This window comes from Dasypus novemcinctus, chromosome 9 (genome assembly GCF_030445035.2).
Source record: "Dasypus novemcinctus isolate mDasNov1 chromosome 9, mDasNov1.1.hap2, whole genome shotgun sequence".
Classification (NCBI taxonomy): domain Eukaryota; kingdom Metazoa; phylum Chordata; class Mammalia; order Cingulata; family Dasypodidae; genus Dasypus; species Dasypus novemcinctus.
In genome coordinates this window covers 124147581-124216916 of record NC_080681.1, presented here as the reverse complement: position 1 = coordinate 124216916, position 69336 = coordinate 124147581, and the positions used below count along the sequence as shown (strand labels likewise).

The window sequence follows — 69336 nt, the reverse complement described above, 5'->3', positions numbered from 1 at the left end:
CTCCTGGGCCCAAAGGATCTGGCAGGAGGCCTAGATTTCCACTCTCAATCCGGATTTGGGTCAAGAAGGAAGGAGGAAAAGGGAGATGCTGAGCTGTCAGCTCTGGCCCTGAGATAAGGCCTCCACCCCCTGGCGCTTTGTCACCCTGACGCCATACGGTGAAATGAAATGCTGTCGCTCTTTCAAGGCAGGGACCACACTAAACACACCCACACCCACAGCACTGCTGCTCACAACGGTGGATGCCCGATCCATCCCCGTGGGGCTGCCCAGAATGATCAAGACGCTTCTATCAGGGATTCTTTGGGTAGGTATTTCATACCCACGGAGGGTCAAAGAAAGCGTGTTTTGCCCATTGGTCCCATCTGAGACGTCTCTAGTCAACGTTCTTGGTTAACTTCCTCCACCTCTGTCAAGTCAACCCGAATGCCCCCTAAGTCTTGAGGAGCCAGCAGCTCTTCTGCTCAGCAGCAGTTAGAGCGCTTATACCGACAAGCCTCGGCTGTGCACACATGTGCGCTCACACCAGAGTCTTCTGCTTGCCTCAACTGGCGTTACCCCCAGGGTCTAATAAAGAGCACCATATAAAAGCCTATTTCACCAGGAAGATGGGCCTTCTCAGTGATCACAGCTGGAGGTCATTCGTAGGAAGCATTTTAGTTTTCAGGTGTTCGGATTGGCCCTAATCATACCCCAAATCAGTGTAAACAGGTGGGAGCTTTCAGGAGGAAAAAGAGGGCTCACTGGGCACGAGAGTTGCCCACATTCTCAAGAGGAGGGCGATCAGAGCAGACACCCCAAACGGGGGCCAAAAGAGCATCTGGAGAGAGGCTGGAGGAAAAGGCTGACACCGACCATGGCGAAGTCACGCAGACTCTTGTCTGGGTTTGCGACCGCCATTCTGTGACAGTCCCCAACCAGTGGTGGGCGCAAGGCCAGCCCCGAAATGCCAGAAGGCCCGAAGAGCTTGCACAGAGCCAAAATGTTCCATCAGCATTACCAGTTGCCAACCTATCCTTGCACCCTACTCAATGATGGGGAGACCCCTGGGAATGTCATTACATCTCCTGGGATAACAAATGGGTCCATGACTAATTGGGCCTAACACCCGATGAGACTCAACAGTGAAAACCACAGCACATGCCTCCATATTGAGTCTGAAAATGTGGTGGGGGGAGGGTGGGAGGTGGCCTAGGAGGTGATACAGGTCCTGAACAACAGGAAACTCTGTCTTAGTCACAACAAAATCCCGATAATGTTTCTGCCTAGATCCAAGGGGCCAAATGAAACCAACCCTCCCACTCCCTCCCCCCCCCTCCATTCTGCAACCCCCCCTTGCCCTGCAGTGAGCTGCTGCGTTTCCTTCCAGGGTCATTGGGCAACCTCTGCTGGAGGAAGCCTGAATTACAGCACAAATCCCGGGGCAGGGAGTGGCCAGGCCAGGATCAGAAGGAGGAGGAACCCTGTACGAAGCTTAGCATCTTCTCCCCCGGCGTCTTAGCCAGGAGAGCTGTGAGCCAGGGGCGTGGCAAACCCACTCAGCAGGAGCACTCAGCCCAGTGTCCAGCGAGCTTTGTCCGTGGTGCTCAGGACCACAGGTCTGGGCCACCTCCCGGTCCCCAATGTCTTTACCTGAGCCAGGTGCCTGATGGGTCCAGCACTGATGAGCTCATCCTTGCCCCCCAGGCCAGGTCAGATGAGTCCTGGGTTCCCCCTGGCCTGCTCCGAACTCCCGTGTCCTTGGACATGCTAGTAAATGTCTCTGGGCCTCCCTGATTCCGAGAGAGAGTCTCGGACATCTTGCAGCTTTGACTACAGCAGCTGCGAGTTTACCGTGCCTCAGCAGCCTGGATCCAAGTTTAAGTGCATAAAAGCAAAGACAGGTTCTGATCCTCAGGTGAACCTGCAGGGAAGGGGAACCGCAGAAACTGCCGACTGCGTTGGGTGGAAGCGATCTGGTCCTGGAGCTCCAGGGTACCGGCTGCCACCTACTTCCCTGGGCCTTGCTCTCCTCACAGCCGGGCTCTGCCTCCTGGCTGGTGGGCACCACCAACGGCCCCTTGCCCATTGAAGGCCAGATTGCCGTTTGCTCTCACGGCCCCCCCTTTTCCTTAGACCTCAGTCCCAGGAGGAGCTGCAGGGGCTTGGCTGGCCGCTTGGCACTGCCTGCAGGGTGCAGGCCGTCCCCGGGGAGCTGCCTGGCCCGGCGTCCTTGGCAGGACACACTGGCAGCCGCACTGCTATGCCCATTCCAGGCCGAGGGAGAGGGCTCCTGACATCCATCTGGGGTGGCCGCAGGCCCTGCTGGCCCCCCGAAAGCTGGTGGCCTCAGGCCCGTGCAGGGTCTGCAGGCTCCTGTACCCCTGCCTCCTCCCCTGACCCCTCCCCCCATCAACGCAATGCAGGACTCCAAGGGCAGGCTCCAAGGTGGAGACACTCGGCCAAAAACCCGGGGGTGGGAAAAAGCTGCCAGCAGGGCTGAGGTGCCTCCGGCAGAAGTTCAGTGCCCTGGGTGATGGGAGGTGTCTGCTGCCTGACCGTCTCCCAGCCGTGAACATCCCAAGAAAAGCAGGTCCATGTACGCAGCGTGACATCACTTCCCAGCTTGCCTCGAGACGGGGCTTCGCCAAGAGCGGTCCCTGGGGACCAGTAAGGCAGGAGGCACACGCTGCTGGCACGGAAGCCCGCGCCAGGGCTGTGTTCAGGGCCAAAGGGGCTGCCCTCGCTCCTCCCAGGCCCCCAGCTCCTGCGCCCGAGCCCATCACGCCACCCAGTAGGTCCAAATCTCCTGGACTCCTCCTCCATTAGCTGGCTCGGCTTCCCTCTGCAGGGGGAGCTGCTCATCCGCCTCTGTCCACGGAGCCTTCACGTTCAAGTCCAACCTCCTTACAACGAACTACATGACAATGGAAAAACTTTCTCCCACGGCTTAGGAGTCCCCAGTTGTCTCCACAGGCTGTCCCAGAAATCATGCTGGGGAGATTTCAGCGATGTCACAGAGAAGGCCGCCTTGCCCTCACCCACGAGCACGCCTGGGCTGGGAGCCCCTAACCCCCACGAGGAGTCCTGCCCTCCAAACGTCCGGGGCTCCGAGTGGGAGGTGCGAGGATCCCCCGGGCGCGTGGCTGAGCCTGAGCTCCTCCAGCCTCTCCCGGTGTCCTGTTCTGCTGTGGAGTTCCCCACAGCACGCCTCACACTCTGTGGGTGCTGGGTACCGAGGCGCGATTGCCGTGATGCCACGAAGATGCCCTGTCCAAGGATGCGCAGAGCCGGCGGGTACGAGAAGCCCAGAAGCCCCATTTGTCATCCTTCCCCCCCACCGGGTGCCATCTGCCTCCTGCCCACTGTCCTCATCTCCAGTAAAGTACAGCTGTCCAGAGGGGGTAAACAAAGCCAGGGACTCACTCACTGCACCCATCAGCGCCGCCCGTCCTGTCTCGGCGCCGGCCGCGCGGCTGCCAGGAGGTGGCCGTGGGGCCAGCAGTGGTGCAGGGCGTCTGCATCGCCCTCTGCTGCTGCAGCCCTGCACTCGGCACTGCTGACTTGGCCGGGTGGCGGCGGCGGGGCGGGGCGGCGTGCAGCGGCGAGGGCTCGAGCGGCCCCTGCGCCAGAAGGAGCGGCTGCAAGGCCCGGGCTGGCCAGCGCGGTGCAGTCGCTGGGGGGGAAGAGGTGAGCCGGAGGGGGCTCTGAGTCAGCACTGGTGCATTGCGAGGCGTCCCCGGGAGCCCTGTCCCGGCGTGGATGGCCGCCTCGGCCCCCCCCCCCCCAGTGCACCTCCTTGTCTCCTTCCCACCTATCTCGGGCACCAGCTCCCCCAACAATTCCTGCACATTCGGGGGCCTGCCTAAGTGCTGCAGGGGAGGGAAGGATGGACAAGTCTTTGTAAAGACCAGCCCAGGCCCGTGGAACCCCCAGGATGTCACTCTGGGGTCCAGCCTCGGGGCCATGGGGATGAGGCCGGTGGCCCGGGACCAGGTTAGAGTCTTGTCCTCACTCCCCCCCTGCTGCAGTCCCAAGCCAGTAGGTCTGAGGTGGGCTGATGGGGACACAGGGGTGGTCACCAATTGCATCGGACTTTTCACCAGAGAAAACCTGGGGAGCGTTGGCCCCTTCCCGTCCTGGGCCAGCTACTCAGCAGCTGGCTGGCATGTAGGGGCCCACAGGGGCAGGCCTGCCCCTCCACCCCAAGGGTCTCGGGGCACTTGGGTTGCTGCTTCTTTCCTTTCTCAGCTGCCCTGTGTGGTCACTCTGGCCCGGGCACCCCCTGCCCGAGAGCAGGAGGCCCCTTGCAAAGAGAAGGTTGTAGAAGCCAGGGCAGCCAAGTGGCAGCCCCTGGTTCATGCCCCACTGTTGGGGTGTGGGAACCATCCCACAGCCCCCCACGATGTCAGGGTACACGCTTAGGTGACCAGAGACGAGGGGACGTGCCGGGGGTGCTGGGGTCAGGTTGGCGCTGGCTTAGCAGCCACTGCCAGGAGGCCTGGCCCCCGCCCCCACAGAGGCCCAGATGTTAGCACCTGCTGGGGGGGGGGGGTTAGCTCGGGCGTCCAGCTCCCTTCTCTCACCCTTCCGGGGTGGAGGGGCTGCCGCTACCCCCATCCCACTGTGAGGGAAAACTGCAGGTTCCCATGGAATCAGCCCGGGCTAGTAACTCCCAGAAGGTGGGTGAGTCCTGCCCGCCCCACGAGGCTGACCTCAGAGGACCTGGTGACCATGGGGTGGACTGGACCCCAAGCCACTCAGATCCAAGGACGTTGATCCCGAGAATTAAAGCCCCCGCGTGCTGCTTAGGGATTTCTGCAGACACACACCACAGCTGTAGGGGCAGAGGTCAAAGGTGGATTTACACACGAGGGGAATGTCTTAAAAAATGGGTGGTGTGAGAGAAAGGGCTGGGAGAGAGAAAACGGATTGAGAAAATCGCAAGTAGAGAGACGTTCTCATGGGCATTGGGGTGCTCTCAGTCTGGGGGGCACTTTTCCTGGGTAGGCGATTATGAGGTCCAAGACCCCATGAAATATTGTCTACAGGCACCCGGTCCCCGAATGCCAACAGTGATGTGAACGCCTCGTACGCCCCAAGGTGCCTGCAGAGAGCAGCCGAAGTGTCCGAGGGGTCCCCAGCGCCCCCAGAAGTTCATGGCTGTGCGACAGCAGCCCGGCACTCACAGCTGCTTCAGGGGCCCGCCTGGATAATTTATAAGTGAGAGGCTCACTGCACACCCTTTGAGCTGATTTACTGCAAGACCTGAAGTTTTTTGTTTGTTTTGTCAAAAGGCACCTTTTTGCTTTGGGAGCTCAAACTTTCTGGCACCTGGGACCACCTGGGCACAGGCCACCGCTGGTGTGACATCAGCCCCTTGCAGAACCACATCTGAGCCTCCGCGGGTGAGCAGTGCCAGCCAGGAGCTCCCGCAGGGGCAGAGGCTGGGTGCGGAGCCCAGAGAGCAGGCCTGGGCTGCTGGTGTACCCCCCAGGAGGAGGCCCCCCGGGAGCCCCCGCCCCAGGGCGCGCTCCCCGCCTCGCGCATCGTGCTGGGCACCTGCTGCCACCAGGAGAGGGGCTCTGCGGCCCCTGCCCCCGCGCACACGCGTCTCTCCCTTCCGAGTTTCCCTCCAAAGCTCCCCCGGAGGAGCCCGGAAGGTTAACGCCTCCAGGCCACTGCGCCGAGGCAGTGGCGGCTGCGCCCCGCTCCCCGGGTTCGAGCCCGGCCCGGGGACGTCCCCACCAGCAGGCGACCGGCCCCGCCAGCCGTGCCACATGGCCTGAGAGCGAGTTCGCCGGCCCCGGCCAGAGCGGGTCGCGCGCGACCACGGCGCCCCCAGCCCGCGTCCGCCCCAGCCCGCGGGGGCCAGCGGGCCCCAAGCCCCGGGCCTCCGCGTGCTTTGGCTTTTGCCCGAGGCGGAGCGCGCCCCGGCCCCGGGCGCCCGCAGGCCGGGGACAGGGGCCTCCCGGCGCCCTCCTCCTCCGCTGCGGTTCTGCAGTCACTTGAAGGAGAAAGGGTTCGCAGTACGGCAGTCTTAAAGCGCCCGCGCCCCATTCCCCCGGCCCACCTGCGCCGGCCTCCGCTCCTCCGCCCGGCTCCCCGGCAGGGGTGGGGAGCCAAAAGACGGGGGGCAGGGGCCTGGGGAGGTCAGGAGGGGGCGGGGAGGGCGCGGAGTCGGGGACCCGGCCCCGGCAAGGGTAAAGAGGAGAGGCAGGCGGCACCACGGTAGCCTCTGCGGAGGAAGAGGCGGCTGGGACCGCAGCAGGACTGCAATGGAGCAGAATTTTTTTTTTTGTAATCATAACCCCCACCCCCACCCCAAATTCCTCCATGAACTTACATCCTTTGAGGCGGCATTAAAACACGAGGTGCCGATATGAAACCGACCCGAGAAAGAAACCCATTTTTACCAAAGAACATTTTCCAATCATTTTTTCCAAAACTGACCCCTGGGGAGCCACTGGCTCGGCCTCCCCTCCACTGCCCTGCTGGAAAGTCACGCAGGGAAGGACCGAGGTGGAGTTCAGGGAGCCGAAGCCAGAGTTTCTTTCTGCAAAGTGCAGGGAGAGGGCTCTGGCTTCAGAGGAGGAGGCGTTTGAAAAACCAAAGGAGAGGAGAGTGTGGATGAGCTGATGCGCTATCAAGGAAGGAGCCAGCACACCCCTCCGGGAAAGTTACCTGTGTCCTCTGCTCGGCGGCGGCGGTGGCCGTCCTGCCCGGACGCGGCTTTGCTGCGGAGCCGGCAAGTTGCAGGCTGCTGCTGGCGAGGCAGGACCCGGAATGAGAAGTGTCAGCTGGGTCCCTGCACCGAGATGATGCGAGACTCAACGCTGCAGGCGACAGGGATGGCCTCTCCCCCTCCCCCGGTTTAATTTAAACTCCTGACACTGCAAGATGCCCGCGCAGCTCCCAAGAGCCTCCTCCCTCCCCGTTTCCCTGTCCCCCACCCCCCACCAGGCATTTCGCCACCTCTCAGATTTGTTCACCTGAAGATGCTTTTCTTGCAAAAAAGAAAAGAGAAGAAGACCAGGGGCTCTGCAGAATCCTTCATCTCTCCCTTTCCGGGGCCACATTTTAGAGAAGATGGAACTTGTTCGGAAGTTTGAGAATTGCAGCCTGGTACCCAGACAGGAGTCAAGGGAAGGACCCAAAGTCTGCTTGGCTGTAGATATGTTAGCACAATCAGTTTACTGATAAAGGACAGAGGTAGACCCAGGGTAAAAAAAAAAAAAAAGAATAGGAAAATTCCTCTCAGTCCACTGGCAAATTTTCCACAGTTGGGGAAATCTCTTATTTTTTTTTCCTTCAAGAAAATCGCATTTAAAACTTTGCACACCTGTGAAATTTACAAAGGTGGCCACATACACACACACAAAGTGCAAATTTCATCCTGACATGTCTATGATGCTTAGTTTGTGCTCCTGTTTCTATGCAAGTTAATATCATTTGAGAGCCTCAGTTGGGGAAATTCCAGGAGACAGCACTTTAAATACTGCATTCCAGTATAATGTACGAGGGACAACGCAGAAGAGACAAACAGGCGGAAGAGTTTCTGGCTTTGGAACGGATTGTAAACTGATCAGTCTGTGGAGAAGATAATAAAGGGGAGAGTGTATGTGTTTGGGGGAAGGGGGCGACCAAGACTCCCCTTCTAAATCAATTATTCAGAAGGACCAATTGCATCAGTTCCATGGACATGTCATTACTCAAGTGTGTGACTTGTTTCTAAGCGGCCTGGGAGGGAGGCTGGGCTCTCCGCATCCTGCCTGGGACAGTCAGGCTGCTGCAATGCACCGCGGTGAACGTGGACGCAGCGTGGCCCGGCCACCCTCCCCCGCCTCCCCCACGCGGTCTCGGGCAGACAGGTGAGGCTGTGCAGCAGCACGCAGAGCCCAGGACCTCGGTTTCTGCCCTTGGCTGTGGTGCGGGGGGTGGGGGCAGACTCGTGGACCGTCACAGTGATGGGGACTCCCAGAGAGCCTGCAGCCCAACTCCCCCGTCCCCCCAAGCCCGTTTCACAGACTGGAAAACTGAGACCAAAGAAGTGGCAGGGCCGCACCCAAGTTGCGCCAGTAGGGCGCAACACCTCGGTTAGAATTGGGGGTACCTGTTCTCTGCCCCACCCTCTTCACTGTACCAATCATGAGCCCCTTCCTTGCACGACCTTGGCAATGGCCTCTGCTCTGTGGCCCAATCTCCCCTCCATAGATGATGCACGTACTTGTGCCGAGTAACTCCAGCTTGTTCGAAGAGGGGAAAATGCCAAGTAGTTTGCTCGAAGCCGGAGGCAAGACCCTACACGAAGCTTAGAGTCCAGGAGAAGCTTTCCTTTCCTCCTCTGCAATTCTGAAACCCGACACGTCGTCTGTATTAGCTGCGGAGAGCTGCTGAAACAAACGACCGCAAAAGGGGGGTGGCGGGGCTTGAAACAACAGAAACATTTTCTCCCCGAAGTCCGAAATCAAGGCACCATGGCTTCTTCTGGGAGAAACCGGGGCACCCCGCCCCTCCTGTCCCTGCACCCTCTGCCTCCTCCACTGTGCCTTCTCTCTTCTCCTCTCTTCCTTTATAAGGACACTTACCATCCTAATCCAGGATGACCTCATCTCAGATCTCTCGTTTAATTTCATCTGCAATGACCCTTTACAAATAAAGCCACGTGTACGGGTTCTGGGGACCACGTTCGACCCGACTGATCGTCGGTGAACATTGTCACAGGGTCATCACCAGCCGCGCTGCCCTCAGAAGGATGGGGCAGCCCCTGACCTCCCCTCAGCCTCTGGAGGTGTCGTCGCAGGGACCCCCTTGGTTAACGCTTCTACGCGCCTGGCCTGGCTCTAGATGTCTCACGTGGGTCAAGCCCCTCGAGTCTCACAAGGACCCCAGGGAGCAGGTATCCTGGTGACCGCCCTGTGTACTGTATTACAGGTGTACAAAGCGGTGTCGCTGTCATAGGGGGTAAGTGGCGGGATTCAGGCCACCTGGCTCCAGAAGCCACCTTTCCCCCATGCTTGTGCTCCGCCGTGCTGGGGCCGCGGATGCTTCGCTCTCCCACCTTGACACTGTTGATTTTCTACCCGCCCCGCGCCTCTGGTAAGCTTCTTGTACGGGTTTTTACTGGGCATTTGGAGCGTGTGCTCTGTGCTGCTCTGCCTTTGGGCATCGTCCTTCGCCGTCGCCACCAGGGATGGGCTCTTTCTGCCTTGGGCAGACAGGAGGGACGGGGTAAAGCTGATTTGTGAGAACAGCGCACTGCGCCACCCTAAGAATGGGGGGAGATCTCGTCGACTTCCTACTTTTGTGCTAGTGATTCGTGAAACACCTGTCTCGTCAAGAAGTAACAGGAAAGGGGCTGTTTTTAAAGGAAATGTGTTTTGTTCATTATTGAGTTTATATTTTAGAGTAGCTGTAGGTTTACAGAAAAATCATGCAGAAAGTCCAGCGTTCCCTCATATCCCCTCCCTTCTAATGCACAGTTTTCCCTCTTATTAGCATTTTGCATTAGTATGGTCCATTTGTTACAACAGATGAACCAATATTATTATAATTATGTTATTAAAACCCATAGTTTACATTAAGATTCATTCTTTATGTTATACAGTTCTATGAGCTTTTTAACATTTAATTTTATTGTGGTAATATATATAGAATATAAAATTTCTCATTTTAACCATTTTCAAGGATACAATTCAGGGCTGTAAATTACAGTCACGGTGGTCTCTCAACACTGTCCATCACTAAAACTTTCCATCATTCTGAACAGAAACTCAGTAGCAATTAAACATTAACTCCCCAATTCCTGCCCCAACCCCTACCCCTGCCCCCCTGTATTCTAATTTCTGACTCGGTGAACTTACATATTCTAATTATTTCATATAAGTGAGATCACAGTATTTGTCCTTTTGTGTCTGGCTTATTTCACTCAGCATATAGCTTCAAGCATCATCCATGTTGCAGCAGGTGTCAGAATTTCATTCTTTTTTAGGGTTGAATAATATTCCATTGTATATGTGTACCCCATTTTGTTTATCCATTTAGCTGTCAGACGCTTGGGTTGCTCCCATCTCTTGGCGATCATGAATAAATGCTGGGAGGAGTGTGGGTGCACAGGTACTTGCTTGAGTCCCTGCTTCCAGTTCTTTTGGGTCTATACTCAGAAGTGGGGTTTCTGGGTCACATGGTGACTCTAGGCCTAACTTTTCAAGGAGCAGGATTCTTCTTCTTTTTTCCAGTCCCCCCACCTGCACCCCTGAGACGGCTCCCTTGTTGTCTGCTCATCTGCTTCAGGAAGCACTGGGAACCCAACCCGGGACCTCCCATGTGGGAGGCGGGCCCTCCGTTGCTTGAACCACATCCGCTCCCCGGGCATTCGTTTTCAGCTCAATCGGAAGATGCTTAGGCACGACGATGGCCTTTTGGACTGTCCTCGTTGTGGGTCCTTGGATGTAACCTCCCTTTTCCCATGCTGTGTTTTGACAAATCTGGTGGTCGTTTCCCTTCCTTCAAGAGCAAGTGCTAGCATCTGCGATTTCTCAGCCTGCTCCAAATCCTCGTGGCTTTGGCATGCACAGGACTCTGTCGACTTGGCCCCTGAGAGCTGTGGGTGCTGACTAGTTCTACACGAGCGACAAGCAGTTCGCACACACGGAAATACAGCCACGATCTTTTCACCGGCTCTGCGGGTTAACACTCAAATCCCACCTTCTCTTCTGCTTTCAGTAACAGCAGGAGTCCAGGTTACACCTAGGGAAATGGATCCACCTGAACATTAGCTCTAGGGCGATTTCTGGATCTTTCCCTTTTTAGGGTGAGGTGGAATGCCAGAGCAGCGCTGCCTGCCTACGAGGGCGGGCCTGGACAGGCCCTAGATGACAGTCCTGCACAGCAGATTCCCTGGGACTTAAGTCATAGCCAGCTCCTCGGCCTTTAGGCAGCAACACATCTGGATTGGGATGGGGGACAGCTGAATGCCTCACTGTGGCTTTTTTCCCCCAGATGAGTTAAGTCTTCTCTATGACCTCAGCATGCGTGGCCTTTCCTGCACCAGCGAAACCACAGAGGTGGGGAGGGGGAGAAAGGGATGGGGTAGGGGCGGCTACCATCCTTTGCTGAAGATAAAGGCTTTTTCCCCTGAACCTTTTATTATTTTAAGGTTTATTTTATTTATTCTCTCCCCTTTCCCCCTCCCTCCCCCCCCCCCATTGTCTGCTCTTTGTGTCCATTTGCTGTGTGTTCTTCTGTGTCTGCTTGCACCCTCGGCGGCACTGGGAAACTGCGTCTCTTTTTTGTTGTTGTTGCGTCATCTTGCTGCGTCAGGTCTCCGTGTGTGCGGTGCCACTCCTGGGCAGGCTGTGCTTTTTGCATGCAGGGTGGCTCTCCTTGCGGGGTGCACTCCTTGTGCATGGGGTACCCCCATGCAGGGGGCACCCCTGCGTGGCACAGCTCTCCTTGTGAGCAGTAGCACTGCACGTGGGCCAGCTCACCACACAGGTCAAGAGGTCTCAGGTATCGAACCCTGGACCCTCCATATGGTAGGTGGACGCTTTATCAGTTGAGCCATGTCCGCTTCCTGCCTGCCTTGAATCTTGAAGTGTGGGTGACAGCTGCCCTGGGCCGAGTTCGTTCCACTCCCCGCAAGGCCCCATGAGGCCACAGACACACATCTACCTGTTGGATACTTTGTGAGACCCCTTCTGCCCCAAACATTCCCATTCTCTCCCCTCTGGCCTCAGCTCCGGGTTGCCGCCTCCTACCTTTGCTTTTGGCCAAGTTAAACAGAACCCTAAGTGCTCACACTCCCCAAGTGTTTGCTGAGCACCTACTGTTTGCAGAGCGGTGGAGAGATAGATATGCAGTCTAAGTGGACAGCCCTTTGCAGCCGTCCTCTTCCTCTGAACCAAACTCAGGGGTGAGGGCTGCTGGTTAACAGGCCTCGCTGAGATGCTGCTGGTTGGCTGGCTGAAGCTGAGCCTCTTCCCACAGGTGTGTGTTTACCAGAATGATGAAGGCGCTTCACCTGCACATAAGTGACTAGGGCATTTTCAGGACCTTGCAGCCAAATGAAAGATATTTTCAGTGTGGGGAAGCTTCCTGGGTCCGGTAAGTGACCACTGAGGTCAGGAGCCCTTTCACCCCGCCTTGCCCCGGGAAACGGCCTACCAGCCCCCCTCGCCGCTCTACACCCTTATTTTGCTTTTTTCTTCTTAGCACTTCCGTCAGCACCTGCCACTGTACATCTATCCATTAATTGATTCTCTGACTCCCTGCACTGGAACGTAAGCTCCCCCCAAGCAGAGAGGCCGGCGTTTCCTTCTCTTCTGTGCCCCAGCTCCCAGAGCGGTGCCTGGTGTGCCGGAGAGGCTCCGCAGGCATCTGGATGTGAAGGAATGAAATGGCAGACGAACACACCCTGGCTCCTGCACCTGTAGGCCCTTGCCATGGTGCCCAGTGGAATTCATCATCAGTTCTAGAATAACCTCTGACCTCCACCCTTTGGGGACTTCTATTTCCGCCCATACTGAGGGGAAGAAGGGCTGGGAAGAAGGGCTGGCTCGAGCGGGCCTCACTTCTGCTCTCTTACGGCCCTTCGGTGCCGCCCACTGTCAAGACTAAAACCCACATGCCACCCGGCCCAGGAAGGCTGCATACGCCTTGCTACCGTCTCCAGCCTCCCCATCTCTCCGTCACTCCCGCAGCCCCAGCGACACCGGCCTCCTCTGGGTTCTTTGAAAGGCCCCTCGCAGTTTCCTTTCCTTAGAACTCTTACCCACCTGCCCCCTCCTCACCCCTCAGGGGTCAGCCCTGGCCTCGGAGAGGCTCCTTAGGCCATTGTCGTAGCTCAAAAGCCAGTCCTTGCCCGGCACACACCAGAGAGGCAATTAAGTGACACGAGGATTCCGAGAAGAGAAAGTTTATTCAGCCAAGGCTAGCCCCGCGCAGGGAGGGCCGTCCCGGGCTCCCTCTCCCAAGCCAGAAGCACTTGGGGTTTTTATGGGATTGAACAAAAGGGAGGTGGGGCTGGGACGTGGCCAGGGGAAGATGGCCCGACTCGGGGACGTGGCAGAAGGCCGTCCTGCCGACTCACGTGCTGCAGGACTGAAAGTTTTGAGCGTGATGAGCCAAGGCTCGAGATGACGGGGTTAGAGATAGTTTAATCTGGGAGTCTGCGCAGCCTGATGGCATGCCTAGTTCACTCCAAGTTTAAGGTCTGGGCCCTTGCGCCCGTCAGGCGGGCCCCCTCCGATTAGAACTGGCTGATCAGCTCTGGGCCGGTTCACGTTATTTCATTAATAAACATCGAGGGCTGCGTACAGGAGCCTCAGACTTCGGGGTTGCAAAACCAGATAAGGGGCTACGAGCAGGGGCCAGTGACGAGTTTTGTTACTGCTCAGTTACAAGGTAAAGATTATGTTGTTTACAAAACATAGCGTCAGCATCAAAGGAACAAAACATCTGGCGTACAGTTCGGTGAGTCACAGATACCGGCTTCCGGCTGTTTAAAAGTTGAACATACGTCAAGGCTATATTGCAATATACGAGAGGATGAGTATGTGCCTAAAAAACACAATTTAGTGGGCTAAAGCATACTTGTTCACTGATGATCGGTGACACCATCTGCTCAGGAGTGGCCCCCCTCTGTGCCGTCCCCGGCAGTTTGCGCCGTCTGCAGCACCCAGGTGTGCCTGTTTAGGTGTGCTGTTTCCTCTCCCTGGGTGGGGGCTCTCCGAGGCTGAGCCCCCTTTGGCTCTGTCCACCCCTGAGCTTCTAGGCCTGGCTGGGCACCCGCCGTTAGTGTCTGTGGGTGACTCCCCGGGGTTGCCGTCCCACGTGACCACAAACCGGGCAGCTTCCAACTAGAGAAGTGCATTCCCTCGCATTCTCAGAGGTGAGAAGTTCAAAATCAAGGCGTGAGCAGGGCTGCCATCCCTCCAGGGGCTCTGGGCAGGCGGTTTCCCGGCCCAGCCCCGCTTCTGGGGGCCTGCGGCTTCCTTGGCTGAAGGCTCCGCCTTCTCCCCCACCGCAAGGCCTTCTCCCCGAGCGGGTGCCTCCCGCCCTGTGCCCAATGTCCCTCCTCTTGTAAGGGCACCGTCATACTGGATTTAGGGCCTCACCTTCACTGGATTCCATCTGCAAAGATAAGATCCACTCACGGTACTGTGGCTAGGACTTGAATATATCTTTTTGGGGACACAATCCAACCCACAGTTGCGTAAAGGGGTCTTTCCACAGCTTTCTGCTGGGACGCCTTGCTCCCCACTCAACCCACCCACCTCGTCCTCCAGAACTTGGAAGGTGCTCTCCCGCTCTCCTCCGATTTCGGTGCCCAGCTCCCGAACCCTGGGCTCCCTACCCATCCGCCCCCCAGTTCCTCTGAGCGACCTCAACATCCTATTGCTCATGTTTTACTCATAACGGGGTTTTCCCTTGGATCCTTGTTTTCCAGCTTGGCGCTCTGGTTGCTAAGCGCACTGGTGCGGTAATCGTTCCCACTTGCTCAGGGCTTTCTAAGGGCCAGCGCTGCACGGTGTCCTTTCCACATTCCCAACACATTTAACCCTCACCCACCCCATTAGGCAGCTCTGACTACCCCTGAATTGTATCGGGGGATCCCAAGCTCTGCCAGCTTAGACGACTTGTCTAAGGTCATAGAGCTAAACGTGGGTGGGGGCGCCCGGAGTCAAATCTCAGCTGTGCAGCTGCAGGGCACATGCTCTGAAACGGTCCATTCATACACAGATAGTTTGGAACCCTACTGTGTGCCAGGCACAGAGGGCAGGATGACATCCTAATACGCACAGATGACCTCAGCAGTAGGCAGAGGGCAATGACAGGCAGGCGCACCTACAGCAGAAGGCGGCCACCAGTAACCAAGGAAGAGACAGAAACATTATAAAGTGCAGAGTAAGAATTGAACACCTGGCAATCTGGGGATACTTGATAGAAGGACTAAGAGCCCTGCATCCCTCAACATCACCATGCATATGTAGGGAACAGCAAAAACAGAGTCTGTTCAGTTAAAAAGATTTAACAAATAAAAACACAGGATGCTCAGTTAAATTGGAATTCCAGATAACTAAGGATTTTTTAGTGTAAGTATGGCCCATGCAGTATTTGGGATATACTTTAGTAAAAGCATTCAGCTTTTAACCTGAAATTACAATTTAAGTGGACTTCCTGTATTTTATCTAGCAACTCATACCCAGTATGTGCTGGGTATGAGTAAGCAAGAAAGTGCACAGTAAGTTCTAGAAAGATTTCCTTCCAAAATCACTAAAATAAAAAAGATTGGTGCTTAAGTGATCCTTACAACAGATATAACAAATGTGTAAATGACAAAAGCTGAAAACAAAGTCTTAAAATAGAAGTTTATTTTTCTCTCACATCAAAATAAAATTCCAGGGTTTGGTGACCCTGTGCTGTTTTGGTGTTGCCACAGGTCATCAGAGATCTGGGCTCCTTCTATTTTCTCTTTTGCTAACCTTAGCATGGGGGCTTCCATCTTATAGTTACTTCATGAGCCAAAAGAGTTGCTGGAGCTCCTGCTGTCATGTCAGCATTTCAGGCAAGAAGAAAGAGGACCCCTTTTCATAGATTCTATCTGACAACTTCTGCTTACATCTCATGAGCTAGAACTAAGTCAAGTGGTCATATTTAGCTGCAAGAGAAGCTTGGAAACGTAGTGTTAAAACTTTGTACATTGCAATACTGAATACAACCAAGGGTTTGTTACTGATGAAGGAGGAGAGAAAGTACATTGGGTAGACAAGCCGCATTGATAGAACTTTATGTCCTCTACCTTATAGAAAAGAAATCCTGGCCTTTTCCCGTGGAAGTTAGGAGCCCATTTTATTTAAATGTAAGCAATTTTAATGTGTCCGCTACATTGTTTTACATACTTCATTCATTTCTGTTCTAAGTCACCAAGGATACGATGAAATGTAAGAAAAAAGTAACAAAATAGCAGATAAGATTTTTTATGTCCAAAAATCTAATTTAAATAAATGTTTTTAAGGGGAGAAGTAAACATTTTTAAGAATCAATTCCTGATCTCTGCAGACCTCCCCACCTCATCCTTTGGATATAATTCAATACAAGCTTCACCTGCAGCCCACCGTGTGTGCAGCCCGGTGCTAGAACTGGGGGTAGAATGGTGGGTAGGGGTGCTTGCCTGCCAAGGGGAGAAATGTGTGCTGCAGTGGCTTGAGAAGGCACTTGGCTCCCGTACAGTTAGGTGGGGTGAGGAAAGAGACTAGTACCTAGTAAGGGGCTGGGGGTGCCCATGAGCTCATTAAGATTCCTGACAAATTTCATCCAACAGAGAATTCCAGCGCCTTCATGCTCCGTGTGGGCCAGAAAGACCTTCATCAGCTGCTGGAGCTTGTCATCATGACCCATGTTTTTTTATGTTTTTTAAAGCAATTTTCTGGGTCTCCGGAAGCTGCTCCATGATTCACAATGTATCTCTTAAGTTCTACTGAGAAGTTTTCTACTGGTTCCAAGGTTTACTAGTAAGTAAAACTCTTAAGATCTTAAAAAAACCCCTTGGTTTGCACTCACTATTTTGACCATTGAAAGTGTGTGCAGTTTGATGGTTCCTTAAGAAGTTAAACCAGGATTGCGTATGACACAGCAATCTCTCCTAGATCCATACCTGAAAAACTGGCTCCCAAGGAGCTCAAGCAAATTCACGTACATTCGCGTTCATAGCAGCACTATTCCTAAAAGCCAGAGGGTAGAAACAACCCAAATGTCCATCAGTTGATAAATGGGTACACAAATTGTGATATATCCAAACAATGGGATATTAATTAGCCGTAAGAAGCCTGAAGTTCTGATACATGCTACAGTTGAAGGCATTGTGCTAAGGGCAAGAGGTCAATCACTAAAGAGCACATATTGTATGATTCCATTTACTTGAAATATCCAGAATAGGCAAGTCCATAGGGAAGCCGATGGGTGATTTATCAGGGGCTGGGGGAGAGGGGTTGGGAAATACTGCTTACTGGGTATAGGATTTTATTTTAGAGTAACAGAAACACTTGGCAACTAGATAGAGGGGTGGTGGCACAGTATTGTGACTGTACTAAATGCCGCTAATTGTTCACTTTAAAACGGTGAATTTTATATTATGTGAATTTCACCTCAATAAATTTTTTTTAAAAAGCACATGTTAAGGAACTTTAGTTAAAATGGAACTCAGTCCCTATTTCAGTCCAGGGCCCCAATCTTTAGCCACCAACCATTTCCAACTCCAGAGTGAGGTGGAGATAACAGTTTTGCCTCCACTACAAATACTACTTTGAGGAAGAGAAAAGGTCAAACAAACTTGAGATTAGGGGGAGAATGTTTTCAGAGGAAGCTATCGGTGTCTTGTCAGCATCAGGCCTTGGTGGGGGGGCGTGAGGGTTACTCACCCTATCTGTGAGCTTGCAGAGAGGAGCTTTCTGGAAACAGCTCAGGGAGCAGCCACCTGTCCCTGGGACCCAGGGCACAATGGCCTGGGATGCAACTCCCACCTGAGAAATCTAGTGGGGGTCTCTGGTTACATCAGTCCCATCCTTCCACGGACACCTGGCCTTAGGTGTGTGCTTCCTGTGGCCCAGCTGTGTGTCTGGAAATCTTAGATTTTCCAATGGGACCACGTGGAGGGGAAGACAGAAGAACTCTCGGGGGAAAGGTCTGGGGTTACCAGAGCAGAGGCTGAGGGTGGAATAACTAAAGGAGTTGCTTCCCCTGTAGTCAAAACTACGGCAGGTGAGAGATTCTCAGTGTCCAAAGAGCCTCCAAAGTGCCCCAAGATAAGCTTTCAGCACCTGCCAGAACCAGGAGCCGCGGTGCAGCGGCCCCACCAGCCAGGACCCCCGCCCCCCCGCCTGGGTCTTTCACCTTCTCCACTGCAATCCCGGAGGAGGCAGAAACTGCACCTCATAAGCAGAGGGGTACTGGGGTGCCCAGTGGGGAAAGGAGAGCAGGAGCCCAGGCCCACCAGCGAAGCCCCTTTCCTTCTTAGCAAACCCCTACCAGCAGCGGGGGCTGGGGAGAAACTGACACTTCAGAGCCCTGACAAGCAGGCGGCACCGGACACGTAAAGTCCTGACTTGAAGCGGCTGGAGAGAGAGGCCAGGAAAGTCACGGGGCTTGGGCCAGGTTTCATCCAAGGGGCAGTGAGCAGTGGGTGAGAGCGCGCGGCAGTGCGGGCACCGCGAAGCTGGTTTCCATTGCACCCAGTGGGTCCCACTTGTTCAACGTACCAGTTACAGGCATGAGGGGTCAACCACCACACCATGGAGCCTAGAGAGCCTACAACTGAAAGCGGGAGGATTGCATCCAGTGTCCATGTGGAATCTGAGTCTCCTCCTGACATAGAGGTGCAACGGACACAACCAATCCAAGGACCACAGAGAAAAGGTGGCATTGGAGTGGGAAAAGTGGACATGGTGGCTGATGGGTATGGGGAATGGCAGGAAGAGATGAGATGTGGAGGCGCCTTTGGGACATGGAGCTGCCCTGGATGGTGCTTCAGGGGCAATCACCGGACATTGTAAATCCTCCAGGGCCCACTGGATGGAATGGGGGAGAGTGTGGGCCATGATGTGGACCAATGACCATGAGGTGCAGAGATACCCAGAGACGTACTTACCAAATGCAATGGATGTGTCATGATGATGGGAGTGAGTGTTGCTGGGGGGGGGGAGGGGTGTGGTGGGGGTGGTGGGGTTGAATGGGACCTCATATTTTTTTAATGTAATATTTTTACAAAATCAATTAAAAAAAAATGTACGTCTGGGTTAATCTCCTAATTGCAGAGAGGCGCATTTAGCACACGCATTAATTAGGGCCCCATTTACACTTCTAGCCTCACCTCTAAAGGCGGGTTTCTTTGGAGCTGGTTCTCCTAAGGGCAGCACTCTCAGTGTTCTATTTGTAGTTCAGATTTCTTCAAGTACCTGGGAGCGCCAAACCAAGTTACCAAGCTCTCGGAATTCAGTAGAAGCAAACTCCTGTCGGGCCTATCCTTGTGGGCCAGGGGGGCGGTTAATTCCGGAAGACATAGGAGAACACCATCCTTATCATGCTTCCCAATGGCATGGATTCTAGGAACAAGTTTTTCAGGGACCGAGGCAATCAGAGACCTTTTCTTTTGTAACACGGACTCACATGAACTCAGCTGGCCCCACACTGGACTTAACAGGCAAAATGCCCGACTTAAGGCAACACATAATTCATACTTTACGGTAAAACTGCAGGCGGGACAGGCATTGTTGAGGTGTGGCAAGGGACACAGGAGAAATGGGAGACGAGGTCCAGGCCCTAGGAGGGTCCCGCAGGTGCCACGTGGGCCAGGCCGGGCCTGGTTGCATCAGCCGCAGGATAAGCCCCCGCACCCTTGGCCCTCCCCAGAAAAAGGGACCAGGACGACCGCTGCTCCCATTTGGGCTCGCCCTAACCACGACCCGCACGGGAGCCAGGCGGACATCCTGGATCCAGTGACACCGCAGAAGCCAAGTCCCGGCTTCTGCTGTCCCAAAATGTGACTTTTTGCATCAGTAAAAACAAAAGAGATGATTGGACGAAGAGCTGCTGGCTGCCAGCCAAGATCTACGAATTAATTCACCCAGTTATTCAGCAAGCACGCCTCAAGCAGAGCAGTGCATCCGGCGATGGGGAGGGGTCTGTATTTATTAGCAGCCACCAGGCATCACCACGCACGGAGTTTTACAGTCTAGCTGACAAGACGCTCCCCACAAAACAGCAAGGCTGAAAAAGAGCAGTGTAGGCTGGCAGGTGCCATGCGATCATTTCAAATGTGTGAATTCTGGTAAATGTTGAAGGGAGAGAGGGTCAGGGAAAACCACGTAACTCCATCGCCACCTGCCCCAAACCGCACAGTCAGACTTCTCACCAGCAATCAATATGGTGGCCAATCCACGTGGGAGATGCTGTGTTACATCTAAATTGGTGAGAAGTCAGAACTTGAACTTTAGGTGGTTGGACATCCCTGGCCCAGGGAGGGAATCCTTTTTAGCTTTGTCCAAGACAGAAAGGCATCACCAGATGTGTCCTTCATCAAAACAGACCTTGTAAAAGAAAAAATTATTAAGCACCTCTTGTGCAGTAAGGATGCCCTATGTTTTAATCCTGATTTTATAATAATATCGATAGTAACAGCAGCGGCTAGTTACTGTTCGATGCCATTGAATTTAACGAAATAAGATTTTACAAAGCCAAAAAGTTAGAAGGCCATTATTTAAATGGTCAAAAGTTCTAAAACTTTTGGAAGGCTTTGCCTTAAACTCCTGCAAGGTCCTTGAACACTGGCAAGGTGGGTTTATGGATGTGTTAATTCCTGGATCCCTCGCCGCGGAAGGTCTTGGGCCCCATTCCAGTGGAGACAACCAGAAAGCGTGGCTGCTGAGATGCTGAGAGCGATCCCAGGGAAAATGTGATTTCTAAACAGGTAATACGAATCTGTGCCTTATGCACTCTTTCTAGCACCATACCGGTTATTGAAGGCAGCGCAGGCTTGTACTCCAGGGATCCCGCTGCCCCGGCCTTGCTGACTTTTCCTACGTGAAGCCGGGCTCCCCCACCAGGGTTTAAGCCCCCTAAGAGGAGCTACGTCTCCGGGAGCCCCCAGACTTGCTGCGGGGACCCAGCCGCTTAAGCCACAAGCCCAGGCAGCAACCCTGACTCTACTTCGTCCTTCGTCGCCTGCATTCCGTCCATCAGCCTGTCTCGTTCGTTTGCTCCCGCAGCTCCCTCCCCAGCGCGCAGGTGCCCCCCGGGGCTTGCGCCCCAGCCTGCCCGCACCTGCCAGAGCCTCGCACCTGCTCACACACGTCCTCTTTACGGGCGCTGCCCGCAAGCCAGAGTGACAGTCCTGGCATGAAGATGGGTCACACCACCCTCGTATTTAAAAATCCCCAGAGGCTTCCCATTCCACGCTGGAATAAAACCCTCATTTCTCACCATGGCCTAACGAGGCCTTGCCCACCTCCGCAACCTGCCCTCGTGCCACCTCGTGCCCAGCCACTCTGGCCTCCTTTCAGTTCTTCAAGGACGCCACGCTCGCACCTGCCTCGGGGCCTTTGTACCTGCTGTCCCCTCTGCCGGGAAGACTTCCTCCAGCTTTTGCACGGCCGGCTTCCCTTCCTCTCATCTCAGCGCAAACGTCACTCTTGGGAGAGGCCGTCCTTGACTATCCATGGGACACTTAAGGGACGGCTTGCTTCTTGTCTGTCTCCCTACCCGCCCCCTCAACTTGCATCAGAAAATAAGCCCCTTGACACACTGAGCTCACCACTGCCTGGTGCATACCTTACAGCCCCGTACCTGTATTTTCCAGGCTGGAAAGCCGAGGGCAGGAGCGGAGGGGACTGATGTGACCTCGCAGCCACGCGGGAGCGGCCGGCTCGCCGGAGGCTCCCACCTTCTGGCCGCAGAGCAGGCCCCTGCAGGGTTAGGGCTGGGGGAAGGCGGACAGCCCCGCTTCCTTGAGAAGCAAGCGGGCAGCCCGCCCCTGTCTCGGGAGGCACTGCTGACCATCGCATTTCCCCCGCAAGGGTGCCCCGTCCTTCCCCCGACCCTGGGCTCATCCATCACCTGCTCGAGAAGCTTGGCTGTCCCCAGGCCGCGTCTCCACTTGGCCCAGACCGTGCAATGCAGCTTTTGCTGGTGCAGTGATGTCTGGGGCGGCTGCCAGCACTTTTATCTTCCCATTTCATCTGCAGGTCCAGAGCTTTTCCTTGCTTTTGTCTCTAGGAGCTTAAGGCAAGAAATGTCCACTGTGCGTGCAGGTGCCTCTAGCTCAGTTACTGGGGTCCCCTGCCCCCGATCACATCCAGGCCTGATGCTCCTCGGTCCTCTCTCTCCTTTTCCCTTGACCCCTCCCCTGCCCCAGCAGCCCCCAAACACAGTTTGGGATTTTTTCCCACTCTGATATCTGGCTCAGGCAGTCATTGCACTGGCTGTTTGCCCTTTTGCCCAAGGGCACCGAACGCACCCCTGCAAACTGCAGCTAAGTGGCCACTTGGAGAAAACCCTGAGTCACTCGCAGCCAGGTGGACAGCGGAGGAGCACTCTGGAGCCTGAACTCGTGGCTCCCGCTCCCCTGCTTGCAGCACATCCATTTGACATTTTTTGAGGGTGTATTATAACCGGGCATTGCTCTTCTGGGGTCTCACTGGACTGGGTGGGGACTTTGATAATTATCAGAAGTGTTGTGTATGGGAAGCAGACGTGGCTCAAGGCATTGGGCTTCCATCTACCACGTGGGAGGACCTGGGTTCCATCCACAGGATCTCCTAGTAAAGGTGTGCCTGCGCGGTGAGTCAGGCCTGCGTGGTGAGCAACACAGCAAGATGATGATGCAACAAGAGACTCAGGGGAGAGTCAAGGTGAGACGCAACAGAAACCAGGAACTGAGGTGGTGCAAGCGACTGGGAAGCTCCCTCCCACATCAGAGGTCCCCGGGATTGAATCCTGGTGAAACCTAGAGGAGGAAACAAGAAGAGAAGACAAAAAGAAAGACACAGAAGATCACACGGAGAATGGACATAGACAGCAAAAACAGTGTGGGGGGGAGGGGAAGGGGAGGAAAGAATAGAAAGTACTGGAAAAAAATGTTGTACATCTAAGTAGCCATGTTTTGAGCATAACATTGTGTGAAAGTTCAACAAAAGGTGCTGGGACACCTGGATAGCCACATGCAAAGGAATGAAGTTGGGTGCCCTACCTCACACCATATACAAAAATTAACTCAAAATGGATCAAAGACCTAAACGTAAGAGTTAAACTATTGAACTCTTCGTGCTTTTGGATTGCTTAGATATGATACTAAAAGCACAGCAACAACAACAACAAAAAAACACAGATAAACTTGGCATCATCAAAATAAAAAACTTTTATGCTTCAAAGGACATTATCATGAAAGGGGAAAAAAGGCAACCTACAGAATGGTAGAAAAATTTTGCAAATCCATATATCTGATAAGGGACTTATATCTAGAATATATGAAAAACACAAATCAATTTTTAAAAAGAGATTTATTTATTTATTCCACCCACCCCCCCTTTCCCCTCCTCCCGCCCTGCTGTTTTTGCTGTCTGTGTTGTCTTCTCATTTTCTCTCTTCTAGGATTCACCAGGATTCAATCCTGGAGACCTCTGATGGGGAGAGAGTTTCCCTGTCAATTGCACCACCTCAGTTCCTGGTTTGTGCTGTGCTTCACCTTGACTCTCCCCTTGTCTCTCTTTTGATGTGTCATCATCTTGCTGCACGACCCACTTGCATGGGCACTGGCTCACTGTGCAAGCACTGGCTCACTGTGCAGGCATGTTTTTCTCTTCTTTTTCACCAGGAGACCCCAGGTATCAAAAGTGGGTCCTCATATATGGTAGGTGGAAGCTCTATCACTTGAGCCACATCTGCTTCCCACAACTCAATTTTTAAAAGACAATCCAATTAAAAACTTGGCAGAGGATCTGAATAGACATTTCTCCAAAGAAGATATGCAAATGACCAATAAATACATAAAAAGATGCTCAATATTTTTAGCCATCCAGGAAATGTAAATGAAAACCACATGAGGTATCACTTCACATCCCCTAGGAGAGCTGTAATCAAAAGAACATATAATAACAAGTGTTGGTGAAGATGTGGATTAATTGGAACCTTCAGGTACTGTTGGTGGGAGTATAAAACTGTGCAACCATTTTGGAAACCAGTTTAGCACAAGGGTTCTTAACCTTTTTTGTTCCATGGACCCCTCTGTCAGACAGGTGAAACCATGGACCCCTTATTAAGTCCACACTATATTGTGTATTATTTAATAAATGTACCACACTTGCAACAACATGTTTTTTTAAAATTTTTTGTTTTTTTGAATTTCAATTCAAGCCCACAGACCCTTTGTTAAGAACCCCCATTTAGCGTTCCTCAAAAAATTGAACATCGAGTTCCCATATGACCCAGCAATTCTACTCCTATGTATATACCCAAGAGAAATGAAAACATTATACAAGAATTGTCATAGTAGCATTATTTATCCAGCTTTATCCATAATACCCACAAAAGTGGATATAATTCAAATGTCCATCAACTGATGAATGAATAAACAAAACGTGGTTATATCTGTACAATAGAATAGTATTCAGCAATACAAAGAATGAAGTTCTGATACACGGTATGACCCAGATGAACCTTGAAAACATTATGCTAAGTGAATGGCATCAGTCACAAAAGACCACGTAGCACATGATTTAATTCATACGAAAGGCCCAGAACAGGCAAATCCACGGAGAGAGAAAGGAGAGCAGTGGCTGCCTATGGCTCGGAGGTTTGTGGGGAAATGGGTACAGGATTTTTTTGGGGGTGAGAAAATAAAATAAAATTGATAAATTGATAAAATTGATTATGGTGGTGGTTGCACAACACTATTAATACTAAAAACTATTTAATTGTGTATTTTTTAAATGGGTGAATTGTATGGTATGTCAGTCATATCACAATAAAGTTATTATTTAAAAAAAATTTTAGTTGACAAAGACCCTGCAAATTCATAACTTGCAGTAGGCAAAATAATGGTCCCTAAAGATGTACAGACTCTCTCTCCTAGAGCCTGTATATATTGTACATTACATGGCAAAGGGGCTTTGTAGATACAGATAAGGTATGTCCTCGAGGCAGGAAATTATCCCGGTATATCCAGTGGGCCCAAGTGAGTTCGCAAAAGCACAGATCTTTCCCTCCTGGCTGAGATGAGAACTAGAAGAGGGAGAAGAGGGAGAGACCTGAAGCCTTGACCCAGGGTTGCTTGCTTAGAGGATGGAGGAAAGGGGATCCTGGCTGTAGATTTGGAAGATGGGGATCACAAGGCAATGTATGTGGATGGCCTCAAGAACCTGGGAATGACCTCGGCTTACAGGCTACAAAGCAATGGGGACTCTCAGTCCTACAACCGCGAGGAACTGAAATCTGCCAATCCCCCAAATGAGTAAGAAGATGGCATCTCCGGAAAGGAAGGCCGTTCTGCCGACACCTTGACTTTAGCCAGAAGGGAGACTTCTGATTCACAGAATATTTGTATCGCTTAAGTCACTACATTTGTGGGAGTTTGTTGTGGCAGCAATCTAAAACAAAACTGCACTCTTTGAAGCCCAATTAAAAAAAAAAAAAATCCAGCTTCTGCAGTTTCTCATATCAGAGTAGGAAAAGATCTATACCTACTGGTACCTGAAAAATCCCTGACATCTGTTTTCCCCGTCCCTCCCCTGCAGAAAGTAAAACGCCAACAAATAGAGCTGACGTAGAGTGGAACCTGAAAGACATTACACAGTGACTTTATTTCTAACTCTGTAGACGTGTCTTCTGTGTCACCTACCTCCCTGCGTCTCACCTTCCATGTCCCTGTGCAGGCTGAGTTGGCCCTACGGGGCATTCCTCCTTTCTTGGGAAGGGGTTTTGGGTATATCTAGGCCCTGGTGACATCTAGTCCCTTGTGACATGGCCATATCACAGAAATGAGAAAAGCCTTGGGAGGCCAACCAGTCTCAAGGCTCAAACTTGTTTTTTGGGGGTGGGGTGGGGGAGAGGGAGGAGACTCTCACATCTGGGCGACTGGGGTTTAGCACACCAAAGTGTCTTCATGATGGAAAGAAGGCAAAGCCATTGCCCAAACCAGACCAGAAGGTCCAGAGGTGGAGAAGAGAGAAAAGGAAACCTCTGGAAGTCATGTGGGAGTGGAAGTACCAGTGGGCAGGGCCCGCGTGACACCCGTGCTCATTTCACATCCCTCCTCAGACCCCCCTCTCCCCAGCTAGTTGGACACACACATTTTCTTAATGAGCTGGTTACCGTGGACTTGGTTTGGGGATGTGCTTAAAGATGCCCCGGGGCTCTCCCTCGCCATCCTCCACAGAGCCCTGAGAAGTGTCCCCACGACTCACCCGGTCTCTGGCCACTGGCCCCTCTGCACCTCCCCTGGCCCCGGGTCTGGTTTTCATAGCTGGGTGGGCACCAGCCCTTCCGCATTTCTGGAATGTGGAAGAGGCCTCTAGGGCAAGTGTCTTTTTTTAAGATTTTATTTTTATTTATTTCTCTCCCCTTCCCTGCCCCCATTGTCTGCTCTCAGTGTCCATTCGCTGTGTGTTCTTCTGTGTCCGCTTGTATAATCAGGTGGCACTGGGAAACTGTGTCTTTTTTGTTGTGTCATCTAGCTGTGTCTGCTCTCAGTGTATGTGGTGCCACCCCTGGGCAGGCTGTGTTTTTTTTTGCGCGGGGTGGCTCTCCTTGTGGGGCGCACTTCTTGCACGTGGGGCTCCCCTATGTGGGAATGCCCCTGCGATGCATGGCATTCCTTGAGCACAGCAGCACTGCTCATGGGCCAGCTCACCACATGGGTCAGGAGGCCCTGGAGATTGAACCCTGGACCCTCCACATGGTAGGCGGACGCCCTATCAGTTGAGCCACGTCTGCTTCCCTAGGGGGAGGGTCTCGGCGTTACCCAGTCTGGTTCGGCACCTGCCTGAGACCCTTCTGCCCACTTGCAGCTTTGGAGGCCCCCCAGGTCCTCACCCCACTCAGCCCCCTGAGGGCGGTGGCCTTGGTGGTGGCAGGGCCCAGCCTCCCCAGCCTTCCTGGAAGCCCCTCGCCCAGCACCCTGTGTGGTAATGGCACCCGTTGGCCCAGTCTGTCCTGACGGCCATGGCCAGGTGCCCACCGCTAGTTCCCCACATGCCCACCTTCAATGGAACGAGAGAGGTCAGCAGCACCCCCTGGGCCGGCCCACGCTCTCTGGCAGTGGGGGTCTTGCATCATCCTGGAGAGGGAAGGAGGTGGCTCTGAAGAAGGGACAGAGCCGAGATGTTCCAGGCGTGGCCCCGGCGGTCTTGCTGACCAGCGCAGCATAGCCCTGTCCTAATCAGCCCGAGATCACTCGGGCTGGGCTGCCAAGAGCCCACAGTCCAGGCCCATGGTGGGCAGGAACCAACTGCAGGGTCGGGGAACCGTGGGCAGGAGGTGGCAGCAGGATGGGGTGGGGGGCAGACAACTCAATTACCAGCCCGCGTCTCCTGAGAGGCCGCTGACCCTCGCCTTCTCTTTCTTTTGTTTTGCCTTTTTTTACACCTCATTCACCCTGCAGAGGCCTTATGATTCCCACGCACAGATGAAGGAAACGGAGGCTGTGCTTCTTAGAGCCACGCAGGTGCAAGAAACCATTCACGCAGCACCTGCCTCGGGTCAGGCACCCCTGGGGTGGGGGCTCCATTGTCCCCATTGCACAGATGGAGAGGGTGAGGCCCACGTGCGTGTCCTCAGGGTCCGCGGGTGGGCCTGTGTAGGTTGAGATTTGAGGCTGCAGGCGGGACAAGAGCGTGCTCCGGGACCCCTAAACCTCGGGGGGACCGAGCCGCACCTTCTGCAGATGGAAAAGCGAGGCCCGGGGAGGCCAGATCGCGGAGAGGGGCCAGGAGCGCGGCTCCCGGGCTTCCTCCGCGAGAAGCACTCTCCCGCGGCCACTTCCGGGACACGCAAGTGTCTCAGACGCAGCAAGGCGGCTCCTTCCAGGCACCGGGGGGACAAGCTCTGGGTGCGGGCGCCCGCGGCCCGTCGGCCGGAGCCTGCCCGCCCGCCTCGCCCCGACGTCTTACAGCCGCACGCGAACCAAGAAACATTCCGGAGGCCCCGCCTCTTCCCCGGGCGACCCCGGCTGGGGGCGTGGCTTCGCCCGCGCCGCCGCGGGACCCGGGCCCTGGGCCCCAGTGCGCGCGCGCAGCGCGGAGGGCGACGCGGGCCGCCGGGGCTCCCAAGGGCTCTGACGCGCCTCGGGCGGGGGCGGGGGCGGGGGCGGGGGCGGGAAGGGGCGGTGGCCTCGGGGTGGGCTTGGCCTCGCGGCCTCCGCCCTCGCCGGCGAAATCCGAGCGGGCGGGCGCCGAGCCGCGTGACGCGCGCACCTGTCGGGCGGCCCCTGCCTCGCGCAGCCCCGCCCTCGCGCCCCCCGCGGAGGAGGATTTGCGGGGCCCGGGTGGCAGGACCCCGTGCCGTCCCCTGCCGTCCCCGGAGACGCGCCCGGCTCTGAGGAGCGAGATGAAGTAAGCGCGGCCTCGCGCCCCGCGGCACCCGCCGACCCCGGCCCGCGGCGGAGCCGGCCCTGCCCGGGTCCCCAGGCGGGCGCGAGGCGCCCGCGGGCAGCGCGGCGCGGGGAGGGCCGGGAGCCTCGCGCGGAAGCATGGCCCGGGCCCTGCGCCCCCGCCCGCGGCCGGGCCTGCGCGCCTACCGCGGAATCAGTGGCTTCCCCGCGCCCTCCCCTGCCAGTCCCGCGACGCCACGGCCCCTCGGGAGGCGGGTCAGGGGGCGGCGGAGAGGGGCCACGCGAGCCTTTCTGCGGGGACGTCCAGCGAGAGCCGGGCCGCGACGCTCTCCTGGATCTGCCCGATCTTTGGCCTCAGCCATGCGGGTTGCAGTGACCCTTTCCCGTTCACTGTCGCAGTGAATGACTTGCCACTGTAAACGTCTCCGGATCTCAGAAGTCCGCTCCTTCCAACGGGAAGGTTTAGCCAGGAGTGAGATTGGTGGAGAGGACGTGGCCCACCCCCACCCCAGCACCTCCTGCCCCAGACTCCAGCTATGGGGTCCTCATGGAATTGTTGAGTTTATGAGGCCAATCTGGAACGTTGCAGGGGAGACCAAATGCTCAGTGGTTGGCATGAGAGCTTTTCGTGTAAGTGTTGGCTTCTTTGAGGTCAGTGCTCAACAACCACTGTAGGCCAGCAGAGTCAAAGTGTTTTTATCCAAAGATTGTGGGTATACTAAGTTACTGTCACCGTCAGAATGATCTGAGGCCACTTGAAAGGGAAATAACTAAATCTGTGAACAAACAAAAGGAAACCAAGAGGCACCCCGGATCACGTGGGGCCCAGCTGTAGCTCACTTTATTTTAAGGCATTTTGCAAAACATTGACCCGGTCCTTGGCCAGAGCAGGAAGTCAGATTTTGCCCTTTGCTTCCCTGAATTGGGAGTCAGATGGCCATTTGACTGGGAGACCTCTTAGCAACATACCCTCCTGAAAGATTTTTGTGGCCACAATCTGTTTTTTTGTTTTTTGTTTTGTTTTTGGCCAGACATTAGAATGAAGTAGGCCATCCCCATTTACTAGCTGGAGGAAAAAGACCAGATTATAAACCCCTCAAGACCTGGGCTGGGGACTTGAAAAAAGTCATTTTCCCAGAATTATATCCCTTTAAGTCTTTATCAGGGTAAGGCAAAGATCGTGAAGAGCTGTGGATGAGCTTTTCCTTGGCATTTTGTTTTCCTGTTGTAAGGATGCTCAGTTGGTTTTACAGCAGTTCCAAGAAGGGAGCACGGAAAGCCCTGTCAGTGACGATACTGTGGGTTTAGGCGTGAAAGCGGCTGACCTTTGAGTGCTTTCTGTATGCCAAGCCTTATAAGGCTGATCTTATTTTCTGCTTCTGGTCGACTAGTTTTCTCACTCTGGTCGACGCACAGAGAAGTCAAATAACGTGTCAAAGGTCACACAGCTATTAAGTAGAAGAGCAAATATTTGAATCCATAGTTCAAATGCTTAACCATTTCTTCAGAAACTAGCTTCGCAGGCCTTATAGGTTTTCACAGAACAGCTCAGGCTTAGGCTTGAAGTCTTCAGGAGGAAGGAGAATGAGTCACTGATGGGCAGAGTGGACATGTGAGGCCAGGTTTAGGGCAACCTGACCTCGTTGAGCAGAGCTGGTCTACCAGCTTGGGAGGTTTATGTGGGAGAAACAGCCTTTCTGGTTTAACTCTCTGTTGTTTCGGTCTCTTATAGGGGAGCTGAACCAGCGTATGCACCAATATGGTGTTTTAAATTTAACCACTTGAATAGTCACACATTTTACAATTAGGTAGGGTGAGTCTGGCTTTCAAATCCTAAGCTCTGGAGCTACACTGCCTGTATTCATTCCTGACCTTCTGTTAAGTTATTTTACCTCCCTGTGCCCTAGTTTACTCACTTGTAAAAATGGGGATGATAATAGTACCCACTATAGAGTTGTGGCAAGGAGTACATAAGACGTGTCAAGCTCTTAGCATAGTATTTGGCATATAGTTAAATACTCCATAAATATCTTTTATTATGAATAGTGTCGTTACAAGTTACAAGTAGTGAGTTGCTGCTGATGGATCATGGTGCTGAAATTCACCATTAGAGACTTTTTTCTCTGAGCCAGCATTCAAATGCAGATACCTGCAGAAGAGTCAGGAATCTTGGGTGATTGTGGTCCGTAGGAATGGGATTTATGTATTTATTCAGCAGATATTTATAGAATGTCTTCTGAGTGCCAGGCCCTGTTTTGGATACTGGAGACGCTGCAGGGAACAAAACAGACAAACGTCCCTGCCCTCTTTGGCACTTGTCCTCTTGGGAGGAGGGTAACAGACGATAAGCATAGTAAATAAACTTTTCACACGGTTATATTGAAAGTGACGTGTACTACAGAGAGAAATAGAGCAAGGGAGGAGGAGGGAGCATGTGAGAAGGGGGTGGCAGGAGTAGTTTCATATAGAGTGATCTGAGAAAGCCTCACTGGGAAGGTGACATTCAGCAAAGGGGGGAGGCCAGTGAAGGAGTGAGCCACGTGGACATCTGCAGGGGAAAGTGGGCCAGGCAGAGGGATCAGCAAGTACAAAGGCCCTGAGGCAGGAGGGTAGGGGCTGGAGCCCAGAGGGCCGAATAGCGGGAGTAGAGGTCAAAGAGGGGATGGGTGGGAGGCCCCTGAGCAGAGGAATGATGTGATCCAGCGACACCCTCAGGCCACTCTGCTGAGTCCAGGCTCCACTGTAAAGGGGCAGCAGCAAGAGCAGGAGGCCGGCTCGGAGGTCTCTCTAGTAACCCCCACAGAAGTCAGGGCGGCCAGGATCAGGGTGGAGGGGGGAAGGGGGTGAGAGTGCTTACGGTCTAGCTAGATTCTGACCCCAGCAATCCGGATTTGCTGACACATCAGTTGACCTGGCGTCTGGAAGCATGGGCAACACTGAGTTTGGAGCAGGTTGGAAGATGAGTGAGTTAAAGCTTGAACGTGTTAAGTCCTGTAGCTGTTCCATTAGGGTAGTTGGTTGTATGAGTCTCGAGTTCGGGGGAGATGTCCACACTAGAGATAAAGATTTGGGAGGCTAGGCGATGCAAGCTGGTAGATATTAAACGGCTTACTCTGCAGGGGGTGAGGGTGAGGAGCCCTGGTTTATAGCCTTTGCCAATTTCTGGGGTGTGAACGGCCCCACTGTGGCTGGTTTCAAGCACAGCATTGTAGATTGTCTCTACCACAGAGGAGCAGTTGGCACAAATAATGGCAAGAGCATAGAGAATATAAAAATAATTAGGAATTGATGAGTTTTGAGTATATATTACCTTGTTTTTAATATAATTTATTGTAAGTTTCTGTAATTCAGTTTTTAATCATGGCTCATGACTCCGGGTTCGTCTTGCATCTGCAGTGATGTGCTTGGCACAGATGTACCAGATCAAGGAAAGAGTGCAGGAAAAATTCTTGAGTTGGATTTTGAAACAAGGACTGGGCACATTACCTTGTTCTTGAGTTTAAAATGATCTTGAGTCTGAAGTCTTGCTTTATTTCCCACGCATTCTTATGAAAATCCCAAACTCACGGGCTGTGATTATCAGCCAATTCGCCACCTTCTCCCCTTCCCAGGCAGCAAACAGAAGGCAGATGCCAAAGGTGCAGGACAGCATAGCCGCTGCCCTTTGCCTCCCCGCTCCCTTCTCCCGCCCCTTTTCTGCTGGGAATAGGGGAGTGGAACTGCTTCCTCGCGTGGTTTCCCAGAATCTGCCCTGCTGCCCGAGCTCCCGACAAGCCCCGTGTGCCGAGACTAACTGGGGTGCCGCGCACGTCCTGGCCAGGCCTGCCTCTTCTGCTTTGGCGGCAACCAGGATCCCCCAGCTGGCCAGGTCAGGGTCCACGGCTTTTGGGATGTTAGCAGAGCCCTGCTTGAGAAGGTGAGTCTCTCCCAGGATCCCCCGTAGGAACCTCTTGGACCAAGACTTGAGGCAGTAATGGGGACCTTGCCTGAGCGGTTCCCATGGTCAGTTCCGTCTCCAAGAGGAAAAAGGCCTCTGGCACCCACCCAGGACCACCCTATGCCCTTTCTGGTGCAGGCTATTTCTGGCAGGTATCTGGAAAGAGACTTGTCGGAAGTAAGTTCACGTCCTCCCCACGCTTAAGGTGTCGCTGTAAAGGGTTTTTCCTTAACTTCTGCAGGGGACGAGGCGCCGGCTGGCATGGGGGCCGCCTCGGTGCGGGAAGTGGGGATCAGGGGCGTGCCTGTGCAGAGCCTCCTGGCGGGCACTGGCTCGCTCCTCAGTGCGCGCCGCTGTTCTGGGCTGCGCTGCTCAGTCTTGAAACTGGCAGTGTGGTCTGGGGACAGCGAGCAGCACCTCAGGCCCCTCTCTGGACCTTTTGAACCAGAATCTGCATCGTGGAACAGGAGATTCGTATGCACACTAAGGTCTGAGAAACACTGTTAAGGTTAAAAAAACTGATGATTAAAACAAACCTCAAATGCTTGCTCACCTCCCGCCTCCCCCCACACCAGCTTAGGAAAGAGTAAACAGTGGTGTTGAAATGCCAGCTAGCTCTGGTGTGTGTGTGTGTCTGGAAGGAGTGCTGGGAACACAGGCAGGAGATAAGGGGGCCTGAGAACCCGGGCGGGCCGGGCAGGGGGCCCTGCGGCAAGGCTGCAGAGCCAGGGCAGGCTAAACCGGGCAGGAGCCTGTGCGGGCCCGGCGGCCGCCTGCTTGGCTTTTCTGCAGTCCTCGGGGTGGGGGTCAAGGTGCGGGCCCCCACCTGTCCTTCCTGGTGCTCTTGAGGCCCTCCCCGTCTACCAGGCCCACCCAGAGCCCCGGCCACGGGTCTGATCAGGAACCCTGAAATGCAGCTTGCAGGCTGGCGGTGCCTCCAGCGTTCCCCGGGCTTTGGATTTCCCTCTGCCTCTCTCCCGCACTGACCTTGCAGCTTTTCCTCCCCTCCAGACAGGAGCGGTCGCCAGTTGAGAAAGAAACGCTTGAAGGGCCAGGACAGGGGCTGGAAAGCAGGAGAAGAAAGTAGAATGGTCCCGTGGCCCACGGTGTGAGTGCAGACAAAGGGTGGGAGAGGAAGGTCGGGCCCGCAGGGCCCTCGATCCCTGGCTAAAGCTCCTGATGCCCACAAGAGTTGACAAGCAGGTGCCTGGCCTGCCCGCACAGGCACCGGCACATTGCTGGGTTTGCTCCTTGGTTTGGCCACTAACTCGGGCTGTCTTGGGGATTGAGAGAGATGAGGAAGAGGCAGAGGCAGAAGTAGGAGGAGGGGGTCTGATATCAGCATGTCGGAGCAGGTCTGGTCCCATGCTGGGGAAGGGCTGAGTGGGGAGGGGACTGGGCAGCTTCTGTGGTGCCTGGGTGCCAGGGCCTTTTACAAGCCACCGTATCCCTTTAACCCTCAGTTTCCCTATCTGTATAACCAGATTTCAGCCTCGTAAGATTGTTGAAGATTTTGTTGATCCTGTACTTGGTGAATGCTCAGCACATAGGAGCTGCCAAGTCGATGACCCCGCTTCCTTCTTGGCTGCTCCCATCCCAGGCCGGGACCCTTCTCCCAGCTCTCTCTGATGGTCGGTGTGGCTGACCTGCCCCTCGCTTCCTCTTGTCCCCTCGAGGCACCACCCATGGTGGGAAAGGGGAGCTGGGTAGAGGCTGGGGAGTAAGAATTCAACACGTGAAGCCCTGCAACCTTGGTCAGTCCGAAAATAGAAATCTGGTGCCTGGGTGACAGGCCGTGGGACCCTGGCCCCTCATCCTTGCCAGCCGCTTCAGGTTAGGCTGGGAAACAGCCAAGACGCCTCCTGCAGGGAGGCCGGAGCACGCGGTTGTGGCACACTTGGAAGCAGGGTCTGGTGTCCAGCCCTGGCTCCCTTTCTCACTTTATGACCTTTACCTCCCTCCGTCTTTCAATCTGCAAAAAGTGGGACTATCACAGTGCCCACCCAGGTGGGTCTTTCGGGATTCTTGTGTGGTTCCAGTGAGAGCTAATGCACACAGGTCAGATCTTAGCCCAGTGCGCGGCCACGTGGGCGTCCTGCCTCGCTGCTCTGAGTGGTTCCGTAAGAAGAGCCACTGCTTATGGAGTGCGTAGCAGGGCTTAGATATTAACTCACTCAATCCTCACGAAACCCTCTGCTCTATCCCTGTTTCAGATGAGGAAGCTTAGAGGTTAAACAGCTCTCCCAAGGTCACACAACAGGGAAGAGAGTTGAAACTGAGGGGATTGGCTCCAGAGTCTGTGTTTTTCATCAGTCGTCATCAATTTTTGTTGTGCTTATGCAATTCCTATTAATCCTTTTGTAAGACCTGGGAGAACGCAGAGAGAAGTGGGGGTAGGGGAGCAGACCTGCTCATGGCCCAGACAGTCTCCTGGACCTGTTCCCACTCCTGGGCTGGCGTGCCCTGATGGCCCAGGTGGCCTGCTCCCACGGGTGAGGCTGACCTTGGCCAGAGAGTGAACAGCCCCCAGCCCAGGCTCCCCCAGTGCCGGGGCCTCCCTGCTGGCGGGGGCCACTTCCCCAAGCTCCTGCCAGAAAAACAGTCCCTCTCCAGCGGGTGGCCCCTGGCCTTCCCGGGCACAGTCCTGTTTGCAGGGCAGGCTCCCTCCCCACTGGCTTCCTGGCACAACAGCCAAGCTGCGGAGGGAGGAAGGAGGGGAAAACTGCGGGGCTGTAACGTTTTCTTAAGAAACGTGGGTTTTCTTGCCAGGCAGGAAATGTTTGATCCCCTGGCAATGTGTTTCCTTCCTGAACCGTGCCTGATCCTTCCTTGTTCCTTGTCTGTCTCCCGTGTACCCCAGGCACCCGAGCTTTTGGAAGATGCTCACGGTGGCAGCGTGCATGGCCCTTCTGGGCTGCCTGCAGGCCCAGGAGCTCCAGGGTCACGTCTCCATAATCCTCTTGGGAGCAACTGGGGACCTGGCCAGAAAGTACTTGTGGCAGGGCCTCTTCCAGCTGTACCTGGACGAGGCGGGGAAGGGCCACAGCTTTAGCTTCCATGGTGCTGCTCTGACGGACCCCGCGCAGGGCGAGCGGCTCATGGCCAAGGCTCTGGAGACCCTCTCCTGCCCCCAGGACCTGGCACCTGGGCGCTGTGCTGAACTCAAGGATCAGTTCCTGCGGCTGAGCCAGTACCGCCAGCTGAAGACGGAAGCGGACTACAGTGCCCTGAGCAGGGACATCGAGGCGCAGGTGCAGCGTGAGGGCCTCCGGGAGGACGGCAGGATCTTCTACTTCTCGGTGCCGCCCTTCGCCTACGCAGACATTGCCCGCAGCATCAACAGCAGCTGCCGCCCAGGCCCCGGCGCCTGGCTGCGGGTTGTGCTGGAGAAGCCCTTTGGCCGTGACCACCGCTCAGCCCAGCAGCTGGCCACAGAACTTGGGGGCTTTTTCCAAGAAAAGGAGATGTACCGGGTGGACCATTACCTGGGCAAGCAGGTAAGCTTCGGCCAGGGGCCTGCCCAGCTTGGGGTGAGCTGGGTGCAGGTAGACCCCTCAGCGGGGCCGCACCGCTCGCTGTGGGACTGGGCTGAAGGCATTGTCAAACCTGAGCACCCACGGGCTTCTCAGAGGTGGCAGGAGGTGAGAGGGCAAAGGCCAGCCAATGAGCAGCCTGGGCAGGGCTGTCTGGGTCTCGTCGCCCTGTGTCCGGCTGCACTAGTGTCATCTCGTGTTTCTCATGTGCTTGCCCCATGGTGTGGGCTCTGGTTTCTCAGTGTTGCCGTGCGCCCTCTCTGGAGGGTGGCCTGCGGGCTCGTTCTGGACCTGGCTTCCAACTGGGTATGCAGTGGAGCTCGGGATTGGCCTTCTGATTCAGCGCCCTTCTGCCCTTTTTTCTTCCTGAATTCTCATTTGAACCAGAAGGCTCATAACAAGATCAAAACCAAATAGGAGGCAGCGGGGACCTAACAGCAGGCTTCACCGCCAGGAATGTGGGCGGGCCCGCGTGCAGTGCCCGTCAGCTGGCCTGTCCATTCTGACTGTGCCCTTGGAACCCCTGGGCATCCATTCTGGAAACCCCAGCAGGGAGCGCATCAGCCGTGCCTGCTCTGGACCTGGCCGGGCTGGTGAGCCAGGGCCAGGGGGCAGCGCCTCTTTTGGATTCCACCGGAAGATCTGGACAGGCCCGGGGCAGTCACCAGGCCTGGATCATCACTTGGCTTTGCTGAGCAGCTGCCAGTGGACTCTCCTTGGCCTCTTTGTTCCGTTCATTGTGCCACGGCTATAATAGCTGCCTTCTCACCAGACAGTACTCGTGCGAGGACCCCCTGGGAGGCTGCCTGGCAGAGTGCAGGTGGCAGGTGCAGGGAAGGTAATGTCCAGAACAGAAGGGCTTCTTTCCAGCCCTCTTTTTTCTTTTTTCACTTTTTATTTATTTCTCTCCCCACCCCTGCCCGTTGCCTGTTCTCTGTGTCCATTCGCTGTGTGTTCTGTGTTTGCTTGCATTCTTGTCAGTGGCACCTGGAATCTGTGTCTCCTTTTGTTGCATCATCTTGCTACGTCAGCTCTCTGTGTGTGTGCAGCGCCACTCCTGGGCAGGCTGTGCTTTTTTTGCATGGGGCGGCTCTCCTTACGAGGCGCACTCCTTGCGCATGGGACTCTCCTACATGGGGACACCCCTGCATGGCACGGCAATCCTTGCGCGCATCAGCACTGCGCGTGGGCCAGCGCACCACACGAGTCAAGGAGGCCCGGGGTTTGAACCCTGAATTTCCTACGTGGTAGGTGGATGCTCTATCAGTTGAGCCAAATCCACTTCCCTTCCGGCCCTCTCTGGAGTTGCCTGAGCAATGGCTTCCAAACGGTCTTCAGGCCAGTGTCTGTCCTGGGGAAGCTCCTGCTCATTTAAGGAAAATGGGACCAAGTGCTGACTCGACCCCGTCTGAAGGTTTCCTTGCTGCACTGGTGTCGTGCATCTTCTCTTTATTAGAAAGTGTTGCTAATAGCAGATAGATCGTTTTAAGCATTTTCTTTCTTGGGAAAATGAAGCACTGGTAACCCTGCGGAGGTCACTTACAGTTTTCTGAGACTTCCTGGGGCCGCGTGAAGCCGCGTCCAGGAGCTGCTGCTCCGAGGGCATTTTCTCCTCGAGCGGGAACCGGGGGGCCCGGGCCCCGCTCGCGGATCCTTCCCCTGGGGGTCCTAGGGCACAGCCGGTCTTTCTTCTGCCAGGCCGTGGCTCAGATCCTGCCTTTCCGGGACCAGAACCGGCAGGCCTTGGACCGCCTGTGGAACCGGCACCACGTGGAGCGGGTGGAGATCGTCATGAAGGAGACGGTGGATGCGGAAGGTGCGTGAGGCCCAGAGCGCCGCGGGCCCATCGGCATCCGCGGGAGGCCGGGCCCACGGCGCCTCCTTCGTGGGGGGCGTCCTGCCGGTGTGGGGGTCCCTCCGCGGCCTGCTGAGCCCGGGGAGCAGGGAGCGCTGGTCCATCGGAGTACACCAGACGCTGGGCGAGCTGGGTGAGCGGCCAGTGGGCGCAGGTGCTTGAGGGTCCCTTGAGCGTTCAGGTGCTTGGAGGGGGCGAGGCCTGGTGGGGAGAAGGACGGCGGCTTCTCCCGGGGCCTGAGCTGAGGGGAGAGGGGAGGACAGACGCGGGCCCAGGCAGAAGGGGGCCTGGGGAGGCCGCGAGGACAGGGTCCTGGTGCTGGCCACTGGCCGACCCAGGGTAGCCGGAGGCCCAAGACAGCGCAGGGCCTCCCAGGGGCCTCAGGGAGGTTGTGGGGGCCGGCAGCTCGGTCAGCGGCTCACCTTCGGGCCTGTGAGGCCGGCGTGGCTGCCCAGCCCGCCGCTCCAGCTCCACGTTGTTCCCTCTTTGGCTTCCTGGCCTCCGGGCTCTGTGCGTGTGATGCCCGCTGCCTGCAGCCCCTCCTCGGCTCCTCTTGGCCTCCCTGTGCCCTGCTCAGCCCAGTTGCCCCTTCCCAAGAGAGCTGCCGCTGACCGCCTGGACGCGCCACTCCTGTATGCGTCCTGGCAGCACGAGCCCCCTCCACAGCCCCTGCCAGTGTCAGGCTCGCCCCAGACTTGCTCGGTCTGCCTCTCCCCCGGGGTCCCCTCCTACCTGGCATGCACCACGGGAGCCTGAGTCCACCTTCCGCTGGGTGACCTTGGGCGCTGGGCAGGTTGTGTGGACGCCGACCCCGAGTTCCTTTTGAGCTCTGGCGTTCTGTGATTTCATCAGATTTTTAAAGCATTGACTATATATATCCAAAGCATTGGTTCGTACCCAATGATGAAAAAGCGCTTTCTTATTGGGTTTAATCCCCCAACAAGCATATGAGGAAGGTGCTATTTTTAGCTTCCTCTTACAGAGAGGTTTGGTCACCTCCCAAGGTCACGGGCAGCAGCGGAGCCTGGGTGGCTCCGGCCCTAGGCGCTGCTCCACCACGCGTCCTGCCGGAGCCGTGTCAGCGTCCAGCCTGTCCTGGGACTGCCCCCTCCCCCGCCATGTGTGCGGCCTGGCAGGGCGGGCAGGAGCGGCGCGCCCGGACCCTCGCCCCCGGGTGGGCGACCAGAAGGTCTCTCTCTCTCTCTTTTTTTGTTTTTTTTTCTCTCTCTCCTGCCCCTGTTCTTTTCCTGGCCTGTTTCCCCTCTCCCCTGCCCTCTGTGCCTGTGGTTTGAAGGAGCTTTCTGCAGGGCTGGGGGGCTCTAGACAGCCGGGAGCCCCCGCCCCTGTCCCCAGTGCCTCAAGGAGTCATCCGGTACATAATATAGACACGCTCTTCTGATGGGGGGCTTGAAATCCCCAAATGACTGCCCCCCGCAGGTGACGGTGTGGGCGGCGGGGGCGGGGCAGGGCAGCCAGGCCACCGAGGGCACTCCTGTCCCAGGGAAGGCGCGGGCGTCTCCCTCTGGACCCGTATCAGAAGAGGTGGCCTCTCCCCGCTGCACCAGCCCTCGTGGTGGGCCCCAGGGAACCCCCTCCTGGTGCTCAGCACTGGCCCTGGCCTGGGGCCCCCTGCTGACCTGGCGGGCCTGGGCCGGGGCCAGCTTTGCCCTCGCTCCCTCCGCAGAGGCATGAGCTGTGGGTCTGCTGCTGCCAGGTCGCGGTGGGAGCCGGGGTGGGCGCCGGAGTGGGAGCTGGGGCCGGGGTGCCAGTGCCTCTCTCTGCCTGCAGTCACCCAGGGCTCCCCAGCTCTCCCTCTGGCAGCTCCTTCCTGTGCTCCCCTGGGTTGGAGATGAACCCTGTGGGTGCTCTTTTTCCAGACCCCCTGCCCCACTTCCTTCTTGCGTTTCTTTTTTTTTTTTTTAAAGATTTATTTATTTATTTATCTCCCCTCCCCTCCCCCACCCCGGTTGTCTTTCTCTGTGTCTATTTTGCTGCGTCTTCTTTGTCCGCTTCTGTTGTCAGCCGCACGGGAATCTGTGTTTCTTTTTGTTGCATCATCTTGTTGTGTCAGCTCTCCGTGTGAGCGGTGCCATTCCTGGGCAGGCTGCACTTTCTTTCGCGCTGGGCGGCTCCCCTTACGGGGCGCACTCCTTGCACATGGGGGTCCCCTACACGGGGGGCACCCCTGCATGGCACGGCACTCCTTGCGCGCATCAGCACTGTGCGTGGGCCAGCTCCACACGGGTCAAGGGGGCTCGGGATTTGAACCGCGGACCAACCATGTGGTAGACGGACGCCCTAACCACTGGGCCAAGTCTGCTTCCCCTTCTTGCGTTTCTTTGTAGGATCCCTGTGGAGCCAGGGGCTAGGCAGGCAGCAGGCCTGGTTATCCGAGGAAAATGCCTTTGGAATTTGCAGAAAGGAAAACAAGAGCAAAACAGAGAGACAGGCAGAGGTTTGGGCTGTCCATTGGCCAAGACCTAGAGCAGTGGCTTCCCAGCCTGGGCTCTGGGTGGGCCCGAACCTCGGGCCCCTGCCTGCAGGGTGCAGCTGGGGAGGGAGGGGCACGCTGCTGCCAGCCCCAGCAGAATGCTTCCTCGCTCAGCTGTGCCCTCGGTCCAGCCAGGGAGACAGCAGGGCCGCCAGCCTGTCCCACTGACCCCGTCAGGAGCAGGCCGCTGTCCTTGGCAGAGGCGGCCAGCAGGACCACAGCTGTCCTGGGGTGGGGACTCCCCAAGTGGTCAGTGCACCTGTCAGTTCCCTGCCCAGGCCCCAAACAGTGGGTCACAGGGAATCACTCCCTGCTCCTGCACCCACTCCGCTGCCTGTGGGACCTCTGCATGGGGGTGGGGGGCCTCAGCACTCCCTCCTGGCTCCAGGCCTTGGGGACCCCAAAGGAGGAGACTTCTCTGCCACCCGAGCACCTGTCCATGCCATCCCCTCAGGTCCCGCTTTGGTGCCCGTCCCCCAGGGGGCCCCTTACAGACTGGAGTTGAGCCTGGAGAGGCCTGAGCTGTGGCCTCAGCAGCCCACCCCGGGGTGAGGAGCCCTTTGTCCAGCACATGGGGACCTCAGCTGCTGCCGCCCCTGTGGGTGGGAGTGCGAGGCAGGCAGGGGTCCTGCTGGCGTTTGGCAAACTCATCAGAAGAGGCCGGTGCAGCCAGGAGGCTTCCCAGGTGGCCCGGGAGCCAGCAGCTGTGCCTGCCGCAGGGCCAGGGGCCGGCCGGCCCTCCTCCCTCCAGCACTGCCCTCACTGGGCACTGAGGTGGCAGTGTTTCCTTCCCACTGCAGTTGTGCAGCCCGAGTGCCTGCTGTGCCCGAGAGGTGCTGGCGCAACCCGGCACCTGCAGGCAGCCCTGGCTGCCAGCCTGCCACTGCAAAGGGAGAGCTGCAGGCCGGCCAGGCAGGGGCCTCTCCTAGCCTGGGCCCTCTCCTAGCCTGCACCTGCCCCTGGCTGGGGAAAGGGACAGCGAAGCCAGGTGCAAGGTCGTCCAGATGCCTGCCCCACCCCATCCCCGCACTTGATTGCAGAGGCAGGCTTCCCCCGCTCCCTCCCCTCCGCCACTGCCGGTGGTGTCTCCTGCCGCAGCCTCTGGCCCAGGAGCTTGTTGCGCAGTGGAGGTGGCTGCCCAGCCGGAGGGGGGTGGGAGGAGACGCGGTCTGGCCTGGGTGCTCCCCCGAGAGTCGCACCTGGGAGCCCTGGGCAGCACAGGCCGTGGAAGGGCGACCTTGGCCAGGCCGCTAAGCCCCCACGTGGAGCTGGCCCCCAGCTGGCCCACATCACGGGCCCCTGCGACAGGCCCTGCCAGCAGGAGGGGCTGTGTCATTCGTGGGCCGAGGCTCAGCTCTGGCAACTTGAACCGAGGTCTGTGGTGCTCTGACCCGGCCTTGGCAGCTGGAGCTCAGGGCAGTGTCTCTGCCACCCATTTCCCCTCGGGGGGGCGGAGGGGGGAGCCTCGGGCCCGTTCGGGAGGCCCCTGCCCGGATGCACGCTCACCTCCAGGGGCGGTGTGCCCTTGTAGGGCCCTTGGCCAGGCTCGGGGCAGCCCCGCTCCCCCAGGCCCACAGCGGCTGCCCCGCCTCCAGCCTGTGCCAGGTAATGTGCCAGGGACGCCCCGCAGATGGGGGTGCTGCGCTCCTTCCAGCATGGCGAGGGCAGGAAGGGCATTTTCTGTCTCTCCAGCTCTGTGCCTGGCTCTGTGCGGCCTCGAGTGGGCTAAAGACCTGCAGGTGCTCTGTAATGCTGTTTCATGTGCGTTTTTCACCTAATTTATTGCTCTCACTCACATGTATGTGTGTTTAAATTTCCAATTATTGACACTCTGCATTGTGTGTACCTTTTAATAGCTCTCTATTCTGTTCAATTCTGTTTATACCACAGAATATACATTCTTCTATTATTAGGCATTTTGATTGTCCCCATTTGTTGCTACTTTAACTTGTGAGCTTTTCTCATTGAGATATAATTAACATATCATAAAATTCACTGAATATATGGCTCAGTGGTTTTTGGTATATTCACACAGTTGTGCAACCATCACCGCTATCTTACACCAAATTTTTTTAAAAAAGCAGTTTTACTGATATGTATTCATATACCATACAATCCATCCAAAATGTACACTCAGTGGCTTTTGGTAGAATCACAGTGTTGTGCATTCATCACCACAAAACGTTTAGAACAATTATATTTACTTCCAGAAGAAAACTCCACACCCTTAGCAGTCACCTCTCAATCCTTCTCTCCTTCCCCAGTCTTACATAGCCACTAATCTAATTTCATCTTTATAAGGTGACTTATATTTACATTTTATATAAATGGAATCATGTAACATGCTGTACTTGTGTCTGGTTTCTTTCACTTAGCATAATGGGATTTTTTTTTTGGTCTGATATTAATATCTTGTAACATTAACATATATTTGTTCAGTTTCAAAGAAAAGCAGTCTTATATATGCCTATTTCAATAAGGTTTTCCAAACTTCTTATAAGCATTTGAAAAAAAATATTTTTCCTTTATGTGTACTACTGAAGTAGAATTATACATCAAAGGGTGACAGCTACTTTGTAGTCATTCATGCATCTTAACAGACTTTTCCAGAAACGTTGGCCCTGCAGGGTGAGAACCTGCCACCTCGTACAGCTTCGCCCGCGGTGGGCGTGTCTGCTTCCTCTCTGTGGGCCACCGGGGTGGTTCGTGGGGCCCTCTGCAGGTGTGTTGGACTTGTCTCGCCTCCACAGGTTGCCACCCCAGGAGGTTTTGAGGGCCAGCGTGACCGGGGGACGAGGGGGGTCTCCCCTGCCCGTGACAGGCTCTGGCCTGCAGGAGGACAGCTGTGAGGGCCTGGCTCCCGGCTGCCCACCAGCTGTGCTTCTCCCCATCCTTGTTTGTGAACGGAAGGGTTTTAACCCTAATTTTCAACCCAGGCAGCGGTGCTAGGAGTCAGCACAGGTAAAGCACGTTCAGGAAAAGCAGCCCACAGCGCGGGAGCACAGTCGGGGGGCTCCCCAGCTTGTTCTTGCGCAGCCGCGTGGTCCCTGCAGGCCGTGGGCTGGTCCCTGCAGGCCGTGGGCTGGTCCCTGCCAGTAAACTCTGAAAAGACAGAGCAACCGAGGGTAGACTCACCCTGTGTGAGCCTCTAGGCCGTGTAAATGTGGCACACCCTGAAGCTTGAGATTAAGAGTGGAAGGAGGCCTCTCTTACACAGCAGGCAGAGAACCTACCTAGCATTCCCGCATCCTGGGCTGGCTGAGAGAGGACAAAAAGAGGAAAAGGGCGGTTTAGGGATTTGCTAGCTAATGACTGGTAGCAGATATCAGGGCGTTGGAGGGCTGCTGCTTCTCCACACTCTCCACCAGAAGCCCTCTGTTCTCAAAGCTTTGATTGTCCTCTTTGCACTCGTGAACTGACTATAATCCGCTGAGTCAGGCACACCTTTGCTCTTATTTGAACCTCTGAATTGGATGTGTCTCACCGTCAGTGGGGTGACAGAGTGAACTGGCAGCCCCTTTCCTCCTCAGTGTTTATAAAACCGTGGTGCTTTCACCGTGACAGTGAGCTAGAGCAGGTGAGCTCCGGGAGGCCTCCAGCGCCTTCTGTGGGCTGAGCTCTGGGAAGCCTCCAGCGCCTGTCACCTTCTCCAGGCCCTGGCCTGCACCGCCACCTCCTAGGTATTTTCACGGGTGTCACCTCATCACTTTTAGCCTTAGCAGTTTTGGAAGTGAAACCATTGTATTTTTCTCATGAAACGCCACTGCTTTTTCTTCCTTCTCTCTTCCCAAGAGGTAAAGTTCTTTGAGGTGCCTGGCTGTAGTCCCTCTCTGATTGCCCTTGGAAGAATAAAAATGCTTCCCTGTGTTTATCGATGCTTCCTGTGTGCCGGGCACTGTTCTGAGCACTGTAGCGTGTGTACAGCACTCAGTCCTCGTGTGATGCCCGCCCCCCAGGAGGCACGGTGTTCTTTCTTGTACACGTGTGGGCTCCCCTGCCCGGATCACAGGCTCCCAGCTGGCAGAGTCGGCACTTGGACCCAGGCCACCTGGCCTCGAAGACTGCACTCCTGCCTCTCCCGCATCTGGCCAGTCACCTGGTGATTTGTAGTCATCCACTAACGATGCTCTCTGTCTCGCTGTGGCTGCCTTTGCTCCAGCCATCACAGCAGTTGAAGCCTCTCTAATCTCCTGACCACCGGTCCCATCTCTCTGTCAGTTTGTCCTGCAGTTTGCAGACAGCTGGCCTTCCCACAGCCCGTCTTCTGGTTCTACTTCCCTGCTCAAGAACTTTTTTCCAACAGCTTTATTGAGATACACTTCACATACCACACGCCACACAGTTCACCCATGGCAAGGGAACGGGCCAGTGGTTTTTAGTCTCTTCACAGAGCTGTGCGTGCATCACCATAACCAATTTTAGAACATTTGCTTCTCCCCGGAAAGAAACCTTGTTAGCAGCCACAGTGCTCCCACCCTGTTTCTCCCCAGCACCCCCAGTGCTGGCAACCACCATTCTGTCTTCTGTCTCTGTGGATTTGCCCACTCTGGACCTTTCATACACTTGAAATCCTACACCACGTGGGCCTGTGTGACAGCTTCCTTCACTCTGCGTCATGCTTTCAAGCTCCATAGCCCAGATGGTACTCCATTCCTTTTTCTCTTTTTTCTAAACTTTTAATTTTGAAATAATTTCAAACATTTGCAATAGAACCCATCTGTAGAACTCCAACATAACGCCCTCCTCTCACCACCCCCTCCCTGCATACCCAGACCCACCAATTTCACTTCATTTCTTTTCACTGCTGAGTAATAGCCTCATGTGTGGATAAACACGTTTTGTTTCTCCATCGGCTGATGGACATTTGGGCCGTTTCCACTTTGGAGCTATTACAGATAATGCTGTGAACACGCGTGGGAGGTTTTGGGGAGGGTTTATGTTTTCCCTTCCCCTGGGTGTGTATACCTGGGGGTGGAGTTGCTGGGTCACGCGGGAGCGTCTGTGTTGAGCAGCTGGAGGTCAGGAGCTGTTCCCGGCTCGCGGGCTCCTCAGGCTCTCTGTCAAGGCCGCTCCGCCTGTCTCCACCCCCTCAGCGTCCCAGGCCCGCCGCCGCCGGCTGACCCGTGCGTCCACGCCTCTGCCCTCGGCGCACACTGCTCACCCCAACTCGGATGTGGCCCAGGGGCCACACATTTTTCTCTGAGGCATCCAGGCATTTATAAAAACCAGTGTTATTTATGTACATTAAAAAAACCATGAGCATACACTTAGCAGTCCACATTTCTACCTTCTCCTGAGAAACTGGAAGACTTGGTGGCTGCAGGCCCACAGTGCTGAAGGGTAGCTCCTGCCACAGCTGCGAGTTGTACCCGTTTCCGAGGCAGCACCTACGCCCGCCGGTGGCCCCGGGCCCTGCCCTGTCCTTCTCACACTTGCATGTAGGCAGTGGAGTCCCTGACCTTTGACCTGGGCCCGTCCTTGCAAAGCCCAGCTCAGCTTGTTGACCATTCCGCTCCACTTCAGAAGCTGCCGGGGTTCACGCCACTCAGCTTCCCAGGAGAGGTGAAAGGGAGGCATTTGGCATGGTGGTAAGAACTACAGGCTCTGGGGCCAACGGCCTGCATTCAACCTCGTTTTTACCCCTTTACCTGCTGTGTGACCTTGGCAAGTTACCTGACCTCTCTGAACCTCAGTTTCCTTATGTTTTAAAATGGGGTGATAGTAGGGCTTCCTTATATGGTTATTGTGAGTAGCAAATGGGCTCCTGTGCACACACTGCTGTCGTCAACATCATCTGTTCCTTGATGTCTTCTCAACAATGTTGTAAAGCCTTGAGGGATGGAACCTCTGGGGCTGGGGAGCTCAGCCATGGTTTCCTGGTGGGGGCACTTCGGGCATCAGGTGGCACAGTGAGGCTGGACTGTCTTGTGCTTCTCGGGGTTTGGGATCTGTGTTAGTCAGCCAAAGAGGTGCTGATGCAAAATGCCAGAAATCTGCTGGGCGTTATAAAGGGTGTTTATCTGGGGTAGGAGCTTCCAGATACCAGGCCATAAGCCTAAGTCACTTCCCTCACCAAAGTCTGTTTGGAGCAAGATGGCTGCCGACGTCTGCGAGGGCCCAGGCTTCCTGGGTTCCTGCGTTCCTGGAGCTTGCTTTTCTCTGGGTTCAAGGTTCCTTTCTTCCTGGGGCTGGCTTCTCTTTCCTCTGGGAACTTACTTCCCGGGGCTCCAGCTTAAGTCTTCAGCACAAAACTCCAACATCAGAAACCCTCAGCTCCGTCCTCTGCCATGCCTTTTATCTGTGAGTCCCACCCTACAAGGGATGGGGACTCAACACCCTAATCATAATCATGCCCAGGTGCAGACCAGATTACAGACATAATCCAGTGTCTGTGTTTGGAATTCATCACCATGTCAAGCTGCTACAGGGTCCTTGGCCAGAGCAAGGCCGCAGACGTCGCTCGCCGAGGAGGCGCCTTCCTCCACGCAGGCCCCCGGGGGAGGCGTATCGGCCTGAAGACAGGGCTCGGCCGGGCCCTGCCAGGCATCCCGCCGGCCCGAGAGGGCACCGCGGTCCCTCAGGACTGGGGCCTGGCACCCGGGGGGCCGCTGGGCTGAGCGGGACTGAGCTGGGGGCCTCCGCTTTTTGTTGGAACTAAATATTGAATAGATACTAGTTTAAAAGAATGCTGGCAAAACAGAACTGTGGCAGAAGAAACGCCCGTTTACCTCCCAGTCAGCTGTAAAAACAGGACTTCATGGGCTCCTGGATGCCCCCCACTCTATCCCACTTCCCCTCCTTTGCTATTCCGAACTTTGGGAAGGTTCTTCCCCTTGCTTCTCTGTGTTGTTTCCCTGCAGCTTTGCTTTCCTAACCAGCGTATTTAGTTTTGAAGGGGAGCGCTTCCGCGGCCCTCCCGGAGGCGTGGCGCGCTCTCTTTGTCCTGCATCCTGGATCATTCCGGTCTGTCGTCTATTAAGTGACTCTCCTCACCTGTGTCTAATCCGTAAAACCCGCCTGTAACTCTCATTTCCAGTTCTGTTTTCCATTCTGGCCATTTTGCATCCTGTTTTCAAATTTTGGTTTTATTGAAGTAGTCGTGTTTCTTTGGACACCGTCTTGGAGACCCTTCGGTGGATGTGTGCATCCCTCTTCGGCGCCGCGTGGTATTCCAGCGTGAGGCGTTAGCGCTCTGAGGTGCTGGAGCACCACAGCAGGCAGATGCTCCTGCTGAGGGAACTTTGGGCAGAGCAGGGAAGGGCGGCAGAGGGCACGGAATTCCAGGCTGGGAGAAGGTGGGCGAGAGGTCGGTCAGGCACGAGTAGCCAGGTCAAAACCGACTCCGTGTCACAGGTGTGCTGCCTGCCGAGCACGTGACGTACAGCTGCTCTTGGTGCCAGGCCGTGCTATTGTGGGGGCCGGGCATGGACCTGGGGGATTGTGAGCTAGACTGGACGCAGTGGCGTGGTTTGCACCCTAAGCGCTCAGGCTGGTTGTGCTCCGAGGGTGGGAGCGTGGCAGCGTGTGGCTGAGAGCGTGGGCTGGAGTCGCCGTGCCGGGCTCACCTGCTGGCCCTGCCTGCCCCGCCCTGCTCGTCGAACCTCTTTCCTTCCAGGCAGGGTGCTCCCAGGCCTGGCCCCGGCAAGCCGCGGTGCTGGTGTGCTCGTGAGCGTGTGTGCCAGGCTCTGTGCCCATGTGCAGGGCGTGAGCTCCTGCTCCGCTCCCCTCCCCTCCGATAGCCTGCACACCTGCCACCTCACATCTCCCCCTGGGTGTCTGGAGCTAAAACCCACCTAAAGCAGGAGCCTCAGGTTCCCCTCCACCAGACATGCCTCCCCCCTCCCCATCTTCATCTCTGCAAATGGCACCACCGCCCTTCCCGTGGCTTAGGCCAGAAGCACAGGGGCCACCTTTGGTTCATCCTTCTCTCCCGCGCTTGCCGCCACCTGCCTTCTGTCTCCAGGGCACCCCGTGACGCTCCACTCCCGAGTCCAAGGCCGCTTCTCCTCTGGGCAGCTGGGCAGCCTCTTCCTTGTTTTCCTTGCTTCTATTCCCATGCTTCCCGGCAGGCAGGGATGGCGCCCACAGGTGGGCCAGACCTTGCTCTTTTGCTCAGACCCTCCGGTGGCTTCCCCTGGGACTTAGCATCAAGCCCATCCTCCTTAGAATAAAGTCCTGCCAGACCCGCCTCCTCTCCAGCCTCATCCCCTGATGCCCCCCCCCCACACCTTATAGAGCCCCCCTCGCAGGCCAGGACCCTTCGTGCCCCAGGGCTCTTGCCCTCGAAGCACCCTCCACCTGAAACGCTCTCCCCCTGGATTTTTGCATAGCTGATGTTTCTCACCCTTCAGGTCTCAGAGGGGCCTTTCCAGATTATTCTGTGTAAAGCTGCTCCCCGCCGCCCCACAGTTGCACTTGCACGCTCCCCACTTACCGGGCAGTTATTTACCTCCTCTCTCTCTCCTTTCCTCTCGCCCTTTGCAGCATAAGCTGAGCTTTCTGGGCACATGTGGGCCCCGGGCCGTGGGGTGGCATTCTAAGCCCATTTCATGGCAGGATGCAGAAGCAGAGCCACGGAGGGCATGCCATGTGCCCCCGACCACGCGGCGGTGAAGGGCGCCAGGTCCTCAGCACCACGCTGCAGCCTCCTGCCGTGGCCAGCGCCACGGGAGGGCGACAGGCCTGGATGAGAGCGTTCCCCACGCAGCCCGAGGAGCAGGACGCCGTGGCTCAGAAGGGCGCTCAGTGGAGGGGGGGTCGCCAGCCCCCTTTCCATGGTGAGCTCTGCTCTGGCATTGCTCGGCCTTGTAGGCCCTTTGGACCGGGAGTGAAGATGCCGGGACAAGCAACGCCAGGCGGGGGTCTCAGCGCCCCCCGAGGAAGGCGGCGCCCCGGCCGCTCTTTACCCCTCTCCCCCTCCCCCTGCACAGGCCGCACCAGCTTCTACGAGGAGTATGGCGTCATCCGCGACGTCCTGCAGAACCACCTGACCGAGATGCTCACCCTCGTGGCCATGGAGCTGCCCCACAACGTCAGCAGCGCGGAGGCCGTGCTGCAGCACAAGCTGCGGGTCTTCCGGGCGCTGCGGGAGCTGCAGAGGGGCAGCGCCGTGGTGGGCCAGTACCAGGCGTACAGCGCCCAGGTGCGCGGGGAGCTGCAGAGGCCGGAGAGCTTCCAGAGCCTGACGCCGACCTTCGCAGGTGGGCTCGGCAGCCCTCCCAGCCCGGGGCCTCTCGGTTTGGGCTGGAAAGGCCTGGAGGCGGGGACTCTCACAAGAGGGCGGTGGCCACTGGGCACTTCCCCTGTAGCCTGTGGCCTCCTGACACTTAGCCAGGTCACCCGGGGCCGTCCTCTGGCTGAAGGATGTCCCAGTGGGCTCGTTAGTCCAAGCCCAGGGCCAGCGGTGCTGGGCGTGATTCTTGCCCTCGTGGTGCTCACGTCCAGTCCTAGACGAGGCTGCCCCTGAAGGAGCCAAAGCACAGAGTTGAGGGCACGACCTCCAGGCTGCCAAGGTTGCCCCAGGAGCCGGGGTCACACGGGCCACCCTCACTTGGACACCGCTGCCTGGGCGGGGGCTTCCCCACGCATGTCAGGGCGGACAGTTGGCTGGAAAGACTCAGGGCTCCCTGGCGCTGTTGCACGCATGGCCACGGCCACTTACGCCAGGGACGGCACCCAAGTGCAGAGCCACCGGCCAGAGGAGGAGACCCACTGGGAGAAGCCGGGGGGTCCCGAAGGCGATGCTTCCGCTGTCCTCAGGGAAGCGTTGCCCTCGGTACCTGTGCGTGGCCGTGTGCCCAGAGCTCTGCCCACCCGGGAAGCTCCCCGGGCTTCGGCGCCCAGAGTTCCTGCCAGGGTTTCTTCACACAGGCCTGTGGCGCAGTTCACACGTGTCGTCGCACCCGGCCTCAGACCCCACGCCCTCCCCAGCAGCAGAGGTCGGGCTGCTGTCACCTGCTCCCAGGCCTGCCCTCTAACCACATGCGAGCCCCTCCGGCAACGCCAGGCCCCCCACCAGTTGTCTCATTAGCATAATGAGGGGGCCCCGGGGGGCCAGGAATAGCAAAGACCCATCCATCACTCAGAAAGTTCTAGAGGTGACCCCCCAGGAGCCAAAGATTCCTTTCTGTACAGGCCACAGGGCCGGGCGCAGGTGCCCAGGAGAGCCTCCCTGGACCGGTGCCGAGGCTCAGCTCCCACAGCTGAGAGCCCCACCCCAGGAGAACAACTGTCGAGCTCCAACTGTATGCACATCACCCCATTTAACCCGCACATGCATACACCCCAGGCCCCGAGGCAGGTGCATTTTCTAGCCCATGATGAAAGGCCCAAGGCCACACAGACAGTCCACGGGAAATCCAGGTTGGCAGCTCGTGTCTAGGGTACGGTGAGACTGGCTCATGCCACACGGCGCCCCGCAGTCCTCACCCTGCGGACCACTGCCCCCCCACTCCAGCCCCCGTACCTCCTTGGCTCCAGGCACACCCAGAGCGGGGACACACCAAGAGTCAGCCCTCCCACACTGCCCCCCAGGGACTTTCCCTTTTAGGGTCTAGAGGTCAGAGGCCCAGCCCAGCTCCCCCTGCTCTGGGGACTGACCCAAGGGGCTGCCTCCAAGGAGGCAGATGTCAGCACCGCACGGCCCCAAGGCTGGCTTTCCAGCGCTGGCCGGGTCGGGGAGAAGGAAGGTATGAGCGTAGCGAGGCGAGGGTCTCCAGGGGGCAGTGGGTGCCCAGGGAGGGGGCTCGGGAGCTGTGGGGCCAGAAGCGCGTGTGCCAGCCCCTCCACTGTCTGCTGGAGCGTCACCTGGCTCCCCTGTCGCCCAGGTGTCCTCATCCACATCGACAGCCTCCGCTGGGAGGGCGTCCCGTTCATCCTCATGTCCGGCAAGGCCCTGGATGAGAGAGTGGGCTACGTGCGGGTCTTGTTCAAGAACCAGGCTTGTTGTGTCCAGAGCGAGCCGCGCTGGGGGGCGGGCCAGAGCCAGTGCCTGCCGCGCCAGGTGGTCTTCTACGTGGGGCACGGGGCGCTGGGCAGCCCCGCCGTGCTGGTCAGCCGGAGCCTCTTCCGCCCCTCGCTGCCCTCCAGCAGCTGGCAGGAGCTGCCGGCCCAGCCCGGCCTCCACCTCTTCGGCCGCCCCCTCTCCGATTACTACGCCTACAGCCCCGTGCGGGAGCGGGACGCCTACGCCACCCTCATAGCGCACATCTTCCATGGCCGCAAGGACGCCTTCATCACCACGGAGAACCTGCTGGCCTCCTGGCTCTTCTGGACCCCCTTGCTGGACAGCCTCGCCCACGAGGCCCCACGCCTCTACCCAGGAGGAGCCGAGAACGGGCATCTGTTGGACTTCGAGTTCAGTGGCAGCCAGGTGACCTTTTCCCAGCGGCAGCCAGAGCAGCTGGTCCCTGGCCCGGGCTCTGCCCCGATGCCCAGCGATTTCCAGGTCCTCAGGGCCACATACCGGGAGAACCCGCTGATCTCGGCCTGGCCCGACGAGCTCATCTCTAAGCTGGCCAGCGACATCGAGACCACCGCCGTGCGGGCGGTGCGGCGCTTTGGCGAGTTCCACCTGGCGCTCTCGGGGGGCTCCAGCCCGGTCGCCCTGTTCCAGCAGCTGGCTCAGGGCCACTACAGCTTCCCCTGGGCCCACACGCACCTCTGGCTGGTGGACGAGCGCTGCGTCCCGCTCTCGGACCCCGAGTCCAACTTCCAGGGCCTGCAGGCGCACCTGCTGCAGCACATCAGGGTCCCCCACTACAACATCCACCCCATGCCCGTGCAGCTGCGCCGGCGGCTCTGCGCCGAGGAGGACCAGGGCGCCCGGCTCTACGCCGAGGAGATCGCGGCCCTGGTGACCAACAGCAGCTTCGACCTGGTGCTGCTGGGCATGGGCACCGACGGGCACACGGCCTCGCTCTTCCCCGAGTCGCCCGCCGGCCTGGAGGGCGAGCAGCTGGTGGTGATGACCAGGAGCCCCTCCAGGCCCCACCACCGCATGAGCCTCAGCCTGCCCCTCATCAACCGCGCCAAGAGGGTGGCCGTGCTGGTCATGGGCAGGCTGAAGCGCGAGATCACCCTGCTGGTGAGCCGCGTGGGCCGCGAGCCCCGCAAGTGGCCCATCTCGGGCGTCCTGCCGAGCTCCGGCCAGCTGGTGTGGTACATGGACTATGAGGCGTTTCTGGGCTGAGGGTGCCCTTGCCCTCGGCTGCCTCCCGGGCCCCCAGGAAGCCGACACCCCGGGGCCGGCCCCCAGAGGGCAAAGAGCGAGGCCCTGTCCCCGCCTCCTCCAGTCAGTCCCCGTCCAGTTGGCGGCAGGAGGACGCAGAAACCAGGAGAAACTGTCCCTGCTCCTGAGAGGAGGCCAGCAGGGAGGCCTGCGCCTCAAGGCCCTGGTGCAAGCCTGGCCGCCCTGCAGTGCAAGACGGGGGGCCGGGAAAGCACCACGTCCAGCAGCCGGAGGCAGCAGGCGCGGTTCGAGGGGGGCGGTGGTGGACTGGGGGTCCTCGGCCTCGCTCCTGGGGAAGAAGAGCCTGTGGGGGGAGGGGGGTGGAGGCCTCCCAGGCGCAGCCCCGTGCCAAGCAGGTGCTGGGGGTGCCCAGAGCCCTGAGCCAGACACGGCCTGCGCCCCCCCCCCCGCCCCCTCCCCCCAGGCCCCAACGCTGGCCCCCTCCCCTCCTCGGTGCTGCCTCCGCCTGCTCGTCTTGTGGGTTCCTCTCCTCCACCCTGACAGTGGGTAGCCCCTCCCAGCCCCCTCCCCCCCGTCTTTACTGCCCTTCGGGAACAGCCCAGGCTCTCCCCTGACACATTTTGCTGTTAATCACGTCAGAAAGATGAATGGTTCCAGCACCAGCAGCCAACGCTCGGGCGTTCCAAGGTGTCAGCCGTCCGCGCTGTTGTTTGGAGCTCCCCTTGGGGGGCTCTGGTTCCTCGAGCTCCCCCAAGGAGGCCCCCGCCCCCACTTCTGCCTCTACGACCCCACTGGGCCTAGATGAGACTGTTGCAGGGACGGGCCGTAAGAGGGCCGCTTCCACTGCAGGGGGGCCCCGGGTGGGGGTCTCCACTCTGCAGCCTCTTTGCCTTTACCAGGAACGATCCAGTGATGTCCTTCCCAGATGGTGAATGACCACCAGGGCAAGGGTCGTGATGCCCAGGGCTGCTGGCCCCCCCAGGCTGCTCTGCTCAGGCCAGACAGGGGCCTCCTGGAGGGGCGGCCGCAGCCCCCCGGCACCACGACCTGCTCAGAGCCATAGCCGACTCGTGGCCCCGGCGGCAGGCCACAGCCAGCCCTCCCCCTGCCCGGAACTCCCTGGGGAGCAAACAGGGTGCTCTTGAGAAGCCGTGGACCAGTAAGGCCTGTTTTTCTGAAACCCCCAAGGGGTCTCAGAAATTCTTTTTAAAAAAACAACTCTCAGGATGCATTTCATTTTTATCCCCACTTTCCCCTTAGTCCCCAAGGTCTGACAATACAGAAGTAAGATAGATTTTTCTGTGACCTTCCCCTACGTCATAGTTACACTGTGTACCAGGCGCATACCACGTCTTGAGCTCACAGAGGCTTTCCTTGAATGAGCAGGGACACCACAAAATCTGTTCCTCTTTTGAGTGTTCACACCTTCTTCAGGGCTACAGGCTTACAAGAATTCTTGCTCTCGTTTGGGACGTGTGCCTGTGGACGGGCTGCCTGGTGCTGGGCTCTTCTGTGAAAGGCTCTTGTTAAATTTCTGCTTCTCCAGTGGCCCGGCGCGAACAGAGCGTCTCTGCGCCCAGAGAGCGGGCCTGGGCCGAGCAGGGCCCGCCCCGCGGCGGGCGGGGGTCTCACCGGCTGCGCTGTGGGCGGGCGCGCAGGTGCCCACGCGGGGGCGCTCGTGCACGGCCGCCGGCCCCCAGGTGGCCACACTGGGGCGCTCGTGCACCACCGCCAGGCCCTCCTGGGGCTCAGCCCTCCCTGCCCTCCAGGGGCTCGGGCCCACCTGCCCTCCAGGGGCTCGGCCCCTGCAGCTGTATCACCAGAGGAAAGGGCCTCAGGGGCCCCAGCCTGGCTCGCAGATGAAGGTGGACGGCTCTCGACGTCACCTCTTCTGAGTAATTCTGAGTCACCGCTGGGCCTGGGCCTCGAATGCTCTCTTCTTCCCGAGAAGAGTGTCTTGCCTTTCGTGTGCCCTTTTATCGGGGAAGAGTGTGCATAGGGCATAGGGACAGAGGTGGAAATGCCACCAGTTTCCCTCCCAGGAGACCACGTTGGGAAAATCCTAACAGGCCTCGTTGACGTCCCTCCGCCCCCATCGTGCCCTTCTCCCTCCTCATCCTGCGCTGGGGACGAGAGTCTCATGTCATGAAGGAATTCTTACCCTTGCAGCGCGGTTCCCCCCTACTTGCCAGTTTTCATTAAACATCAGGTGCTGGTAATCCACTAAACTGAGTCTTCCATAGTTTGAAAAGACTTCCCTAGTCCAGTTACAACCAGGAGATGCAGGCCGCACCCGGCGCACCCCAGGACGCCCGCGGCTACCCGCTCTGGGCGGCCTCCTGCCTCGCCTCAAGCCGGGGCTTCGGGGACCCCGGCAGCTGCCTCAGCCCTGCGGGAGCTGGAAGCCCCGCTTTGATCATCGCAAAGGCGGGCGCTGGTGGTGGCAAGGAGGAGCTTGCCTTGGAAGCCGGCGCGTGCTTGTTTAACCCTCACGCAGCCCCGACAGGCCAGTGGTGGGGTGCCCACCCACCCAGGACTTGCACACCGAGCTCCGGCTGCGGCCCTGCAGCAGGCCAGTGGGAGGGGGCGAGCTGAGCGTGGGCCGAGGACCCCAGAGCCAAGCTCCAGGCACCCGCACCTCCTGGGGTGTCCTGGCTTCCCCGCACAGCAGAGCTGCCCTGGCTGGGGCCCCTGGATGGGGAGCCCTGGTGCCCCCGAGCGCCACCGCCTTCGGGAGGCCTCGTCAGCGAGCCTGCGTCACTGGAGCCCGCCTGGCTCCCCTTTGTCGTGGAGAAAGAATTAAGGAACTTTCCAGGTGCTTGGAAGCTAAATTCTGATTTTGAACATGGGAGGCGATTTTCCTGCTAGCCTTGAGTTCAAATAGTCCCACGGTGCGGATTTTCCTATCAGCTCTTTGTGTCCCTGCAGAGCGGGGCCGCCTTATATGCCCCCTCGGGCCCAAGCCCACGGCACCTGCCAAGATTTCACAGCCCAGCTCGCTCAGGCTCTTCCCTCCAGCGTCTTCACCCCATTCCAGGGCTCCGGCCTTAGGCTTCTTGGGGGTTTCCCTCCTGTCACTGCCTTCCAGAGCCCTGAGGCTGGGGTGACAGGGGAAGGAAGTGGGGAGCCTTTGCAGTTCTGCTGAAAAGCAAAGCTTCTGTAAAACCCAGAGAGGCTGTTTCCTAAGCCTCTTTTTTATAGAAAAAAAAATATTGTAGAAAAAAAATTTGTTCCTGAAAACAGAGGCAGCCTCACTCAAGCTGCTTTGCAACGGTTTTCTTTTCTGTCTTAAGCATGCGTGGTCTCCGCAGACCCCCGTGCGCTGGTAGCAGAGCTGCCCCGCGGCGTCTCCCGAAGGGTCAGCAGAGAGCCGAGGGCGAGGGGCTGCTGCCTGCAGGCACCCCTTCCCCCGGCCGGCCTGGAGGCCGCCGGACTTCGTCATTGTTCCCCTCAAGTCCTTCCGCCACCCTCCCTGTGGTCTGGCCTGGGCCTGGAGGTGGCCCTCGATGGGGTACTGACCATTTCCAGGCGGAGAAGGTGGTTCCTCCAGCCTTACCTGCACTTGGAGGCTGCACAGAACCCGGGAGGACACCTGAGCAGGTTGTGAGACCGAGCACAACCCTTGGAGGCTCCGAGCCTTGTGGCCGCGGTACCCCAAGGTGCCCCGCTGGCCCTGGGGGCTCATCCCCGCGGCAGCCCTGCCTGTCCTGGTCCCCCGCCCACTGAGTGGCCTGGCCGCGGGCGGCGGGCTCCGAGGCCCTGTCCCACCTGGCCGGGCCGTCTGGGAGGTTTCCTGTTGCTGTGGTCGCTGTAGGAAGTGGGAACCGCCTCCCTCCCTGCTCCGGGGAGCCCGCCCGGCTCTTCCTGAGCGCCTTGAAGCCAGCGGGGCCTCCTCCGTGGGTGTTCCCAGAGGCCTCACGAGAGCAGATGTCCTGCAGGAAACACCCCGCCGCCGCGATCCGGATCCTCGAGCTCCCCCAGCAGTGCCGGGAGGAGGGCGGGGAGCGAGGAGCCGGGGGGCCTCGCCGCCACGCAAGGTGCAAACCTGTGGGGGCTGTCGGCAGCCCCGGCAGAAGCGGCGGGAGATGGGAAGATGCCGTTCTGAAATTATAGCCCCTCTGGAGGAGGGCGCTCCTTGGAGGAAGCTTCCTCCCCAGCCCACCTTCTGGAGTGCATCTGTTTGCAAACCCGGTCACAGGGCGTGTGCGGGAGAGCCCCTCGGGCTGAACCAGCTGGTGGCTTAGGTTTCCACTTGTTTTTAAGAAAAAAATGTGCAAGGCTTTATTTTTATAATCTTTGAACAGGGAGGCCTTTCCACTTTCTGAATCAAAATCCAGAAGCCACAAAGTGAAGACCAATGAATGTAATTACTTTTGATTTAAAATTTGCAAGTATTTTTTAAAAGCATCGTGAAAAGGCACAGGACAAGCAACAACCACAGACACAGCATTGACAACACACACAACAATCAAAAGGCTCAGCTACTGAGCACATTCAGAAAGCTCTTACAAGTTAATATGAAAAGTACCAGTGACCAGGTACAAGAAATGGGCCAAGAACTGGATCAGCGCGTTTTCTGCTCCTTTTGATCCCGAGGACGATCTCTGCCTGCACCCCTGGCCTTGCTCCCAGGGGTGTGAGGGGAGGCCCCACGTCCTCCCGGGGTGGGGAGGGGTTCATGCACCTCCACTAGCTGCAGTCTCCACGGGGTGGGGGTGGCCAGGACTTGGCCTGGGAGTAGCCTGTAAACTGCCGTCACGCCCACTTGCGTCTGGTCCCAGTGGCTCCCAGTGGGAGGCTGGAAGTGGCAGTGGTAAAACCTTAGGCCGTGCAGCGGGGTGCGAGGAGAGGACGGGCGCTCGTTTCCTGGGGTGCGGCCTCTGCAGCCTGGAACCCCCCCAGGAGCCAGGGTGGGAGCAGGGCGCGCACCTCGGCCGCGTCTCATGGCAAGGGTCGCCGTCCTGGCTGGGAAAGGTCAGGTTGGTGCGTGCTTCAGAGCTGCTGCCCCCAGGAGCCCCGGGGCGCCGCGGCCCTGGCCTCGCGCACGCCTGAGTCCCGCCGTGCGTCCTGAAAACGCAGAGTCCTGGGCTCCTTGGGGGCCGGGAGAAGAGGGAGGGCGCGCCTGCCGCTCCCCTGCAGGGCGGTGGCCCTGGCTGAGGCGGCCCGAGCCCACTATTCTCCTCCCCGAGACACTGCTGCGGGGTCTGAAGACACCTCGTGGCGAGACGCCCAGTGCAGTTTTAACATGACTTTTCCTGCGTCACATGTCAAATTTATTTTTTAAACAATAAAACCGTTTTGCCAAAATTTATGCTTTAATTCTTTGGGCAAGGAAATGTCATGGCTCGCGGCCTCAGCCTGCGTGTGTCCTTGGAGGACGGGGACAGGTGGCAGAAGGGTCCCAGGTCATGGGGGGTTCTGAGCAAACCTGCCGGATTCTCTTGGCCCCCGGCCCGCGCGGCCTCGTGGGACAGACGCGATGGGTGAGCCGATGGGGCGTCATCATCCCCCAGCAGACACAACAGCTGTCTCCCGGCTTTCCTGGCAGCCCCCCGGCTGGGGGGACCTCTCCCGAGGGGAGTCCCCTGTCGTGGTACCTGGGAAGGAGCACCTCCTGATGCCGTGGCTTCTCTGCGCTCAGTCCCCTGCCTGCTTCCCGCCTCCAAGTGAGTCGTGCTCCCGGGAAGCTGAGGGTTTGGGGGAGTCACCTAAAACTGGGGCCGTGAGGGGGTCCAGGAGCTGGAGGTTGGTGCAGGAGCCAGGGATTTGCTGGTTGTCCCGTAACAGCACGTAGGCAGGGCCCCAATAGGTTTGGCAACAGGAGTGGCACGCACGTCCTGCAGAGGCCAGGTGGGCTGGGACCCCACTGCAGAGGTGGCAGGGACGGAGCGGAAGGCGGCTGCGAGCCCCGGGGCACGCAGGGAGCACGTGGGTGGTGAACGAAGGCCACAGAGCCCGGGTCCCAGGGCTCGAGTGTCCCCTCTGTCCGGGAAGCACACGGGACGCGCTCCAGCACTGGGGGGGAAACACGGTCCGTGTCCCGCGTCCCCGGCTCGAGGGCCACCAGCTCTGCTGTCCTCGCAGAAACCCTGGGCAAGGTGGACTGGCCGCCTCCCCAGCGTGAGACCGCGACCCCCACTAGTGTCCGTGGAGGCAGCACTGGGGCACGATTTGGCCACGCCCCCTGATGTTTCGCGAGGCGCCAGCCTGTACTTGCGTCTTGGGGGGTTTCAAGTGCAGGGGGCAGCGTGGCCAGACCGGGCCAGTGAGGGCGTCACGTGCCACCCGAGGACCTAGCCTCCGCAGAGCCTCCCGGCCTCTGTCTCCTCGCGGGCTGCTGGTTCCCAGGCACCATGCCCTGCGGCGGGTGCGAGTCAGTGAATGAATGAATGAGTGAATGAATGAATGAGCGAATGAACAGCAATCACTACAGCCGCTGTTGGCGGCAGCTGTGGGGGGTCTGGGGTGGTCCCGGTGTCCTCAGCCACAGCTCATCCGAGATTTGTCACAGGCTTGGGTGCCCTGGGCCCCGGGTCAGGACGCTGCGCCCTCGCCGCCAGGAGCTGCGCTCACGTCTCCTGGGTGACCTGGGAGGCCGCCCCAGCTCTGCCCTTGCTCGTGACCCGAGGCTGTCACCACGAGAAGCTCAGAGAGGATCACACGCAGTCCTGGGGCCGCGGGTGCGGGGAGGGGTAGGAGTTCGGCCGGGGGCACGAGGACTGTAGGGTGCGGCCGACAGGCTCCGAGAGGTTCCTGGCGGGGCCCGCGGGGCGCCTGCGCCGGCGTTTCCTCTAGGGGAGGTGGGTGGCAAACGCCGGGCTCCTACTTGCCGAGGGGCCGGGCTGGGGGTCCAGTGGGACAGGAAGGTGAGGACTGGCCCCACGCCCGATGGTTTCTCCGCTTGCCATAGGGGACAGCAAGGCCGGGGGGTCGGCACCCCCTGCTGGACGGGGCAGCAGGACGGGGACTGCCCAGCCTTCTTGGCCGCTCTGCCTTCAGGAGGTGTTTGCTGCAGCCCCTTCCGTCCCCCACCCCACGCCCCTGGCTGGTGAAAACCCATCATCACATTTTGTGTATATATATATATATTAAGATTTATTTACCTTCCTCCCCTCCCCTCCTCCCGCCCTGCTGTTTTTTGCTGTCTGTGTTGTCTTCTCATTTTCTCTCCTCTAGGATTTACTGGGATTCGATCTGGTTTCTGCGGTGCTTCACCTTGACTCTCCCCTTGTCTCTCTTTCGATGCATCCTCATCTTGCTGCGTGACTCACTTGCACAGGCGCTGGCTTACCACGCGGGCACTTGCGCAGGCACTGGCTCACTGCACAGGCACGCTTTCTCTTCTTCTGTTTCACTAGCAGGCCCCAGAGATCGAACCCAGGTCCTCCCATATGGCAGGCAGAAGCTCTACCACTAAGTCACATTCCACTTCTCACATTTTGTATGTTTTTGAAGAACTCTTGGGGAAAGAAAATCATAAAATCCAGCCCATGCGACCACTTGGGATCTCCCTGCTGCTTCTCAAGCCTTTATTTTTCACTGGGAAAAAAATAAAAGTACAAAGAAGAGTCAATGAATCCCAGTAGAACACCTGCACTCAGCCCTCATCATTGGAAGACCTTTGCATATTTGCTTTTTCCTAAGAAAAAAAAATCACTAATATTTTTGTACAAATGATGCATGCTTGCTATAAATGAATTCAAATATGTTGAAAAGTAAACAAACAAATGTAAAGCAAAAAAAAAAAAAACCAACCCAATAAACACTGTAGTCCCACCTCCCAGAAACTAGCCTTAGTCATATCAGGTGCACACAAATAGAAGGGATAAAAATATTTTATAGAAACAGGATCCTTCTCTTGATGCTATTTTTAATTTTTATAGCACATTAACACTTTTGTTTGAAACTCAAGGAATTGCTGAATTTCAAATAAGATCTGTCAGGTTAGAAACGTATGAAAAATATTAAGAGGTTTGAGTCTAATGGTTTGGTTTTTTAAAAAAGATTTATTTGTTTATTTATTCCCCACCCACCCCCCTCGTTGTCTGCTCTCTGTGTCCATCTGCTGTGTGTTCTGTGTTTCTGCTTGTCTTCTCTTTAGGTGGCACCAGGAACCGATCCTGGGACCTTCTGGAGTAGGTGAGAGGCACACAATCTCTTGCACCACCTCAGGTCCCTGGCTGCTGTGTCTCTTATTGTCTCTCCTCTGTCTCTTTTTGTTGTCATCTTGCTGTGCCAGCTTCTGCTTGGGCCAGCTTGCCCTCACCAAGAGGCCCCAGGAATCGAACCCTGGACCTCCCATATGATAGACGGGAGCCCAGTAGCTTGAGCCACGTCCACTTCCCCGTGATCGTTTTTAACATGGATTTTAACTCCACGCTTCAATGTCGGTTGGGGCTGTCTTGCCTTTGACAGGGGTAGATCTTGACTTCCTCACAGCTCCCATCACCCATCTCCCAACTCTGGATTTTTGTAGGCTACATCATTTTTATCTAGCCATTGTCCAGGATTCTTAATCCTTCCTTCTTTGTTGGTCTGTGGTCCAATTTTTTTTCACATTATTTACATCAGAAACCACTAGGACAGTGGCATTTTTCACAATTACTAGTATAAATTAATGACTATTTAGTCAACAGGTTTTAAAAGTCCACCATTTTACAGTAAAGGAACACCACCTGTCCCTGAGCGAGTGGGGCACAGGTGGACTCAAGTGGCCCAGCCAAGGTGTGTCTCTCCCTGCTCGACCCAGCAGTGCCCGGCTGCGTCGGGGCCCCTGCTGCTGGCGAGCAGGCTTGGTCTGGAGGACGGCAGTGTCCCAGTGTGGACTCATCGCTGACCGTGTTTGCACCCTGCATCTGGGCTCGAGGTCCTGCAGCACGACGCGTGGAGGGCGACGCCGAGGGGCCGTCACACGAGCTCCGTGGAGGGAGCCTGCGCGTGGGCTGCGGCGGTCCCTTGAAGGCTGCCACGGCCCGCAGGCTTCCAGGGCTGCAGCCACCTGTTGGTCCTCGTCGGCGCTCAGGTTGATGTGCAGCTGCTACCTCCCCTCCTCCCACCCTCGTCTACGTCCACCCCACAATTCAATCTCCCAGAGCCGGGCTCCGCGGAACGCCAACTCCCACCCATGGCGGAGAGAACTGCTCCTGCGCCAACGTGTTTTGATGGAAGCGTGCGATTTTTGTACCGATTTAAATCAGTGAGGAAGTGCCTCCTTTCTGCCAACCCGCTCTTCAAGCATACTTCAACACGAAACTAGATGTTTTCATAGGCACACTGTAATTTTAGAATCACTTTAACGTGATCTGGCCAAAATTGCCTTTTGCTACATCATATGGCACTAAAAGTCCTGACTGTGGACAAGGAAGATCCTTTTTCCTCTGGATGAGGCATCTTTGGACAAAACTCACATCTTGGGAAGCAGATTTGACTCAACGGATAGAGCATCTGTCTACCACATGGGAGGTCCAAGGTTCAAACCCCGGGCCTCCTTGACCCGTGTGGAGCTGGCCCACGCGCAGTGCTGATGCATGCAAGGAGTGCCAGGCCACGCAGGGGTGTCCCTCGCTTAGAGGAACCCCACGTGCAAAGAGTGAGCCCTGTAAGGAGAGCCGCCCCTCGCGAAAAAAAAAGTACAGCCTGCCCAGGGTGGTGCTGCACACACAGAGAGCTGACGCAGCAAGGTGACGCAACAAAGAGAGACACAGGTTCCGGATGTCACTGACAAGAATACAAGCGGACACAGAAGAACACACAGCGAATGGATACAGAGAGCAGACAACTGGGGGTGGCGGGGGGAGGGAAGGGGAGAGAAATAAGTAAAAAATAAATCTTTAAAAAACAAACAAATAAAAAAACCAAAACTCTCATCTCCTATCAACAACTTCAGAGGGAAAAACCCTTGAGGATCATCGACACGCATGCCTCCAGGGACTCCATTTGCCTCCAGAGGACAGGTCCTGACACCCCACAGAAACCGTGCTAGGACTACCCCCTGCCCCCCAAAATCAAGGGCCCGGCGAGCCAACCTACCCCTCCTTTTTGTCTTGGGCACTGCTCTCCAATTTTGCCAGCTGTCTTAGTCAGCCAAAGGGGTGATGCAAAGTACCAGAAATCTGCTGCGTTTTACAAAGGGCATTTATTTGGGGTAGGAGCTTACAGTGACCAGGCCATAAACCATAAGTTACTTCCCTCACCAAAGTCTGTTGCCACGTGTTTCTAGTCATGAAGTTGTTTCAGAAGCAAATAATCCTCCAAGAAATCCACGGCGAGGGGCACGTTTACAGCCAGGGTTTGCAGGGGGGCCGCTGGAACGGCCACCCGGGTCGGAGGGCAGCGCAGGGAGGGTGGCGCCGCGGGGAACGGCGAGGGGCGCCCCGTGCGCGCAGAGCGAGCACGACTCTAACGTTAGCCTCACTTGGCCCCACGGAGCCAGCGGCCAAAGGGGCTCAGCCTGGAGACGCCGAGGCCAGCCGCGCCCCGTTCTCCCGCACCGGGATTCCTGCGTGCGTCCTGGCTTACGTGCTGCGTGGGTCTTCACAGGCTCCTGGGACGCAGCGGCCTGGCAGGCGCAGACGTCGCTCCAAGCCTCTGGGAAGCCACAGGGCCCTCGGGGACGGGGACCGCGGGACAGGGAGGCAGGCTCTGGGCTGGGGTCCGGCCCCAGTACCCCCTCGGGGGGCCCTGGCACACACCCCTCCCACCCTGCCCGGGCGCGCCCTTGGTGGAGGTGCCTGAGGCAGGACCCCCGCGACTCCGAGAGCAGGCTGCGGGTCCTCCCCGCTCGCTCCCCGCAGTGGCCCCACCAAGGGGCTCGGCTCTGGGGACGCCTGTCCCCCTCCCTCCAGACCCCCAGAGCTCCCTCGGCAGCTCCCTCGGAGGCGCCCCTAACCTGGCCCAGTCCACGTGGGGCTGAAGGAAGGCATGTGGGTGTGAGCGGGTGTGAGCAGGTGTAAGCGGGTGTGAGTGGGAGCAAGCAGGTGTAGGTAGGTGGGTGTGAGCAGGTGTAAGTGGGAGTGAGGGTGTAAGCAGGTGTGAGTGGGAGCGAGCAGGTGTAGGTGGGGGTGAGCAGGTGTAAGTGAGTGTGAGAGCAGAGTGGGAGAGGGTGTGAGCAGGTGTAAGCAGGTGGGAGTGAAAGTGAATGGGAGCGAGTGGGTGTGAGCAGGTATGAGCAGGTGCAAGCGGGCATAGAGCAGGTGTGAGTAGATGTGAGCAGGTGTAAGTGGGTATGAGCAGGAGCAAGTAGTGGGAACAGATGTGAGTGGGTGTGAGCGGATGTGAGCGGCTGTAAGTGGGCGTGAGCAGGAGCAAGTCGGTGTGAGCGGGTGGCCACCGAGGGAGGGAGGCCCCAGCCCTGGCAGCCCGCAGAGGCCACGCTCCGGCGCCCGGACCCCTGGACTGTAGGTTCCAGAAATACCGCTCGTTGCCCCAGGGAGGCAGCTGAACACACCTGCGCCAGTGTGCCCTGCGCTCAAGGCTCCGCAGGGCAGCGGTCACGCATTCAGCCACCGCTTAGCCACGCTGGACCCTAGAGAGAAAGGGGAGCCCCATGGGTCCTGACCCCGACCTCACAGTGCACCGGGCTGGGGGGCGGTGCGGGGCCCTTGCAGCTTTCCTCCCAGCACCCCTTTCCTCTGGTCCCAGCTCCCACCCCCTCTCCATGGGCTGACCCCTTTCTTTAGGCTTCCAGGGCTTTCCCCCCAGATGGACCCTTCAAGCCCAGGAGGTGGGAGCAACCCCCCTGCCCAACCCCCCCCACCCCCCACCGGTTCAGCAGCCTCGGGGGCTGTCGCCTGCCGTGTCCCTGTGCATCCGTGTCTCTGTAAAGAGACCCTTTCTGAACGGTCCTCAGATCACCTGGTTTGTGGGCACCGTCTGTTTCCACGGAACCTGCCATTTCTCCGCCTCCACCGCAGGGCTGTGGGTGCCTGCGGCTAGGCCTGCCTCGCCGGCGGCTGGAAGCCGAGGAGACTAACCCCAGAGGCTCGCCCTTGCCTGCCCCAGCTACGTGAACCAATCAACCCTTATTTTCCAACTTAGGCTAACTTGGGTTTTTGTCATTTACAGAGGGTCTGAGATCATACCGTAGACAGACGGTATTAGAAGGTATTAGGTATGCGGTATTAGAAAAGTGACAGGGAAGGCGAGAGGGAGGCCCAGGGGCAGAGCCCTGAGGGCTTCCTGGAGGAAGAGGTGCTGAGTTGTGCCTTCAGCAAGGAGCAGACAGGAGAAGGCAGTGGGGTGGAAGTGAGGGATCCCGGCAGGGGCCAGAAGTGGGTGCAGTGGGGCACGGCGTGCAGTCCCAGGCTGCTTCTCAAACTGGGCCCCCACAGAGAGTGGGGCGACTGAAGCCACAGGGCAAACAGGGCTTCATCTCATCAAGCAAAAACTACTCCCAGATTTGCAGGGAAAATGTTACTGTGCTGGAACAAAAGGAGCAGAACAGCCACGGCCTCCTCCATCAGATAGAAAGCGCGGGCCTTCAGAGATCCTCCCGCTCGGGGCCTCCGGGGGAGAAGGTTGAGGGTCCTGCATGGACCCTGGGGGACCATCAGGGGATTTTTAACAGGGGAGGGGCCAGTCGGGATGAGCTGCTGTGTGAACACTCAGCAAGCTGAGGCGTGGGTGAGTGGCCAAACCTCGCCACCCCTGGAGTCATTCAGTCATTCATTCGACAAATAGCAGTCGAGTGCCAGGCCCTGTTCCAGTGCTGAGGACATAGCTGTGAACCAGAGAGGCAATTACCCCAAACTGTCACGTGTCTGCTGCCAAAGCAGCCGGGCGAGGACAGCCCCGATCTCCACGGCTCCCTGCCCGGTACCCAGTCAGCGCTCGGTAAATGCTTACTGACAGTCGTGCTTTCCAGGACCCCCGTCAAAGGACCAAGTGTGTGTGCAGGTGGGAGGCTCCTTCCATGCGTTTCCCAGCAGCAGCAGGGGCCGCCGCTGTCCTCGCGCCCAGCGCTGGCGCCTCCTGGGTGCGCCGTGCCATGTGCTGCCCACACAGTCCCGCGCCCACTGGCAGAGGCTCCTGCCTAGAGCAGCTTCCTGGCAGGCCCCAGGCCCTGGCCTAAACCCGCCAGCGAGGCTCGCCCTCGCCCGCCTCGTGCTTCCCGCTCGCTCTGCGGGAGCAGCGAGCAGCCACCCAGGGTCCCCACTGTCCTCGGCCTTTCGAGGACGCCCGGAAGCTTCAGGATGGGCTCGGGAGCCGCAGCGATGTGGGTTCAAATCCCGGCCCTGCTGCTCAGCCAGCAGGCAGCGTGGGGCGACTTTGCCGCCATGAGCTTTGGTTTCCTCCTCCGGAAACTGATACTAAGCCCTGCTTTCCAGGAAGGAGGCGCAAAGCTGGGGTTTCGGCGTGGGTCCCCACTCCCGGCGGGCTTGGGCCACATGTGGGACGTGACTCACAGTCCCGTGTGCCTTTGTCTTATGCAGGACGTCTAAGCCCCACTCCGCCTCTTGCCAGGGAGTCAAGCAGCCCACAAGGAGTGCTTGACTGTCTCAGATGCTGGGAGGGGACAGGGGACGGGGAGCAGCCGGGCTAGGGGGTGGGGGGAGCCGTGCTGCTGCGGGCCGGGGCAGGGTGTCAGAGAAGCTGGCCATCGGGCTGGCAGTTGTGTTCAGTAAACGCCCATGGGCCCAGTTCACATCATTCCACTGGGGTATAGAGCACCCTGCATTGGGGCAAACCAGCAGCGGGACAGAAAGGACTCTGGAGGCGGCACTTGACAGGGACCCAGGCGATCACAACCCAGCACGGCCTGAGCCTGGACTGCATCACAGAAGGCTTCCTGGAGGAAGGGATGCTCCCGCTGGAAGCTGACAGCTGTGTGACGTGGCACCGGCCTCCTCCCCTCTCTGGACCTTGGCCTCAGCATCCACCAGCTGAGGAGGCGGGAGCTGCGCTCTCTGATGTACCCTTCTCAGAGAGCGCTTTGAGGGTGGGGGTCACAGGTGCGGGCGGGTGTCCAGCGAAGCCGCGCCCCGCAGCCCAGGCCCTGCTCGGCCTGGCTCCCCCGTCATCCTGGGCTCTGCTGCCCGCACGCCCCACCTCCCGAGCCCCCGCGCCCCGGAGCCCCCCCCAGCCTTTGCTGCGCCTTGCCCTGCCCGTCCTGGCTGGCCCAGGAGACAACCGGGCACAGGTGCGCTGCAGCGGCCCGCGCCTGGCCTCCTTGGGCCCGGCCACCCCGAGAGCCGCAGGTTGACATCGCAGTGACTGCCCCCGCTTCGGGTCCCCGCTGCAGGGTCTCCAGATGCGGCCCTGATGGGCTCAGCCCCTGCCTGGCAAGTGCCAGCTCCTGGGTGGTCTAGTGTCAGGATGAAATCCAGAGAGGCCATAAGGAGCCCGGGTTCAAATTGCCACCAATTTCCTGAAAGTTCCTTGTGGAGCTCCAGACAAACCCACTGGCTGAGGGGGCGCAAAGCAGACCCCTGGCTGAAAACCAGCTGTCAGCCTCTGTCCCCCACGCCCTGGGGGCAGAGGCGCCTGCTCCCTCCCTGTGGCCTCATTCTAATGCCACAGGCGGGGTCAGCCGCCACCGCCCACGGCCAGGCCTGTGCAAAGGAAGCCGCTTCTTAGCTGGCACCTAAAGATATTTATTTGTGATTTGTCTTTAAATAGAAAGGACATTCAACTCGCCACCCAGGCCTCCTGGGGAGCCCCCTGGGGGCCTCCCCCCCAGCGGTGTGGCCCTCAGGGGGTGGAGCAGTGACGGGTGGGGGCCGGCAGGGGGCTGGGGAGGGCGGGGAGGGGGCTGCCTGGCACTTGGCAGACCCAACCCCCCAGCCCAACACCCGGAGACGGGCCTCGATCAAAGCGCGAGTGTCCGTGGCCCAAATAAATCAGGGGACGAGGACCCAGGGCGAGCAGACAGCCCGTGAGCCGAGGAGGCACAGAGGGGCGCCCCAGGGCCTCGGCCAGCGGGCCCACCTGCTTATAATATAGCCTGTGCATAAATTCAAAATCGTTTCCAAGTGTACCTAGTCTCTAGAAATCCAAATAAATGATATAGGCCCTACAGTCTTTGAATGTTCAAAAGGATGTAAGACTGAATGTGTATTCAAGGTTGCATCCAGATGAAACGTGGAGGACATGCTAAATCGAAGCTGGCTTGGAATGTGGGGAATATGTGTTAAATCAAGCTTACCTGGAGGAAACAACCTATCTAATACTCAGATAAAAGACTTGAAGAAACTAACAAAAAGTCTTTTTGCATACAAGCACCGTTTGTCTCCCTACTCTTATTTCCTCTGTATAAAAGGGACAGAAAAATTCTATTTGGGGCTCGGTTTTTATTAGGACAGGAGTCCACAGCGTCCAGCAGGTCGAAATAAATCAACTTCCTTCTCAGAGTTTTCGTGTCCTGGCCTTCGATACCGCGTACATCCCACTTCTCTACAACACTCACTGCCCTTGCCTTCCCCCAGAATCCTCCATGGCCCGAGCTCCAGCGGCAAGAGGCGGTGGACGGTGGCCCGGGCAGGAGCTCTGTCCCTGGGGCTGTTCCCGGGGCCCCCACCGTGGGAAGAGCCAATGGGAGCTCTAGAGGGAGAGCCTGTGCCCTGCCGGGAACCACAGCAAGAGAAGGAGCAGACGTGGGCAGCTCTGGGCAGATGCCCAGAGCCTGGGGAGAGGGTGGCCCTGGGAGAGGGCTGGGGGTTCCTTGAATTCCTCTTCTCCACTGGGCTTTCATTTTAATCAAAACAGTACATGCCAACAGTTTTTACAAACCAGAGTGCTCCAAACCCCAGCAGTTTCCTGCCCAAATACCCCTCCCTGTGCTCTATTCCTACACCAAGAGGTGACAGCTTGTGATTCTTTTTGGCTGTTTCTTCTGATATTTACGGCCATATTTCTCAATATACTACTTACACTATTATTCCTTTTTTTAAAAATTCAGTTTTAAGACACTACCTAAAAGTCTTAAAAATGTATGAGGCTAGGTAGAATAGTGGCTAAGGTGCTTGCTCTTAACCCAGATTTGTGAGGTTCAAATCCTGGCTGCATCTCTTACTAGCTGGGCAATTCTGACCAAGTTACTTCTCATGTTTGTGACTCAGTTCCTTTATCTATAATATGGGATAAAAGCACTTACCTCATAGGGCTCATGTGAGGATTAAATGAGTTAATGCATGCCGTTGTTTGTTCCCAAGGGTTGGCTGCTATTATTATTGAATTCTATCTTGAGAGGTAAGGATTCACACTTTTCCTCCAACACATTGCTATATCACAATTTTTGGTTAAAACAATATTCAATATGTCCTTATTAAGACTATATGAATCGGGAAGCAGACTTGGCCCAGTGGTTAGGGCGTCCGTCTACCACATGGGAGGTCCACGGTTCAAACCCCGGGCCTCCTTGACCCGTGTGGAGCTGGCCCATGCACAGTGCTGACGCGCGCAAGGAGTGCCCTGCCATTTGGGGTGCCCCCGCGTAGGGGAGCCCCACGCGCAAGGAGTGCGCCCGTGAGGAGAGTCGCCCAGCGCAAAAGAAAGTGCAGCCTGCCCAGGAATGGCGCCACAAACACAGAGAGCTGACACAGCAAGATGACATAACAAGAAGAAACACAGATTCCCATGCTGTTGACAACAATGGACGCAGACGAAAAGAAGAACATGCAGCAAATGGACACAGAGAACAGACAACTGGGGGGGGGGGGACGTGGGAAGGGGAGAGAAATAAATAAAAAATAAATCTTAAAAAAAAAAAACTATATAAATAGTCTTTTATAAATAGTGTCTCCAACTCAGCCATATAGTGTACTATGTTTACATTTCCTTTCTGGTATTTGTTTTCTTTCTTTTCTTCCTGTAGTTAGATATTGTTTTCTGTATTAGTCTGCCAAAGGGCTGCTAATGCAAAGTACCAGAAATCTTTTGGCATTTATAAAAGGTATTTATTTGGGGTAAAGGCTTACACATACAAGGCCTAAAGCAGGGGTTCTTAACCAGGGGTCCACGGATCCCCAAAGGGTTTGTGGAAAGATTTCAGGGGTCCATGAGCTTGAATTGAAAAAAAATCAACTTATTAGCTTTATTTTCTCTGACCTCTAACTGAAATCTAGCATTTCCTTCACTTATGAATGTATGCAATAAATAAATTATAGAAGTATTCATTCCCCCTGACTGACAAAAGGGTCTATGGAAAGAAAAAGGTTAAGAACTCCTGCCCTAGGAAAGTTGATTTGGCCCAACAGATAGGGCATCTACCTACCACATGGGAGGTCCAAGGTTCAAACCCCGGGCCTCCTGACCCATGT

The 69336-nt window shown here is 57.0% G+C and overlaps 1 protein-coding gene across 2 annotated transcripts; it reads left to right on the top strand.

Annotated features, from left to right (window-relative positions):
• Window positions 1-27899: 27899 nt before the first annotated feature.
• Window positions 27900-57388, top strand: H6PD (hexose-6-phosphate dehydrogenase/glucose 1-dehydrogenase). Of its 2 annotated transcripts, none has more exons than XM_004470598.5 (5): window positions 27900-28076; window positions 34873-35509; window positions 37244-37361; window positions 48822-49091; window positions 50718-57388. In XM_004470598.5, the coding sequence occupies exons 1-5, from the start codon at window positions 28072-28074 to the stop codon at window positions 52079-52081; spliced, it is 2394 nt and encodes a 797-aa protein (XP_004470655.1). In that variant the 5' UTR covers window positions 27900-28071; the 3' UTR covers window positions 52082-57388. The 2 variants fall into 2 exon arrangements, with proteins under 2 accessions (XP_004470655.1, XP_004470654.2); XM_004470597.5 differs by lacking the exon at window positions 27900-28076 and adding an exon at window positions 31597-31991.
• Window positions 57389-69336: the final 11948 nt, after the last annotated feature.

What these genes read in the sequence shown, in the direction of transcription:
- H6PD (XM_004470597.5), top strand. Translation starts at nt 31,624, where the DNA reads ATGAAAATCCCAAACTCACGGGCTGTGATTATCAGCCAATTCGCCACC. An exon ending in ACCATTACCTGGGCAAGCAG is followed by an intron (nt 35,510 to 37,243) that starts GTAAGCTTCGGC and finishes TTCTTCTGCCAG; the next exon opens with GCCGTGGCTCAGATCCTGCC. An exon ending in CCTGACGCCGACCTTCGCAG is followed by an intron (nt 49,092 to 50,717) that starts GTGGGCTCGGCA and finishes CCTGTCGCCCAG; the next exon opens with GTGTCCTCATCCACATCGAC.